This window comes from Urtica dioica, chromosome 8 (assembly GCF_054948205.1).
Source record: "Urtica dioica subsp. dioica isolate 48M chromosome 8, U.dioica_male_clone48M_v1_H2, whole genome shotgun sequence".
Classification (NCBI taxonomy): Eukaryota; Viridiplantae; Streptophyta; class Magnoliopsida; order Rosales; family Urticaceae; genus Urtica; species Urtica dioica.
In genome coordinates this window covers 2,142,476-2,199,481 of record NC_142763.1, presented here as the reverse complement: position 1 = coordinate 2,199,481, position 57,006 = coordinate 2,142,476, and the positions used below count along the sequence as shown (strand labels likewise).

The 57,006-nt window shown below is 34.4% G+C and overlaps 6 protein-coding genes and 1 pseudogene across 8 annotated transcripts; 2 read left to right on the top strand and 5 right to left on the bottom strand.

Moving 5' to 3' along the window:
- Positions 1-5,966: 5,966 nt before the first annotated feature.
- Positions 5,967-7,613, top strand: LOC149387156 (cytochrome P450 CYP94D108 pseudogene; annotated as a pseudogene).
- A 504-nt stretch (positions 7,614-8,117) lies between these two features.
- On the bottom strand, positions 8,118-9,273 carry LOC149387155 (uncharacterized). The gene has a single exon (XM_089624106.1). The coding sequence runs from the start codon at positions 9,227-9,229 to the stop codon at positions 8,336-8,338; it is 894 nt and encodes a 297-aa protein (XP_089480232.1). The 5' UTR covers positions 9,230-9,273; the 3' UTR covers positions 8,118-8,335.
- Positions 9,274-15,726: 6,453 nt separating this feature from the next.
- Positions 15,727-19,533, top strand: LOC149387154 (basic helix loop helix (bHLH) DNA-binding superfamily protein). 2 transcript variants are annotated; one of them, XM_089624622.1, is made up of 3 exons: positions 15,727-15,822; positions 16,308-18,919; positions 19,280-19,533. In XM_089624622.1, the coding sequence occupies exon 2, from the start codon at positions 16,335-16,337 to the stop codon at positions 18,894-18,896; it is 2,562 nt and encodes an 853-aa protein (XP_089480748.1). In that variant the 5' UTR covers positions 15,727-15,822; positions 16,308-16,334; the 3' UTR covers positions 18,897-18,919; positions 19,280-19,533. The 2 variants fall into 2 exon arrangements, with proteins under 2 accessions (XP_089480748.1, XP_089480747.1); XM_089624621.1 differs by having other exon boundaries at positions 19,190-19,533.
- Positions 19,534-19,718: 185 nt separating this feature from the next.
- LOC149387153 (epi-neemfruitin B synthase L1AT-like) lies at positions 19,719-21,735 on the bottom strand. Its single transcript, XM_089621664.1, has 3 exons — positions 21,100-21,735; positions 20,819-21,043; positions 19,719-20,608 (listed from the first exon to the last, which is right to left on the bottom strand). Exons 1-3 carry the CDS (start codon positions 21,420-21,422, stop codon positions 19,885-19,887), a joined length of 1,272 nt encoding a protein of 423 aa, XP_089477790.1. The 5' UTR covers positions 21,423-21,735; the 3' UTR covers positions 19,719-19,884.
- An 822-nt stretch (positions 21,736-22,557) lies between these two features.
- Positions 22,558-23,983, bottom strand: LOC149387152 (Haloacid dehalogenase-like hydrolase (HAD) superfamily protein). The gene is made up of 4 exons (XM_089623458.1): positions 23,770-23,983; positions 23,277-23,448; positions 23,049-23,165; positions 22,558-22,936 (listed from the first exon to the last, which is right to left on the bottom strand). Exons 1-4 carry the CDS (start codon positions 23,877-23,879, stop codon positions 22,751-22,753), a joined length of 585 nt encoding a protein of 194 aa, XP_089479584.1. The 5' UTR covers positions 23,880-23,983; the 3' UTR covers positions 22,558-22,750.
- Positions 23,984-25,900: 1,917 nt separating this feature from the next.
- Positions 25,901-32,587, bottom strand: LOC149387151 (Cysteine proteinases superfamily protein). Of its 2 annotated transcripts, none has more exons than XM_089624344.1 (17): positions 32,387-32,587; positions 31,423-31,485; positions 31,188-31,354; positions 30,946-31,036; positions 30,802-30,863; positions 30,435-30,632; positions 30,296-30,371; positions 29,758-29,860; positions 29,403-29,477; positions 28,946-29,077; positions 28,422-28,622; positions 28,302-28,357; positions 28,127-28,220; positions 27,884-27,974; positions 27,511-27,630; positions 26,867-27,226; positions 25,901-26,557 (listed from the first exon to the last, which is right to left on the bottom strand). In XM_089624344.1, the coding sequence occupies exons 1-17, from the start codon at positions 32,571-32,573 to the stop codon at positions 26,210-26,212; spliced, it is 2,424 nt and encodes an 807-aa protein (XP_089480470.1). In that variant the 5' UTR covers positions 32,574-32,587; the 3' UTR covers positions 25,901-26,209. The 2 variants fall into 2 exon arrangements, with proteins under 2 accessions (XP_089480470.1, XP_089480471.1); XM_089624345.1 differs by having other exon boundaries at positions 30,802-30,851.
- A 1,843-nt stretch (positions 32,588-34,430) lies between these two features.
- Positions 34,431-47,578, bottom strand: LOC149387150 (MADS-box protein AGL24-like). Its single transcript, XM_089621661.1, has 8 exons — positions 47,397-47,578; positions 45,728-45,812; positions 37,446-37,507; positions 37,252-37,351; positions 37,094-37,135; positions 34,764-34,802; positions 34,555-34,676; positions 34,431-34,434 (listed from the first exon to the last, which is right to left on the bottom strand). Exons 1-8 carry the CDS (start codon positions 47,576-47,578, stop codon positions 34,431-34,433), a joined length of 636 nt encoding a protein of 211 aa, XP_089477787.1.
- Positions 47,579-57,006: the final 9,428 nt, after the last annotated feature.

Sequence of the window (57,006 nt, the reverse complement as noted above, 5' to 3'; positions counted from 1 at the left end):
CAAACAAAGTAAAAGGTTCTAACTAATATACACAACACGAAATGCTTCTCAGCCGTAGATCTCTAACCGCTTCCACAAGATTACGTCACGTCATAAGTAGCTCGAGTGTATGATGTTGTTGATGCAGCTGATCCTTACAAATATATTCACCGTCTACATAGACATATCATTGAGAGAGAGAGAGAGATGGCAGAGAATTTTAGGTATTTCAGTAACACAAATCATGCTGGACAGCTTTGTCGCGTGAGCCTTCACTTTCTAAAACTTGCCTGTGGGATGTGCAAAGTAACACTCAAACCATGCGAAGCAGTGACGGAGCCAGGATTTCAATCAAGGGGGGGCAAATTTGAGAAATATTTTTTAGGAGGGGCATTATTGAAAAAAAAACTTACAAATTTGGGTAAAAAACATAATTATTAGTATAATTTATGGGTTAAATTATAAAAAAAGTATAAAAATTTGGGGTTAAAAAAATAATTTTCAAAAATTGAGGGGGGGGCATTGGCCCACCCTGGCCCCCACCTAGATCCGTCACTGCATGCGAGCGAATTTATACCACAAAAGATGCGGGGATTTGCCCCAACAAATCGCGGCTCACCCGCTCCACGCTCTCGATCGCCACTCTCTCACGCTCTCCGCTGTCCCGCTCCCATCCTTGACGGTGGCTCCGGACGAAACCATCCGATTCTCCTGCCATTGCCATCCGATGGAGCTCGTCTCCGATTCTCCCAAAGGATCGGATGAACCGACTTGGTGCTTTGCGTGCCGATCTCCCCGGTCCGGCCCGGCCTATTCCTGCCATGGATGCGACAACTTCTTCCATCAATCATGCGTCGAAAGCCTTCCCCGCCGGAGAATCTCTCATCATTTCCATCCGCAGCATCCTCTCGAGATCGAGATCAGCAGGCCCCAACCGTGCGATTTGTGCAGCAGAGAAGACTCGTGGCTCAGATATGCCTGTAGACCATGCAACTTCAATTTGTGCTTGAAATGCGCTTCTGTTTCTGATGCCACAACCGTGAGTGCATGGCAGAGCCACGACCACTCGCTTAATCTGGTCACATTACCTCTCTCGCTTCGCTGCAACGCGTGTCAGAAATCTTACAGAGACTGCAGCTTCAGTTTGTGCTCGGAATTCGTTTCTGCGACGACCGTGGACTGTCGGAGCAATGACCACTTGCTTGATTTGGCCCCGTTATATCTCTCTCTTTTCTGAGAGAGGTGTCAGAAATCTTACAAAGAGAAATATGATGGTGTCGCCCTTCCTGAAGAAGTTGTTCGGACAAAGTCTCTCTTGTTTCGATGCATGGAAATGAGATGTTCTTTCGACGTTCATTTTCTATGCGGGCCGTTGCCGGCTCAGGTGAAGTTCAAGTACCACATTCATCCCCTCATCCTCGTTGAAGCTTCCACAGTCGGAGAAGAAGATTCCGACGAGCACTATTGTGATGCGTGCGAAGAAGAAAGAGATCCAGAGATTCGGGTTTACTACTGTCGGGACTGCAAGTATGTTGCTCATATCCGCTGCGTTCATTCCGACGTATATACTATCTATTGCTGTTAGTTGCGGCCTGTAAAACACAAAAAAAAAAAAAAAAAAAAAAAAAAAAACAATAAACAAAAACAAAAAAAACAAAAATTGACGAAAAATACAATACTTAAATCTTGAATTTACGTTACCTCAAAAATATCCTGGCTGCTTTCTCTTCCCCACTCAAAAACTTATTAGGGTTTAAGAATTGAACAGCGGCGTCTCTTTTGGAGCTTGAGACTCCGGTGATCTGAATGGCTCTCGTATTTGAGGATGTGTTTCTCTTTTTTCTTCTTTGTGTCTTCGTCGATTTCCGTTAAGTTTCTCGTCCCCGCCACATTCAAGTCTGTCGCCGCTGTCGTGCACACAAACATAGATTAACATAAATTGATTTTCGTTATTTAATTTGGTGGTCTAGCCACCAATGATGTGGTAATTTATATTTATCGTCCAATTTTGTTTCATTTTTCATTAATTGTTTTTTCGGGAGTTTATTTATGATAATATATATACATATAGTATGTGGTGTAATTTACTAATTTGTCTGCCTGCCTGCGTAGTATTTGTTAGTTTCCATAACTTACAATTATCTACTGTGGGCTGCAAAATTAATCATTACAATATGTTTGTTTGCCTGCACAATATTCGTTATTTACCAAAATTAATCACTTTAAACATATAAAATGGACTACAAAATTCCTGTTATTTTTTTAAGGGTTCAGTCATTAACATAATTAACTGTATACAATTATCTAAAATATAACAGAAATTAGCATAAATTAACTTTGTCATGTCAGATTATATTTGAAGCATATATACTTGAAATGATGGTTAAATAGCAATGTTACCGTGTCAAGTGGCCTACTTCGTTATGTTTTTCATTTTTTTCATAAATATCCCTTATATTTACTTTAGAAACAATTTTGCATGGTTATGCATTTGAATTTGAATAGGTTTAATTCACATATTGAGTAAAATAAAAAAAAATGGTAAAAATATAATTAAAATACATTTTTAAATGGTTTTAATGGTTTATAAGCTTGTTAAAAACAGAAAAATCGTATTCGAATAACTTATCTATAATGATAATGGCCACAATTATACCAGACAACAATAATTTGTTTTTCGTATATTATTAGTCTTGTTACACTTTTTTAACTCTCCAATTATTTGGAATTTAAACGTATTAATTAAATAAAAAATATAATACAATATTTACATGTTTCGAATTATTTTTTTAATTAAATATGACGTGCATATTTAGAATAGAAAGTTAAGAAAATGTGTAACAAAGTATCAAATGTTGTAAAACTAGGTCGATTAATCATTGATAGCAAGAACTCTAGTAGTGATAGTTGAGAGACATGGTGGGAAAAGAGATGAAGTGAAAAAGTGGTAGCTGGGGGTGGAAAAATGGTGCACCTCTTGGTCTGATGAGTTTTTTTTTTTATAATAAAAATGAAATTTTGGATAAAATTAAAAAAAAAAATTAAAAGACTGACTAATTGCAACAAATTCTTCTATTCTTCTTTTAAAAATAATCTTTCACATTTGCAATACTATTTTTTTCCCTTTATTATGACTTTTCTTATTAACCTTTATAACGATTTACCATTATAAAATTTATGTTGTATATAATATTATATTGATAATAAATAAAAAGTAAATTGAAAAATATATACTATATGCCATGCATAGGCATGGCCATCAAACTAGTTATTTAAAAAAACCTCAAGTAAATACAATTGTGTTTATAGTAAATACAAGAATGATACATACTTCATTATTATAAATCTCTGTTAATGATAATGAGCAAACTATTTTTCATACACCAAAAACTTAATAGAAAATACTGCTTTTCTAGTCGAATAGTATGGGACGGATATTATATCTATAGGGGTCGTGAGGTTTGTTTATTCCTCTTCTTTACTTGTTCAAAAGGATTGTAAGAAAGGAATGATTCAGATGCGTTGTTAATAGGCTGTTTGTTTGATTTATTATTATTATTATTATTTTGCTTGAAATCGCCGTTTAGTTTTAACTTTTAAGTAGTATAATTAGTATTTTAAAAGTGTTGAGCTATAATAACAGTCTATGAAAAGCACAAATTCAAGCAAATATCCCGAATTTGTCGGAAAGTCCATATGTTGTTGTGCCAGCAAAGAAAGGGTCACAACTCAAAAAAAAAAAAAAAATGGTCACAACTCACAAGTAAATATATTTTTCTTTCTATTTAATTTGTACCATATAACTAAATATCTGATCAATTAGTTCGAGATGTGTGCGTCAAATTATGAAGGTGATTAAAGGAGATTCAAAACATCTTAAACGCCTCATTGCCCTGGGAGAGGATCGGTGGGAAGAACTCAAGCACGATGAAGATCAGGGATTTACCCTGATGGACATAATTAATACACTGACTGAATCGGAAAAGTTAAAGTTGGACGGTCTCATAGATAAACGCGCCGAGGCTGTGTCATCATATCACTACTTCGAGGAACGCAATTCTCAACTTTTGGACCGAAATTTCAATGGAGTTCAACGGCTCTTTCAAATTGATGATGACCAGCGGGACAATTTTGACCGGGAGGTGGAATATTTCACTATCCTGGAAGGTTGGGAATTGGAAGACAAGTATTTGAGGCAAAAGGTAAGAGATGTTCAAGCCTGCAAGGTACCGAAGACTCTCGCTCCCATTTTCAAGACATTACTTACCAAATACGGAGATGATTTGGGGTTTAATTCCCCGAGTTTGACACCGGCGATGAAGAGCTTTGCCTCAACTTTATTATGTGTAGTAATCGACAAAATGTCCAGAACTAAGGTCGAAGACACTACAAGGGACGATATTAGACATTGGTGTATGTACTTGTATCGCGTTTGCCGCATTTTGGAATCAGCTGTTCTCGAAAAATTCTTGCAGAATCTTAAGGAAATATATATTCCTGCTTTTCTTGGTAATGAAGCGATTCGGTCGGAACAAGAGACGCGCGAAAATCTGGATCACAAGATCAAGGCACTTGAAGCCGAATCGAAGATGTGCAAGGAAAACTATGAGAACCTCAAAAAATGCAGGTCCGAGGCGTCGTATATCATGAATATTTGCTTAAGGAGGGCATCAGAATTCAGAGGGAAGTATTACATCCACGATTTGCTTGATTAAATAACTAATAATAAACTGTTTGGCCTTATATATTTCTTTTGTTTAAATTCTTGCTTGTTTGATGTTTGATGAACGCCTTGTTACGAGATTCATCATAGAAAAACGATAAGCTTGAGTTACTAAAATACCCTAAATAATGGGATTCTCTGCTCTATTGTTGTCTGTAACATCGTTATAAGGTGTACGACTATCTTAATGAATAAAATAAGAGTTTAAGTTCCCAAAAAAAAGAGTTACATGATGAATTTATCATTTTTATAAGGCAAAATTATACCAAGATAGCCGATTGAAACTAATTGATTACTAAAATAGTCAAAATTCCAAATTTTCAACAAATTAGCGTTGTCAAATTTTTTTTAACACCAAGATTAAATTTCTTGTACAATTATTTTAAGCAATTCTTTTTAAAAAAATTAATCCAAGAGTCAAAAAAAGTTTTTAAAACTTGATTATTGAACAATTTTAGTTATTTCACTAATTTTAAATAAACCTGTACTTTTGCAAACCAAATATTTTAAATTAGCTATTTAGTTAAATCATCATTTTTATATCTATATATTTGTTCGAGAAACCGTATTAGTAAGAGGACAAAGTTTAAAACCATGATGTATTTTGTCGATATACGTAAAATCATGCTTTTATCCACGAGAAATTACATTTTCTCAAGATTTAAGAACCAAATGATTTTCAAACTTTTGTTTAGTGATTTTCAGAAGATTTCGTTAAAAATATCTGAAGCAGAATATAGATCTTCGATAAATAAGTAAACCGCCGCAAAATTCTGAGAGTGAATCAAATCTTGCATAATCTAAACGATCGCTTCAAGATATTCCAACACCTTATAATAACCATTTTCCTAGAAACATAAAATAAGCCAATAACGCTTTCCTATCACTTTAGAGTAATTTCACTTGCAAATTTAATAAAATAAATATGTAAAAAAAAGCCTTCAAAAAAAAAATATGTAAAAAAAAAAAAAAACGGAGAATTAACGGCAATAATTTTTGTGGTCACGCATTATATATGGAATTTTTTTTTTCATCCAAATTAGTCAACGGAGTTGCTATGCGCCAAAAACACTATGGGCAAAAATATTGTAGCAGCTGCGCATCAGACATCACATGGAAAATAGATAAAGTAGTGTGATCGGATACATTCTTTTTGACTTTTTTCAATAATTATTGAAAATGAAGATTACCCATGATACGACAATAATATTCAAACAGATAACATATTAAATAATAGCAAAACATGTTCTCCATTAGTGCATACAAAGCAATTAAACCACGTACATTACATATATCATCTCTCTTTTTCCTCTCTCCCCAAAAGCTGAGCCATGGAGTTTTTCTCTCTCCAGTCTTTACTTTTCTTTCTAATCACAACATTTCTCTACCTGATCTTTTTTATTTTGTTGATGAAGAGAAGAAAGAACTCCAACAAGAATGTCAATAACGGCTTCACAACCTACCCAATACTCGGGTCCTTACCGGGACTCATACACAACCGAAATAGACACCTCGAATGGCTCACAGATCACATCACAAGCAGTCCCAACAACACCGTCTTCTTCGGCCGATTAGGGATCAACCACTCCGTAATGACCGCCGACCCTAAAAACGAGGAACACGTGCTCAAATCCAACTTCGACAACCACCCGAAAGGCCGACGCTTCATCGCCGCCCTCGGAGACCTCTTCGGCCGCGGGTTTTTCGTCTCCAACGGCGACGCGTGGCGTGTTCAGCGCAAGGCGTTGGCCAAAGCCTTCACCGCCGAGTTCGTCCGAGGGTTTTTCACCGAGAAAGTCGTCGCCGTTGAAGTGGAGACCCGGCTCGTTCCGATTCTAGACGAGGCTTCCGAGTCCGGAAGCGTCGTCGATTTGCAGAAGATCTTCCGACGATTCGCTTTCGGCACGGTCTGCAAGATGACATTCGACGGCTGTGGTGATTCGAAGCTCATGACGGCCTTCGAAGAGGCTTGCGAGATCGTCGTGGCAAGGTTGAGGTGTATTGTTCCCATCGTGTGGAAGGCGAAGAAGCTCATCAATGTCGGGTCCGAGAGACGCCTGAGAGAGGCCGTCCGATCGTTCCACGGGCAGATCGAGGCTTTGGTCCGTCAACGGATGACCCGAGAAGACGATCACGGCCACGACATAGTGTCTCGACACATCGAGAGCGGCGGAGAGTACTCGGTGGAGTATCTGCGAGACCTGATCACCGGGATGATTCTCGCCGGACAAGACACGACCGCCTCGGCTCTGACGTGGCTCTTCTGGAACCTGTCTTCCCGGCCGGGCGTGGAGGCGAAGATCCTGAACGAGATCGGAGAGAACCGTGCGAGGCACGGGAAGAGCATCGGAGACGGGTTCGGCTTCGACGAGCTTCGAGAGATGAACTATCTCCACGCGGCGGTCTCCGAGAGCATGAGGCTATACCCTCCGGCGCCGATCAATACCCGGGCGTGTCTGAGCGACCAAGTGCTTCCCGACGGGACGTTTGTGAGCAAGGACTGGTTCTTGTCGTACCATCCGTACACGATGGGAAGAATGGAAAGCCTCTGGGGACAGGACTGCCTGGAGTTCAAGCCCGAGAGGTGGATCGACGGCCACGGCGTGTTCCGGCAAGAGAGCCCCTTTAAGTATCCGGTGTTTCACGCCGGACCGAGGATGTGCATCGGGAAAGACGTCGCTTACGTTCAGATGAAGTTCGTCGCGGCGACCATGATTGAGAGGTTTGTGATTGTGGTGCAATATAGAGAGGAGTGTCCCAAACACTCCTTGTCTTTCACTCTCCGATTGGAAACCGGTTTGAAGGTCACACTCAAACAGCGACGTCGATAATATTAGGGAAAATATCACATTCTCTGCTGTGTTTAATAAAAGAATGTTACGTTTATTCTCACACTTTCTAGAAATGTACTATTGCCTTAATATTCTTATATATTATATATTAAGATGTCGAGTCTGATTAGTGCGTTTAGAATTATTTTATATAAAAAAAAATAAAAAAATTATTATGAGTGTGTGCTTTAGAATTATTATAATATAAAAAAAATAAAAATAAAAACGGTTTAAATCAAATGATGGTTTAAAACCTGATCTAGCCTGATTCATAATTTTTAGATTTTCTTACACACTCCTAATCAGAATAGTGGAATATTGAAATCCACATATATATAGGCATGCGATAAAAAGAAAATCTTGGTATAAGAACTCAAACCGCGATTCCCAAAACAAATAGAACATTAACTTTAGGAAATTGATTTTCGGCCCGATTCACGAGCCCCGAACGATCCACTCACGTGATGACACGTGGCAACAAACTGCCACGTGTCATCACGTGAGTGGATCGTTCGGGCTCGTGAATCGAGCCGAATAGCAACGCTCCTTTAGGAAATTGATTTTCGGCCCGATTCACGAGCGTTCGACCAAATTAAGCCCCACACACGCGCGAGACTAAATTATTCCTAAACGCGATCAAAAGCGCAAATACCAATAATCAAGACAGCAAACTTATACACGGCATTCAAAACATAATCACCACCTCTTGCAGGCCATGAACCAAGGAAAGACAATAACACAATAAGAACACAATACACAGATAATTATTCAGGAGTACACAATGATTAGTGCCTTATATATGTTAGACCTTGAACAAGAGTTTCTTTTGGGACTCCGTGTTGTGCGAGTCAGGTTCCTCTTCTCCTCTCAATTTCTTCATTGCCAAACTAAAGTAGTCAACTTTTTGGCCGTATATGGTTGCCAAGAGCAAGTAGAAGTAGACTCCAAAGATGGCGGTCCCAGTCAAGAACCAGCTAAACTCTAGGTTGGTGAGAGACATGGCTCGGTGAGTCGCCTGATCGGTGGAGCAACGAGCTACGTGACGCCCATCCTCAATGTTCAAGAAGCAGCCCTTCGGCAACAAGGACGGGGTCCACAACATGACCCCCATGAGGATGTACCACACGCCTTGGAACACGATGCTAAGCGACCTCACAAAACTCACCATGAAGCTGTCGGGGAACCCGATCCCCATCACGGTTGTGACCAAGGAGACGAGGACGATGAGCTGAAGGAACATGTGGTAGTGGCCCTCGGGGCCGGTGTGGTCCGTGGAGTGGAGGCGGAAGAGGAGGAGCTCTTGCCCTAGGGCGATCGAGGCCAGGAAATAGGTCAAACCCTGGGGCAACTTAGGTCGGATCCGATCTAACAAGACGAGGAACGTCCCGTAGACTAGTAGGGCAAGGGAAATGGACGAGTGCTCGAATGTGTGGAGGTGGTTGTTGGGGATGGTTAGGTCGTCGTCTAGGGGTTGGTGCCGGCGGGGGCTGACAAAGAGCTCGATTGTTATGGAGGCGGCTGAGCCGAGCGCTATGAGTAAGGGCTCGGCGTAGCGGATCTTTGGGGCCGGGAACCAAATTTGGCCGGTGTAAGTGAGCGGGTTTAGGACGTGAAGTTTGATGTGGTTGAAGAGCTGCCACAGACCAACTAGAAGGAAGCCAATGCCTGGCAAAACATGCCCTAGCATAGACCCCATGATATTAGAGAGAGAGAGAGAGAGAGAGAGAGAGAGAGAGAGATTTTGTGATGGGTAAAAAATGGCTAGAAAGGAGCTAAAACTTGTACTTGCATGATTGGAGAGGAAGGGTGCACCGTAGTGAACCTTATATAGAATATTTGTTATTTTTGTTAGGGTACTTGTCCTAGTTTTTTTTTTTTTTTTTTTTTTTTTTTTAATCCGTATGATAACATTATATATGACACTATATTGAATGGTTAGGTAGGTGTATCTAATTAAAAAAAAAATAGCGTATTCAAAACTTCAAAGTACTTCCAATTTCGTAGGTTATAATAAGATTTTAAAAGGGTTGGCTAGTTTTAATTTTCGTCATCCATGTAATTTTGATTAGCAAAACAGTCAATATTTTATAAGTAGCTATAAACATTTAAAAACAAGTACTGAAAGACAATTATTACCCTCCGATAATTCAACAGTTACCCAAAAAAAATACCAAAATCCCACCAAGAAATTAGCCAACATATTCTATCACCGATTTTAGACTTATAAGCACTTCACATTCTTAAATATAAACTTCCTAAAAGTTCAAAAACTCCCAGGAAAAATCAGAAACCACCGATTTTAAAAATATTTGAAAATCTATTAAATTTAGACATATTTGATTCGTCTAAAGAAAATAGACACCACAGGCCATGAAGATTATGTAATAAGGAAACTCTATGAAAATTCCATATGCATTGAAATATATATAAATAAAAAATAATGAAGGGTCCTCTAGATCTTACTGAAAAACATGAAAGTATGAAGATTGAAATGCAAAGTCACTGAAGAACGTAATATTGAATTTTATTTATTTATTTTTTATAAACGTAATACTGAAATAGAGATGAACTTTAAATTTACAATTACAAGTTTTAAAAGAAACCGCAGGAGTGTAGAAACATATTAAAAAATTAAAGAGGAAGAGTTCGTTCAATAAACTCAAATGCGGATTAGATAAATATTTAGCTGTCCTTCCTCTAAACTCTAGCCGCGCTCTCTTTCTCAAAAAATCAAGAGTTGAGCTTTTAATCTTCGGTGTCGTCGCCTCCGATAGAATACGGAAATTCTGGTAGTCTCAAATCTCAAAGCAGCTTTTTTATTTATACTCGAATCAAATTATCAAACTACATCTAGATATATGACAAAATACGACCTATAGATTTAATTAATAAAATCTGTTTAACGTCACTAGACGTGGCTCATCTAACCCATATTCGACTGCATCTAAATAATTGGGATAGATATGATATAGTTTCATGATACCTCGTGACACATTTTCCAAATTAAATATACAAAATAATGCTATGTACCTAATATCTTAATGCTTCAATCAACAGAAGAGACGAGGACCCTTAACATGTCATGGCATGTCACTGCGAAAAATACACAAAAAAGGGCCCAATAATAACCTGTTTTTCCAATCAGTTTGCCATTTTATTTTTTAATATAAACAAGATTATCGACGTCTGAAAATCAGGTGTGGCATAAAAAAACTACAAGTGGAAACACGATCAAGCTGTACTTGTTAATATAAGGAATACCAGTTAGATCATTGGATGTGCTATCATGATGTTCCTAATCAGTAAATTTGACCATAACTAATATAAAAATATCAAAAAATTAGAAAAATAGTCAACTTAAACGTTTGATATTGCTAAATAGCCAAAATTTGGTAAATATTAAGTAAATAGCCATATATGATGACGTGGCTTAATATGACTGTGGCTATTTACTTGATATTTACGTTTATAAATATATAAAAATGGTTATTTACCTACTATTTACCAAACCTTGGCTATTTAGCAATTCTCAACGTTTAAGTTGGCTATTTTGCTAAATTACCCTAAAAATATAGGCATTCTCTTGATTCCACAAATCACGTTCATATTGTAAGTATCATAATTTTATTATCAAGCTCGCATTTTACGTACTCCATTTATTAGATTATTATTCATTAAAAAAAAATAACAGATGACTAATCTGTATCATGACGCTTAATTTGGCACATGGGTTTGTTGTGTGTTAAATACGGCATGTGTTGACTGGTCCCTAAACTTTAATAAGTCGTGTGGAAGATTAGTCCATATATTTTTACTTAATTTCTGTAAAACGAAAAATTAATGAATTTTAAATATGCAACATATTACATACGCACGCGACCTTATTCTTTAAAGTCAATTGTTCAATTCACGTACAAAGAATGATCACCAAATTAAAGATTAGACGGAATCTCGATTATTTGACCCCCGGATTTTGTTGTTGAAATTACCTGAATATATTAATTTTTTGTGATGATTATATATATATATATATATATATATATATATATATATATATATATATATATAAATGACCATGTTATCCATGAAACAATAAGGTAAGTTAGATGGCACACGAGGGTTTGAAAAATAAATAAAAAGGGAGAGCTATTCTATATAGCTCAATAGCCTACCTTTATTTTAAAAAATCATTTAAGTTTAATTTTATTATAAATATAGCCCATCGGTACGAAACGTATAATTTTACAATTGTTAACATATCCCTTTTTTATACACCGATCAACATTCCTAAACCCTCTTATTTCCCAAATCGAACCCTAACTTAACAAATTCCAAACTAAATATACAAAATAATGCTATGTATCTAATAACTTAATTTTTGTTTTGATGTTAATATATGCTTCAATCAGCAGAAGAGACGATGACCTTAAGCATGTAACTACGAAAAATACACAAAAAAAGGCCCAATAATAACCTGTTTTCCAATCAGTTTGCAATTTTTTTAAATATAAATAATATCATCGACGTCTGAAAATCAGGTGTGGCATATAAAAAACTACAAGTGGAAACACGATCGAGTTATACTTGTTAATATATTGAATACCAATTATATGTATTATTGATGTTCCAGATCAGCAAATTTGACCATTTGATATAAAATATAAACATTCTATCTTGATTCCATAAATCATTTGTTGGTGATGGACTTCATCCATTTAAAAAAGAGTAAAGATTTGGCCTAATTTCGAAGGCCTAAGTATGAAGACATGAAGAAACATAGCAAGTCTGGTCCATTTCAAGTGTTGACCCAGTAACGAGCTGAAGCGTGTGTTTAGCTCGATGGAGTTAAATCGATGTCGAATAGAAGATATAGCTCGATGGCGGTCTGACATAAGAAGATTCGAATTAGAATTAAATAAACGTAACCAACGTTATTAATAAGAAACGTTATATATCCAAGAAATAATGTGGAATCTGTATTAATTGATGGAACGTTAGAATTATAGTATAATTGTGTATATATAGTACTCCTGGCTTCACGGTTCGGAACCACACGGAAGGAAGGAATTCCTTTACCTGCGTGTGCCTCACGGTATTGCCGTGTACCGTGAGCCTTGGAAATGGAAGAAAAATTTCCGCCACATGTTGGAAGTGGGATAGGAAGTTCGGAAATGATGTCAGGCTTGTTGTACTGTTGGCAAGGAGAGAGAAAGAAAATGGGCTGTGTGTCAGCGTGTATACAAGTAGCAGAAGAGGAAATTAATTGAAAAATAGATGTTTGGCTTCACGTTATTGGCTGTTTTATTTTTAAATTTGATTTTTTATTTATTTTTAATTCTTTATTGGAAGTTAATGGAAATATGTATTTCCATTAAGTGTAACGAAAATTCCATTTCCATTAAACAATGGAAGGCACTAAAATGTCTAATGGAAATTCCATTTCCAATAAGCAATGGAAGGTGGCTTATTGGAAATGGAATTTCCATTACCTTCCAATAGCCACCTTGAATATATAGCATAGTCTGAAGAAGGGCCTAGTGTAAGGATTTGAATCTTTAATTTAATCACAATTCAATTCAAGATAAATAAATCAAAGATGTAAATAGCGGAAGCGTACCCGAATCAATTGGATTAATTGCACATGGTGTTGGTAATCTTCTAATCGCAGTTTACTTGAGAGTCTGGAATATTCTTGTTGACGTGGATACCAAAAAAGATACGTACTGCAATTAGAGATCATATCAATTAAAAATAACTAACAGACAATTACTAATAATTAACACTTATGTTATTTATATAATAACATTATGAAAAATATGTTCTTAAGTCACAAACTTTATTCTGAATTAAACCACATCAATTTTGACTTAATTAGTAACGACCCAACACATTTATTTAATGACATTAGTAGTCCCAAAATTATTCAAACAACTAGTTAAGTACAATTGCCCAGCATATGTACTCATATTCTAATGTTCAACAACAATTCTTTCAAACTCATACATTCTTTGTTCTTATTTTACTTACGAGACCTTTTTATTTCTTATATTTTCTCCTACATTATCAAAAGCGCTCATAATTTCAAGACAAAAATATAATCATTTATTTTATAATAAATGGAGTTTTCTTTGACAAAACTCGTGAATGTTGACTTCGGTGAAAACCACGTCAACACAAATTACTTTCATATTGTAAATATCACAATTTTGTTATATATCAAGCTTGCATTTTACGTGTTCCATTTATTATATTGTAATTCACTAAAAAAAAATTACTGAACACTTGACTAATTTATCGGTATCATGATGCTTAGTTTGGAATTCCAGTACCAAAATATTATAGAGATTTGTAACTAACTAAGTCACTTTTAAACATGTGATTTTAGATCTAGTTGTGTTTAACAATTTTTAAGGATATAATCAAATGGCTTATGTGGCAATAATTAAGGTCTGATTTGCCTTTATTTATTGACAAATTCGTCACTTTCTCTCTCCTATTTTTTTTCAAATAATTTTTTTTGCATCAAAACTTCAAAAATTCGTATCTTTCTCATACGAACTCGAAATTGAGTGATTTCAGATCCTACAAATTCGTGACGTCGAGATCTTCAAAAATAGACCCATTATGTTTGATGAAAAATTATGTTTAATGCATCATATTTACGTTTCCATTTATTTTTTTGATAATTTCAAAAAATTTCAGTTATTTCCATATTTAAGGTAGTAACGTGATTTTTCTACATCTATGGTATTAAACATGATTTTTCATCAACCATATAAATTTTCATAAATTACTAAAACTTATAAATTGACTACAAAACACATTAAAATAAAGTTCAATTAAAACATAAAAAAACTTAAAGATAGATTACAAAGTTAAAATTAAGCACACCAAATAAACATAAAAATCAAAACAATAACATAATTTTAAATAAATAATAAAAATTTAAAATATAATTTAATTGTCTGAAATATTATTTTTAGTTTTGCAAAATAATTATAATACTGAGTAAAATCTTGAGCTCGATTTTCTCGAGTTTGATCTCCCTGTGGAAGGAATATACTAATTAGTTTAGTATAATCTATTTTTTAAATGTATGTTTTTTTGTTTATAACAATGTAATATATTTTTTTTAAGTAATGCAATATTTATTTTAGAATTTTCTTATTTATAAATTTAATACATTTTAATTTTTTTTAACTACTGATATGTAAGAAATAATTTTAATAAGTTAATTAAAAATATTTAAGAATTATAATTATTGTTGAAATTTGTAGTAACAAAGAGGTTATTTAGTTTAATAATATAACAACGGAGAATAATATTTTTAGTGTAAAATTTGGTGTTATGATTAGGGTTGTAATTTTTTTTTTTTTTTTTTTGTGTAATCCATAAAAATATTCTGATTTTAGTGTTAGGATCGGAGATATTCTTATAAATGTTTGGTAAAAAATTATGTTTTTTTTTATATTCAATTTTAAATTCAAAAGGCTAATACTTTTTAAATCTTATCATTTTTGTCTTATATAAATGAACGTAAAGCCTTTGAGCTTTGGCTTATATATGTTGAATTTTAATAACATTTATTTTAACATTATCTTTTAAATTTGAATGTAAATAATTAAAATTTTATTAACTATACAGTTCCAAACCCCTATTTGTTAATTAATAAACTTGTATTTCAACAAGTGGTAGCTAGTTTGGTCTAGCGGTAATCCAACACTCACCTCGACGGAGAGGTCATGGGTTCAAGCCACATGAGATGCAGAAATACATGCCCCTAATATTTATTATAATAAGTATGTAATCTTGGCCAATAGTACCACCTACTATGTAATCTTGGCCGATAGTGCCCAACTAAAAAAAAAAACTTGTATTTCAACAAAGTCCCATTCCATCTTAAATCTATTTTTTTAATGAAAGAAATATACCATAAACTCCACCGTTTTGCAATATCGTTAGTTTCAAATTATGTATATTTGTATTAAATGAAATATTTTTTAATTTATTTGTTTGTAAATATTTCTCACTTTATCTTTATTTTTCAATTTATTTTTTTCTTATTTATTTGTAACATACTACATAGATAGTACATACCCATGTGATAAGTAATTTACAATTAAAATCGGAATTGCGATGTGGCAGGTTCCTATTTTACCCTTCTGACCAAAAGAAAATTTGAAACCTACGAAATCACCCTTCCTTCCCGCCTCTCTCTCTCTCTCGCGATATGAGTCTCAGTGTGTCTCTCATAGCGTAATTCCGACTCTACTCCGGATCGTATCCCAGGTGCATTTCTTTTTCGAAATCATCGTCTGTTTATATTTATTTTGTTTTACACGAAATAGTACAAGATCACTCAAATCTGGATTGTCAATTGAATCCGCTATTTTTTTTTTTTTTTTTTTTTAAGATATGGAAAACGCTCTTCATTTTGATTACGAGTTTAAGAAGACAAATTTAAAATATACATATTTACAAAGCGAGGGAAAAGTTCTCCGTGATTTCGGATTTTCAATTTCTTAATGTATTCGTTTCCGTTCTTTTGTTTTGTTTCTTGAGCATCACAGAGGTTTATTACATCAACTTCAGCGGAAGAAAGAAAAAAAAAAACGAACTGATATACTATCGAATCTGTGTTTAACTTGGAGTTAGATACAGGGAAAAATTAGGTTTATGAAATACGGATTGTTATGAAAGTTCATTTCCAAGTTATCACCTAGTTTATCCAATATAAAAAGAAAAAGAAAATTTGTTACCTTGTTTCTTTGCAGAATCTTTGTTTGTGGAGAACAAGAGAAATGGAGAGCATGTGCAATGAATTAGATTTGGTTAAAGATGAGCTGGAGAAGCTCAAAACAGAATACCGAATTAAGTCAGAGCTTTGTAATAACCTAAAAGATTCCCACGAAAAGCAATCGCTCAGAGTTGAAGAGACTGAAAAGAAGTTCGAGCAGCAATCCGACGAACTAAAGGTCAAGTGTGAAGAAATCGCCGAAGCAACGCGACACGTTGAGAGTCTCGAATCTCATTTGGAAGTGAAAGAATCGTCGCTCAGGGCTTTGAGCTCCTTGAATGAGAAGCTGAGGGCTGATTTTGAACAAAAGGTGAAGACTTTGGATGGTGAGAATAGAGATTTGGTGTCAACACTAAATGAATTGACAAGTAAGAACAAAGAACTCGAGAACAAAGTCTATGCCCAATGTCAGCAAATCGAGGGCCTTAAAAGCCGGTTGTTGATTACGGAGACCAAGTGTTGTGAAGCTGAGAGGATGGTCCAAGAAGGCAAAGAATACAATCGGAAGAATGTGGTGATAGGTGTGTTGGAAGAAGAAAAGGAAAACTTCCGTGATCGGTTGAAGTGGAAGGAGGAACAGTTTAAACATCTCGAGGAAGCTCACAACAAGCTTCGGGACCAGTTTCGGGCGAGCGAGTTGAACTGGGAGAAGGAAAAATCAGCTCTAGTCGAAGAAAGCTGTTTATTGCAGACCCGATTGGATTCTCAAACAAGAGCAGCAGAAGATCTTCGGGCACGGCTAGAGACGTGCAACAATGCCTTGGCCCACGAAGAAAGCAAGAGGAGATCATTGGAGGTTCACGTGTCTGATATGGAATCACGGTTTCAGAGTGCGTTTTCACAGTTTGAAGGAGAAACCTCGGAGACACAAATTTTGTCTTTCCAAAGAGATGAAGAAATTGCCGAGTTGCGTGGCTTGCTGGGAACAAAGGCGATGGCTTTGAAGGAACGAGAAATCGAAATTACGCGCCTTGAACAAGAAAATCAGGAACTAAGAGAATCGCTGAAAGAATTTCAGGATGCTCAGATTAGAAACGCTGGAACCACTTCTTATGTGAAACTGCAAAACATGCTGAGACGTTTGGAAAAGGCACATAGTAACTGTTCCGAGAAGCTGAGAGAAAAGGAATCCGAATTGCTCTCTAAAATCGAGTCGATCAGAAAGAATGAGATGTGTTGTAAAGCCGAGTTGGAGAATAAAGAGGAAGAAGTGAAGAAGCTTCATTTGGAGCTGGAAAGCTGTCAATGTAAAACTCACGAGTTGAGTATAGAGACTTCCCTGATTTTAGAGGTCTTGAAATCTGAGCTTTCCGAGGCTTACTCTGCACCGTACAATGTGAAGCTTGAAATGGATCTGCAAAACCAAGAGAAGGAGGAAAAAATTTCTCTGCTCGCTGCCCAGTTGGAGAGGAAGCGCGATGGTTTAGAAAAAGCCCGTGTTGAACTCAAGGAAGAACGTGAGAGAGTACTAAGCTTAACAGAGAGAGTAAATTCACTTGAGCTAATGAATCAGCAACTTATTATATTACAGGAAGAGCTTGGAGAAGATCAAGAAACATGTTGGACTATGGAGAATTCTTTCGTAAAAGACGAGACCCCAGAAATCCTCGAGAATGAGAGGAGAGAAAAAGACAAGAGTATTGAAGATATGTTGCAGCAAATTGATTTACTGGAAAGTAAACTTGCGGCAAAGGTCAATGAAATGGAAGCTTCTCTACAAGACAAAATCAACCTAACACAGACTGCAAAGGAAAAAGAACTCTGCATCGAGAAACTGCAAAGCGACTTGGGTCGGCTGAAACAGGAGTCTAGAAGAAGAGAGTTGGAGATTGAGACCCGAGCAAGGTCGGAAATCGTGAAGGATTTCGCAGAAGAAAAAGGGATGCTCTCGAGGGTTATTACTGAGAAAGAGCAGAGAATAAAAAACCTTACGGTGTTGACAATGTCGATGGAGCGAGACTTGGTAAGTACATTTGCTTCCTCGTTCCAAGATGTTGTGGAGAAACAGGTGAGGATTGACGTGCTTAACGAAGCCTTAGACGATCTGAAGTATGTTACAGATCGGGAGATCAAAGAGAAGACCCGGATAATTGCTGATATGAGAGAAGAAGTATCGACTCTGCAAGAGAGGTTGGCCCATCAGGAAGATTCCTTCTTATCTGCGAAACTAGAATCTGAATATCTTCAAGTACTGATGAAATGTAAAGCACTAGAAAGGGAAGTTTTATCAGATAAACAAAGGAAAACGGAGGAGAGCTTTCTGAAAAAGCTCGAGTCCGATAAACGATCTCTGCTTCAAGAAAACACGAAGCTGTTCGCTGAAAAGGAAAGCTTAGTGGGTTACGTCAAGAAAGTCTGCGATGAAGTTGGCAACTTTGCAAGCGAGGATGTGAAGATGATGAAAGCTCTGGGAAAAATGTTGCCGAGGGGCGAGGAAAAGATTGAAGTTGAGAACAGTTTCTATGGCTGTGTTGGAGGGAAATCAGATGCTTCTTTCTCAAGCAAGCTCAGCGCAAACAGCAATGAGAGGTCACCACTGAAAGAGGTCAACATGTGGAAGAGGTAGAACCGTGTGACAAATTTATCATGGTAAGCCACTCCTCATTTCTTGTTTCAGACACAAAATTTTGGTTTGGTACCAATGCTTTTTGGCATTAATTCAATCACGAGTTTGTAAAATTATACGCCGGAAAATTATATGAATTTTTTATTTATTTATGAACATGATGCTACATTTCAGACAGTAATAATAACCCGTATCAGGACAGATGATACTTGTGATTATATTAGATTTTCCTCGACTGTTTTTTTAAGAAATAAACCGGAATCTGAACCGTGATTTTTTTTTTTTTTTTCAAGGCTTCTGCAACAAATGGAAGCATATCAGTTGGCCAACCATGTAAAACCAGTCTGTTTCTTCGTGTCTTATTTGTTATCTACTTTCTTCAGCGGGCTCGAACAAGTGGCCGAGAAGAGTGTCATGAAGAGACAGCCTAAATCCTCTCAAGGCTTTCACATCTTGGTCTGAAGACTCTCTTCTCTGCCTTCTGAGGAAGCATAAGAACTGAATGTAGGATTTTTGTTCTTCTTTTTGTTTAATCCGTTACCTGCATCTATGTGCTGTGGTGTGGCTGAAGAAGCAAAAAACGTTTTCGGATATACCTTGTATCTGGATCTGCCACATTCTTTGATGGATAGCTATAACTTTTCATGCAATCTGGTTTCTTATCTCAATCTGTAAGATAATTTGACGACAATTTTAAATGAAATTTTTTTAAAATATGAGCACATCATATTTGGTTTCGACTAGTTACAATATTTATCATATTTCACCAAATTTTCAACCTAGGATAAAACGGTTAATTTGACCTTAAATTGTGCGCCAATATTGTCATAAGCTCTTAGTTCATTTATGAACTTGAAAAACCTTATGGAAGTTTGAGTTCACAAATCCACAAACTAAACATGTAAGAACTGTGGAATTTTTAACATTGCTGATTTCCCACGTCTAATTAATATTCTTTTTCTTCAAATTTTCACATATTAGACCAAATTTACATCCTCGGTCTAATTGGTGAGACATATTGAAGAAAGTGGACGTCAGCTTCGAGCTTTGCCATGATTTCCGGTTTCAAGTTAATGTAGGCCTCGATTCCGCGGCGGTGTTTGGAGTCCAAGAGAGCGACATTGTTGTCGAAAGGCAAGGGAGCCATGGCGACCCAGAGCGGGTCGCCCCACCCGAAGTCGGCGTCGTAGAGAGGGAATCTGCAGAGGCTGGTCAAGTTGTAGCCCACAAACTCGCCGCCTTCCATGGCCGCCCTCCTCTTCTCCTCCACCAAGACCTTCACGCTCCCGTCCTCTCCGCATTCCCTCATCCTCTCCACGTACTCCCGGTCCACTTTCCTCGTCCCTTCTCTCATCCTCTCCACGATCCCGAACTTGCCGCGGCGGAGAAACGTGAAGGCGGGGCGGTAGAGGTTTCCGAAGGAGTTTTCCGGAAGCGGGGGGTCGAGTTTCCCCCGGATATTCACCGGGCTGACCACCATGACGACGGCGACGGCCTTCTCTCTCTCTCTCTCTCTCTGCCGCCGCCGCCGCGAGAATGCGGGAGAGTATAAAAGCCAACAAGGCCTCGACCCGCGAAACGCTGCCGTACTTTTCCCGGACGGCCTCGATCGCCGGCGGGGCGAAGAAGAACCTCTTCGGAGCGATTGCGGTCGTGATCCTGGCGTTAAGAGGTGGGCACTGTTAGAATTTGAGCTCCAAATCCTACCCGAACTAGAAAATAAGTAACAAATACGAAAAGATATACAGATATATAGCGGATCAATCTCAGTACGAGAGCTACGTCCACTTTGTCGCTGCAAATTTCACTATGAACCCGAATCGAGAATGGTGTTTACAACCTCTCTTGCGTTTTCAGCGCACACAATATTTAAAGAGAGAAAAACAAAGGTTAAAGCGGTTATCTATCTTGTCCAGCTTTACCTGGCGTTGGGGTCATACCCCGGGTCGTCCCGAGGAGGGAAGAGCTCGGCCGAGACAAATTGCGGCTTCTCCACGGTGCAGCCGACGCGGGAGAGGGCGGCCAAGGATTTGATGAAGGTGATACATGAGAGCGCGTCGCCGAGCTGGTGAGACACGCAGATTCCGACCGCCGCGCCGGAGGAGAACGTGCTGACCCGGATTCCGGCGACGAGCTCCGTCACCCGGCTGGCTTGCAAGGGAAGGAGCTTCGAGAGCTCGGTAAGGTCGGGATTTCCCATCACCTAGGACAGAGTTCGAGTTTGCTCGAGACTCGGACCTCGGAGAAGGGGATTCCCTCGTCGTTGCACTCGACGAACCGGTCGTCTCTGACTCGGCCGGCGAGCGGGTAGTATATGGCCAGGGCGTCGGAGAGAGACTTCTTGATCCGGCTCGATATCTCGCTGATCTCGGACTCGCTGCTCAGCTCGTAGAACAAGATGAGAGGAATGTACACTTTGGGAGGTATTTGGTCGAGATAAGAGAGAGTGTAGCGACGGAGATGGTCAGAGGTTTGAGACGACGGTTTGATCATCTCTTCCGAGGTTATTTCCACTTCGATATTCATTCCTTGTCAGATTCGCATTTCTTTGTCCCTCCTGTACTCACACGACCAATTCATACAGACTCAGAAGTCTTTATAGCATCTGAACGGCGTATTTCTGTTACCAAAAAAAAAATTATTCTTTATGTGAAAGTATCATAGGTTCCAGTAACCATCATCTTTATATATTTATAAGCTCTTGTTAGTCCCATTCACTTTCGAATTCCTAACATTTGAAGTTTCCGTTCATCATTGTACCACAAAAGAGGATTCCATTTATCAGATCAGAACGGATATTAATATTTCAATTTGTAAATATGAGTTTCCTGTGGAACTTATTTAGTGTTGTCTGTTGGTAAGTCTTGTAGTTGAGCTAGGTTGGTGAGATGTGGTGTGGTGTGGTGTGGTCAGGCATTTGAAACGTACTTTCTTAGTTTGCTTAATAACAAGGGAGAGTTACATATATCTAATTTGAAGAAGATCTGAAATTTTCAAACCTTTTATAAATACCCCTCTTTTAAAACCTTCTAAACGATCCGGTCCGGTCTAAAATTTGTAAACCGTGGTCTAGACCGGACCGGACCGGTTAGTATTTAAAAATATATAATAATAAGTCTAAAATAGTTCGGAGTTAAACAGTCCAGTCTAAAATGGTACAAAAGCGGATCGGACCGATTATTATTTAAAAATTCTAATAAAAAACGAGTCAAAAACATTCCAGTCTATGATGGTCCGGTCTAAAACGGTCTAACGGTTTCAAACGGTATGAAACAGCCTAAACCAGACAGGACCCGCTTAACTGGTTGGTCCAGTCCGATTTTTTTCTTATTTGGTCCGGTCCGGTTTAATTTTTTCAAAACCGCTTAAACAGGTCCAATTTGATTTATTGACCTGGTTTTTTGGCTGGTTTTAGACAGTGCACACCCTCAATCTGTAATTATGATAATTAAATAATTAAGAAAAATAAATGAAACTGCAAACAGTTAATGTTGTATATGGGGAGTTATTTTGAAAATAAGCTACGGGAATTAACTTCTTGTAATATAATTTATTAATTCTAATAATACAACATGTATTTGAGGTTTGGATTATAGGTATAACTAAAGTTTATTTATATCACAACTAAAACAGATTGAGGAAGGGCTTCCATATGAAATGGTTCTCATGCAATCAGATTTTCTCATTCCAATCTGTTAAGATAATTATGAAACACAATTTATAAAAGCATACTTTTCTTTTTCTTTCTTCAAGCACATTAATATCAGGTTAAACCTAATGAGGTTACAAAAAATAAGTACTCCCAAGCCTGTATGGGACAATGGTTAAAACCAGCCAATCTCAAAACCCTCCAATCACTCATTTCTTCTCTTCTCGTTTTTCTCCGACGAACTCGAATTTCCTGCGTATTTCTTCACCCATCTCTGCTTGTTCTTCTCAGAACTCTCCACATTTTTCGAATATTCCGTGAGGCCTTGTCTCAACGCACCGAGATTCACACCATTGTCGACCAAAATGCTAGTCACCCCCATTTTTGAAACCTGCAACAATAACAGGCTCGTAAAATATCCATAGTCACCGTTGATGGAATTCACTCATTTAAAAAATGATTGAAAGACGAAAAAATAAAAAAGGCTTGGTGTTGAATATTACCGATTTGATGTTCCTATCTTCATCATCAAAGAAGAGCATAGCGCTGAACGGGACACCAGTTTTGGTGTGAATCTTCTGGAAGTGTTCTGTTTTGTGAGTCCAACTGGAAAATATCTCCTGCATTATCATTATCATGGTGGCTAATGAAAAGAAAGCTACCAATTCCGATACTGCTGATTAATTAGCTGAATCCTTGGATGATGATTGATATGATTCTGAGAGAGAGACCTTAGTAACAAACATTGAGGAAATGCTAAGCTTGTCAAGGAATGTTTTGGCAATATCAGCACTGGGAGACCTCGAAGCTACGGCAATGGAAACACCTTTTTCCTTGAAAGCCTTCAATATGCCTCGAGCTTGGGGATACATCGACGGCATTTCGCGCTTCGACCGGCATTCGCTGCAAAAATATACATAAACAAGACTTTTAACTCTCTTCTATTTGAGACATCGACAGTGAATTTAAGCTTTTAAGAACCATGAAGTCCTCACATAGAGAGAAACGCAGATTAGAATCAAAACCTAAGAATATGCTAATTCAATACTCTTCGTTAACGACGCAAGAAAAAAAAAAAACAAAAATAGGGTTAGAATTCGATGAAATTGATGGATGAATGATTGGAAGGATTTTGCAATTCATAAGAATCGACGGATGAAGAAATTAAATTTCTTTATGTCCTTTTAGTGAGAGGAAAAAAAAATATAAGAAACGATGGATTACCAAAAGAAAGGCCAGAGAGTGTAATCAAGATCGAAGACGACAAGCCTCGGAAGGAGTTGAAACATTCCGATGATCTGCAGAGCGTCTGTCTTCACACTCTCGTCTCCCATTTCCGACTCAACGCAATCACAATACCAGAGTTGGAGAGAAAGAGAGAGACCAATACACACAATCTGATATCCAAAACAATATCAATTGCCAGATCTTTTTTATCTAAGTTGTCCCCTTTAGTATAAAAGTCAACTTTTGACAAATATATTTCATTTCAAACATTTAGACGGAGGATTCAAACTTAATTTTTAGCTAGTTTTTTTTTTTTTTTTTTTTTTTTTTTTTTTTTTTTTTTTTTTGTCTGTTATAGAAGTAAATTTTTTGAAGGCACAATTATTTTTGAAATCATGTACCTTGATTAAAATCATGTAACGTGTGTTTTGAAATTGGATTAATAAAATTGAAATAGCATGATTAAATTTTTTTGAAAATTTGTTGTCTAGTTTTGAAATATGGAATTAGTATTGAAACTATTTTTTATATATAAAAAATGCATTAAACAAATAACGGATTAAAATTTTGGACACCTAGTTAGTTATTTTGAACTATTGGAAAAACGGGTTCACTCAAAATATTATTAAGGGTACATTAGTAAAACATATCTAAACATATATATATATATATATATATTATATGGTTATATAGATATATATATATATATATATATGGTTATATAGCTAAATAGCCTCACAGTTTAGGCAGTTTTGGAGATTTGGCCATCATTTGGTTAATTTCGGGTTAATAGACAGTCTCATTTATTTACACAATATCAAAATACCAAAATGACATCAACCGTTCCCGCCCATTAACATACTGAAAATAAAAAACATTTAAAACAAAATATCAGATAATAACTACTCGCGGGAATCGGCCATGAACTTGCTTGGTTCGGCCATTGAGTGGCTGGGTCGGCCAATGGCCGAGTGAACATGGTGGTGAGGTTCACTCGGCCATTGGCCGAGTGAAAAGCTTGGGCCGGCTGAGGTTCACTCGGCCATTGGCCGAGTGAACTGCTGGAAGGTTCACTCGGCCAATGGCCGAGTGAACTGCAGGGGCAGCTGGAAGGTTCACTCGGCCATTGGCCGAGTGAACTGCTGGAAGGTTCACTCGGCCAATGGCCGAGTGAACTGCCTTGGCGGCTGGAGGGTTCACTCGGCCATTGGCCGAGTGAACTGCTGGAAGGTTCACTCGGCCAATGGCCGAGTGAACTGCCTTGGTGGCTGGAGGGTTCACTCGGCCATTGGCCGAGTGAACTGCCTTGGTGGCTGGAGGGTTCACTCGGCCAATGGCCGAGTGAGCCATTGACTTGGCCATTGGTTTGGGCCGGCCCCTGGTTGGGTCGGGGTTTCGCCGCCCGAGACCTCGCACCAGCCACGTGGGTTGAAGAGATGCCTTTGTCCTCGTCGGCCCTAGACGGGCCGACAACAACTTCCAAATACATAACAATAAATGGGCTGAGGACTTTCAAAATCTGCTGGAAAATTCAAATTTGAAAACTTCCCTATTCGGTTTCAATATTTAATTCGAAATTAAAAAAAATTGCATAATTAAAATAGCGTAAGGGCAAATATGTAAAACTAATTCAATTAATAAGCTGCCACGTAAGCAATATGACTATTTACTGGAAATTAACGAACGGTTGGCTAAAACCAAATTGCTAGCGTTTAAGATGACTATGCAGCCAATTATTATTATTATTATTATTATTATATATATATATATATATATATATATGAGAAAAATATCTAAAACTTATATATTGTGGTGAGATCGATTCATAATTGTACACTAAACAAATAAATTAGGTAGACAAACTTGCACATGATCTTTATCTAACAAACGTTACAAAACTGAACGTATTTAGTTCAAAAGTTTGTGTGAACATCATGTATTATCATTCATATCCCATGCGCTCTAGTTCCATTGATAGCGTTTGTTTATGACAGTTAAATAATTACTTGTTTATTGAAAATTAACCCTTACGGCCGCTAACTGGTAACTGCCTAGGTGGTACAGGTCTTCCTCTTTGCGTAAAATCTTTGTTCTAAATTTTGCATTACATACTAATTTAGTGTCATCGTTTCATAACAAAAACATAATGAGTATGCTTATATATAATCGAACGACTCAGAACCAACATTCAAATGTGATAATAAGCAAAGCGCGCTTGATAAATAACAGACCACGTACACTGGTCCAAAATACCAAGCACACAACATTTCCCAAATTAAGAGACCACTCTAATCTCATTACTTTCTTTGCCTTCAAACAAATATATAATTAGTACCTAAATCAGTACTCAGAAAAGACTGTCTGAACTATATACATAGAACAGAATGCCAGCGTAATTCTATTCACAAACCTACTTATGACTCTCTACAGTTTTCACTTAAGACGGTCGTTTTCTAAGAACGCGCTTGCTAAAGAGAAAGCATTGAACCTTGCTGCCATCATTATCGCTATCCTCCCCATCAGAGTCTTTCACGACACAATCAGCAAGTTCCTCGTCTAGGTTGCTTATAACACAAGTAACATTATCTTTTTCGAATTGCCTGATCTCTTGTTGCCGTTTCTCATGTTTCCTGATATAGCCCGAGACTTCGTGTTGCTCCGTGCTTTGATCTTCAACAATTAACAGAGAATCAGAAACTTGCCCTTCTGTGCGTAAAGGCGAGTCTAGAAACGAATAGACGTCTAATGATGTCTCGTGCACTCTCTCATCGATGTCTTCAACTTCCTGTTTGCAAGCAAAGATAGTCAATGGAATGTAAATTTTTAATCATTTTCAAAGGCTCAGTGAGTTTTGATTTACTGTGCTCAATGTTGAAGAGCAATGCACGGAGATATAGCTCTTTGTCATGGTAAGTGTGAACAGAATGTTCTGCGTAGATGCTTATAACATAAATGAGGCTCCAGTTCACAGAAAACAATAATTATATTTGAAGATAACCCAGAAAGAAAATAGCATGTTCTTGATTAAAGTCCCTTGATGCAAAAAAAAAAAAAAAAAGTCTTTTGCTGTCAAATATAAATGCAAAAAATTTACCTTGAACTGTAATGTGGCGTGCCCAGGAGCCGGTGATTGCTGGTAATTCGCGCCAGTATATGAGCTCGAAGAAGGTCCTAGTTCAGATAAATTCGATGAAACCAAGCCCGATTTTCCAAAGCACAAATCAGCTCTTGGCTCAGACAACGATTCTCTGACTTCATGACCGCTTATCCGTTCAAGAACTACGACTTCAGTTTCTTGATCACATGTCTCGCTGGGTGCCGTAGAAGGATATCGATCAATGCTATCAGCTTTTGGCATATTTCGAGAGCGATTTTCAAAGATCTTGTATATTAACTTCTTGATTTTTTGTCTTTTGAGAGAAGCCTCCTTAGGCAGGAACCAGTTTCTGCTTAACTGGAAATACGTGAACTGGTAAGTTATTCTACGAATGTCTTTCGCATAGAGAGTATGTTACAATTGAAAAGCAGTAATGTAAAAACCAAAAAAAAAAAATTAAAAAAATTAATATTATTCGGTTATAGTGTGAATGGTAAAAGTTTATAAACAACATTCTACAAAGTATGATTAAAAGAGAAGTACTGCAGGGTACTGATTCCCACTCTTAAAATCCTAACCGGGGAACTACTGAAAAATAAATAAATATATGAAAATGTAAATTGGAATATATGAAAACTTACAAAATTGGATGACTTTGTGACATTGAAGGGGCAGAAGTTAAGAGGGGCTTCTTCCAGAAAGCGCTCCACATAATGGAGCAAGAATACACCACAGTCAAAGAAATTCTCCTGCTGTGGTAACTAATGAAGATGAAAAACAATGAAACTGTAAATAAGAAATGCCTTCTTCATAAACAGTGAGTAATGGCGGTTGGAAAAGATGATAACTTCTAAACACTCCGCTTGGTAATTAGCTAAAAACATTCCGAAAACACTATGAGATGCTTTGAGAATGTCGTAGAATATTAAAAAAGGCAATGACTTGGAAAGTTATTAAACATTATTTTGGTGTGATTAAGCCAATCTCCTTGGTGGTACTTAGAGGTATATATACCTCGAGCGAGATAAATTTCATGAGAAGGAACTTTAATGAAGCATCATTTGCAGCATCATTATGCCTTTCTTTCCATTCTTCACATAGATAACTACATTACAGACACAAAGAGAAAAATTGGTCACAATTAGCATCTAATGCTATAATAACAGCTTCTTACTTGAGAACTAAATAGTTAGTTTAAGCAAAAATATAAAACATAGTATCCTTTAGCTAATTTATCAGGCAAATGTCAAAAGCTACCTCTGGATGAGATTCTTAAGGCCCTTGTGACTTCCTCGGATAGAATCCATGTGCAATATGCACGGTACCTTGGATACACTTTCAGATTCTTCATCTATGATAATGAAACATAAAATGACCGAGAGATAACTATTATTCAAGAAAAAGATAACAGTGTATCAATATTTATTCTTACCTACTGAATTTGGCACTTCACCGGGATGGCAAATGACAAGCAAACTCCAGTGAAAACTGTAACCATGTTGCATCGGTTAGTAAAAAAATTCAGGCAATACAACACTGAAACCAGTCTTACCTGTAATTTACTGGAATGAATATGTAATCCTTTCTGAAAAGGTCTACTTTTCTTGTCCACTTACGAACACGCTGATATGCTTCATTGCCTTCATAAGCTTCAGATCGATCTTTGTCTAAATCCGCAAGCTTCCGAAAGAAAAAACTATTGAAGAAATGAAACTTGTGCTTTTCGTCTGACTCAAAGTTTCTGGCCAAAAATCTACAAGAAGAGCTCGTAATCAGGCTTCCTAGGAAATTTCCCAAAAATTTATAATTTCTTCCAACCATTCCAAATTAGGTATAATTTTATAAATTCAGCTTATTACAGAAATGCCAATAAGTTGATAAATTTTATAAGTATCCATGAGTTCAGCTTCTTTAGTCTATGCCCATAATTTCAAGTCCCACACGTTTATAATATTATTAAAGAAATGCTCTAAGCTACAAAATTAACAACTCTAGTTTCCTTCTGTGATTTAATAACTAGAACTGGATACTTGAAATAACTAAGAGCAGTCATATTATAAACAAATTTAAACTTACTTGATATAAAAATCAATTATGGTATCGTTGATAAATCTTTCAGGTTCCAGAAGTTCCATGTCTTCTTTGTGGATGATAACAGCATCAGGATCTCCTTCTGGATAGATAACGTCTTGAAAGGGCTTATCAGAACTGAAATACACTCTGACAAAGTCAACATAAAAGGAGTGCGCAGTCTCTATATATAAAAAATAAAAATAAAAAAATAAAAAAAAATAAAAAAGACAGGAATATCTATTAAGTACATTATATGATTTGCGAAATAAACTTCAATTATTTGATCCAGTTTCGCAGAGACAACATGCAAGAATAATTTCATATGAGCCCTTATATGCTAAATACAAGCTATGCTGAAGAACTCATATATCTTATGATAAAAGAAATAGAGCTTAAATCAGTATAATAACGGATGTTCGTTATGCAACAACATCAAATTTTGCATATTTTTCTTTGTTACCTAGAAAAGTACTTCCGAGGAGAGCGCGTACTACTCCCACTCCACAATTCTTTTTCAGTGCTCACCATGTCAATCCTGCGAGCAAGAATATTTAGACGACCATACAACGTGCTTAAAACAATAATAATATTGAAAAGCAACAAAAGACAAAGAAAAAAAATGAAAAAAGATAAAGAAATGTCCACCACAAGGCCATTGTGAAAGTCAGGAATTACACCTCCTTTCGACAAGGTAAAAAAGTCAATATGGAGGATACCCTAATCTCAACTAATAAATCTACTTTACAAACAACCATACAGTAGATACAAATAATAAAAGGGTGTCATCGGATAGACTTGACCGATCGAAAACGCACTCAATATTCCACTTATTCTTGTATATCCTATTCAGATTTTTTATTGCATCTTGTACTTTGAACCAATCAGGCTCATAAACTGCAAAAAACAGCTTCTCAACACCTGCATGAGATTGAGAAAGAACTAGAATTAAGAACGCAAAAACGAAAAAGAAAAATATTAAGATAAAGATGTAGTGAAATGGCATCAAAGAAATACTGTTAAAGAATATCAAAGAAGACAATACAACGCAGTTTACTTCTGAATAAAAAATTGGATAACCTGCATTCACGAAAGAACTGGTCTACCACAAAATTCAATTCAGAATAAATAATAAGAACAATGTAAACAATAAGAAATTTAAGCTCTAACTACACAATAGATATATATCAAATACCAAATAGCCATAACAATCGCCAAAGTAAAAATCCTTTAATTTAAGAAAAATGAAGTATAAATCAACTGAGTGGACTCATGCTGAATAATTTGAGATACCATCGCAACTACAGTTTCAGTCTAAATAATTTGAGATCGCATCGCAAATACAGTTTCACGCACCTGAAGATTTATTTGCAGTTCCAGATTCTTTAGATTTCTTTGATCTAAGATCGAGGCAAACCATGGCAGTTTCAACCTACTTTCAGAAAACATTTAGATTGACTAGAATAGAAGTAAAACAAAACCTCACATAACTAACCGATGAATTCCAGTTTGATTCAATCTTCCTAACATCCCTGGTAGTCCATTCAAAGAGTAACTTTGTGCTCGCCTCATTTAAGCTTGGACCTTCTAGTTTGATGCCGTTGCATGAAAAGGTTATGAAAGATTCCCCTAGAGATACGTCTCGATGTACAACAAAACAAGAAAATACTGTGACGGTCATATTTTCGTCGTCCTGTAGGTTATAAAAACAAACAAAATGCCAGTGAAAAGTGACCAAATGAAAAGAAAAAAAAACAGACATGCCTCAGTTCTTAAAAAAATTTATGAAAATATGAGTTGACCTCTTTCTAGTTTCTACACACTTTTAGTAATTGAAACACAAACAAGTGAGGAACACTTACAATTTCACATCCTCCACTATCGGGCTCGTTTAGATGTTTTTCCCGCAACACTGAGATAATGACTTTTATTCCTCATTAGATCAAATTTCTATACCAAAATTTAATTGCTGTGAGAATTGTGTGAGCTTAGAATGTGGAGAATACCTTGATTCTTTGGAGTACAAAGGGTTGAAGTTTCTGAGAAGATTGCTTCTGAATTTCTTATCTCAGGAGATACTTTTTCCATGGGAGGTATCTACAACAATCACAACTTTATTAATTACTACTATCGCGCAGAGAGCGCTGTTTTATTACTTCAGAAGAATGAAGTTCCTCCAAAGTTTTAGGAAATAGTTTTAGCTTACACATGATCATAAATAAAAAGGAAAAGAGCATTTGGAATTTACTTTATGTTTTGACGAAGTCGTAGTGATCTCAACGTCGACTAGCTCATCTTCAAGGTGATCAGAGGTTAGAAACTTCGCAGGAGAATCAGAATGCAAACTTCCATCATCATCAATGTGTAAGATTTCAGTTGAATCCTCATCCCGGGCTTTCTTCGTTTCTTTTATACCTACTAACATCGAAAACATCAGGCGCTTATTTTTTTATACCTAAATTTACGGCAATCAGAAGCTATACCTTTACCATCAACATCAATTGTTCCACCTTTACCCTGTTCCCTAATGTCACTACGATGAGTAACTGCAGAGTAAGTGTAACAGTAGTGAGAAAAGCTAGTAGTTTATAGGAGGAGAAAGCACTATAGACCAATAACTCAAAGAAAATTTAAGCCAAAATATATTCATACGTTTCCCATCAATACAACCACTCAACTAAGGACAACTGTGTGAGTATGTTACAAAAAGGTGACCCGGGATGGTAAATATAAACATAACAGAAGGCAAGTACCAAACAGATCACCCTGACTCGTTGATCAAAACAAATCAGAGAACTAAGTAATCATGCAAGAGGGAAAGAAAGGTGGTATAAGAGATAAGTTATTTAAGACATTTTAAGGCTTCAAATCAAGCTAGGAGTAAACAATCAACAAATGAATTCACTCTCAATAGATTCATCCTATTTTTAACAACTATCAATAGCAAGTACTTCTGTTCAATGACATTTCACCCTTTTTTTTTTCTTTTTCTTTCCAGTAGCTAACTAGTGGTTTCAAAGGTCTTGATACTGTAAGGAAATCTTTGTCCATTTCCTCTGAACAATCTCTTCTATCTACTCTACTCAAACTCTCACCCAAAAACTCTCACAACCTGCCTCAATGTTCAATAACGAAAATTTATGAGATATAATTTCATAGAATATCTTTAAAATCATTCCTAAAGATACAATTTTAGATACATTCGCAGTACCGATGAGCTTTATACTCTCAATCACATAAAAAAATTGGTACTAAAAAATAAAATGAAATTTGCGTAACTTCATAGCTTCTTATTAATCTCCCCCAACACCAAAAAACCTAAATTCATATCTAAATAATAACAATTAGAAAGAAAACAAAAACATTTCTCTCTACCGCTAATTTTCTGAAGAACCAAACAGCCAAAGAAGCATTCGAAACACAACGTGGAAAACGAATAAGACTCACAGCTCTGAAGAAAGTGATATTTGGAAATAGGAGAATCATCGTTGCGCTTCTTCTTCATCCTGCGTCGTCCGAGCTCGTCACGAAACTTGCAGTTGTACCGTTCGACGCCATTGTCGTCGTCGTCGAACTCGAAAACTTGAAATTTTTTGTTCGAAGAGCGATTCATGGCTAGCGGATATACAAACATAAAACTCCAAAGCAAAAAAAAGATTGGTGTTTTAATTTTTCGGAAAAAATATTCAAAAATTTTTGAAGTTGTTTTGTAAAAAATTAAAGAAAGCTGAAAATGTGTTTTTGGAAATTTTTTTCTTCTCTTATCTTCTCCTTCTTCTCATCTTCTCTTTTCATTTTTTTTGAAAACAACTGTAAAATAATTTTTCAGTACAACTACAAAAATTAGAAAATAGAAAACAAAAACTTTTTGAGTTAAAAACTTGTGGGAGGTCACAGAGACGGGAAACGAAGATTGCGAAGGAAGTTTGAAAAGAAAAAAATTAAAGGGACAATCATCGAACCACCCTTGTACATTTTTGTAATAAGGTTATTTAGATATTTTAATATCGCCACTAGTTTATAATATCCTGACAAATATACCATTTCCTCTAAATAAAGCAGAAAACATAATTATTTGTTTGGCTATCTGAATTTATTTATTTTAAAATGTAACTTGTATACTATCCTTAGGATATATTTCAAAAGTTTATTTGAATTGAAATATTTTGAATTTAATTAAAAGTGAAAGTCGTTTGTGTAAATATAAAACAGTGCATTAGTGGCTATAGAATCTATAAATATTATTCCATTTTTACTACCTTCCTCGAAATAAATATGAAGGATTACATACAGTTTTTAGACCTAAAAATAAATATGACCATAATAGCTGTCGCCATTTCAATTTTGCCACGGAAATTAAATTGAAACTTACACTATTTCATAGTCAAAGTGTCAAACTAACTAATATCCCCGTTGATATTATATTCCAAAAAATTAGAGATATAAAAAGGCTAGAACAAATTAGTTATAAATTCCTCATACACGGAACTTATAAATATCCAAGCATGATATATATGATTTGAAATTTTGCTTATTAGTGTTTTGTCGCTTTTGTTTTTTTTTTTTTTTTTTGCATTTGATTTGACACCCTAGTTAACGTGCCAATTTAAAAACAAAAAAAACTTTAGCACGTGCACAAAAAAAAAAAAAAAAAAACTTCAACCATTTTAGCGTTGCATCACTAGTAACAATACATAATGTGTTTTGGTCGGAATCTTACTCCTCAAAATAATTATTTTTATATTCTTTGGATTATTTCTATATTTTCTCTCGCACGCATATTCTTAATATGGTGAGGAAAATCGTATCAAACATGTGGGTAGGAAAAAGTAGCGAGAAAAGGAAGAGAATAAAAAACTTAAAAGTAATCCCGAGCAGAATAATCTATGCATGGGAAACACAATACATTATTTCGGCTTTTGGCTTCGTGAGACAATACATGTCATCATAATAAGGTTATGATCCTGTATATTCAGATATTTTAATATCGTCACTAGTTTATATATATGACTTACCATCTATATTTATATTATGCTAGCTCTTATATACATACACCGATACACACGTCTTAAATATATAATGCTTGCTTGGCCGTACGTAGCGGTTTAATAATCATCATACCTATATATACATGAACGCTTACTCTATAAGTCTCATTTCAACTCTGCAAAAGCATCGCAAGCTAGTTTCTTTAACCGTTTTCCTACTACAATACATGCATTACATATATATACGTCATTTCTCTCTCACGGTAACCTGAGAAAATTAGAAAGCAGATAATAATTAATGCAAACCGAATATTAGGAGGTAATATTATAACAATGTTGTTCACACACACACACACATATATATATATATATATATATATATACGTACAATATAATAACTCTGAGCATAGACCGATAAAAATGTTTTGATCTGTTAGGAATTCCACATAAAAAAGAAAAAGAGAACTAACAAGATTGATAAAGATCATGGGTGACTCTTCTCATTACCTATTGATTTTGAGATAAAATCCCATATAATACTTTCGCATGATTATTTAGAAATCTCTTGAGTGTATCCCATACAGTAATTTGTATATGATGTGGATTTTTATGTTTAAGTTTACGTACCCTAGTTTCAGAGTTGTGTCTGAGATATAACGATCATCAATATCATGATGAGAATTTTCCAGGTTGGTAGTATCATCGGTTATTGACTCCACCGTTGACATGCCTTCATGTTTCTGTGCTTGCTTCAATTTCGTTAGTCAACTTCATTCATATATATACATTATATACATATATCTATGTATATTATGTATGGAATAAAAAAAAAGTACCTGTTGCAAACGGTTGTTATCCTCAGCTAATTCGACTCCCTTCACATCACACAAGAATAATAAGAATTAAGAAATCTCTAAACAGTCATTTATTTTGGTCAATTAAGATGACAGATCACAAATAATCTAAAGGTACCAAGCAATGATTTAGATTGGTTTATATATTCAGAAGCCACTAATTAATCTTTATCATTATCGTACTTCCCTTGGAGATGAAAATTAAATTAGCTGATATATGTAGTTTATATATATGGTATTAAATAAAAGGATTGACATACTTCCTTCCAATTAAAAAATTCCAATTGACCAAACACTTAACTCTATTAATTTTCTAATGCAAAATAACGGCATTTTACACCATAACGAGTCCTTCACTAATATATCATCCAGGTACTCCAAATGTCGATGGAAATTTTGGTCCTATTTTTATACATAACGCTTTGGAATGATCAAATAATTTGGATCCCTGACTGACATATCTAGTTCTAACTAATGCATAAATTCCCAAGTCGTAGAGCAAGTACTATACCTAGATACCTAGATAGACCAATTACGTAGAAGATATCAAAAGAAAGAAACACAATATGCTGTTCGTGATCAGCAAGTGACCTTCTAAAACCTGTTGAATCTCATAATTATCGAAGATTAGACATGGAGAGTCACAAAAAACGAACATCAATGTTTAGAATTTCCACATCTGACGGAAGAACTCACTTTTAACTAAAAAAATTTCGTAGATTTTAGGTCAATAGTCATGAAGATGACGTGAACTAATAAATGGAAGAGACTATTTACCTAAAATTTACATCTGTAAATATATGAAAGTGGTTATTTACCTAAGATTTACAAAACGTTAACTATTTAACAATGATAAAATGTAAATATTATTATTTATTTAATGGACCAAAAAAAAAAACTAAAGCAGATGAGAGAATCTTATTAAAGTGTACAATATTACCAAGGAAAAACTCTAGACCAAATTTCAGCAATCCTATCGGTTTAATTCTTCAACAACAAAGCACATTTGGAATGAACGGATGAAAATCCATCCGTCCATTTAGCCAAAAACTGAAACAAATGAAATCCATTGGGAAGAAATTCATATGTTTCATTAGATTTTTGGTTTGTTTTTAATCTTGCCAATTGAATCATCTGATTTTTGAGATCCAATAGCTTATAAAACTAACTACATGGCCGTTTTTAAAATTTAAATATATATCTTTCTAACAAAATTTGGACGGAATGGATTCAGCCATTCCGAGATGGATTCCGCTCAAATTCAATCATAAATGTCCATTCCGTCCAAATGGTTAGTGTAACTTCTCGCCGCTAAATAATATACAACCCAATATCATATTAGTTTCTCGGTAAAAGTGATTCAGCGACAGTTGACTCCCGCTAAATCACATTAATAATCGATTCTTGTTAATTGTCTATTTTGTTGTGGTGTTTGTACATATATAAATTTCTTCATATTGTGTTTCGAAGTTAAAGAAATTTGGAGGAAAAGAAACTTTCACGTGTGGTACACGTGAAAAATGCGAATTTGTAGAATTTTATTTTGCAGTTTATTTTAGTTACACAATTAATTTCTTTAACCCTAATCAGCCTCTTAGGTTCCAAACATAGCCTAATTAGAAAGTTAAAATCTTTAGTTTCTTGACAAAATTTTCCTTTTGTTTCTGAACATAAAATTCCACAACTACGTTTCAAATGCTAGAAACTCATATCTTCAAACGCTATTAATTACTACATGGTTTTGTTAGTGATACTTTGAGTGGCGATATGCATGCTTAAAGCAGCATTGTATGGCCTGAAACACTGAACACTTTGAGCCTTTGACACACACTGTTTTCTGTACTCACGGATCAATTGACGAGTTGACTTTCTCGACATTCGTGCGGATAATATATGCTGACAAGGACACTTAGTTGAGTCGGTGAAACAAGAAGAGGTTTTTTTGGCTGGCATTGAATTTAATATATTCAATATCTCATGCAAGTTTACAAAATACTGTTAGGAAGGACGTTACTCGGTGGTCCCAGAGGAATATAAACTTCTAAAACAAAACTAGACTTTACTCAATTATGTAGGTGAAAAATCAATTTCACATTGTTCAAAGAACATTTTTTTTTATCGAAAAGAACAAGTTGTTTAAATATCTTTAGAAATGGTTGGATGAATCTGCATTTCATACTTTAATATTATTCAGGAGATTGCCTAGTTTAATAACTTCCTTTGTTATATTGATCTTTCAGGGTCTCAAATAGCTGTTAATTATTATGTTTCATAAATCAATAGAGAATTAGAAACCCTTCTCTTCCACTAACCTTCTTTTTAAGAACACTAATCTCATTTAAAGCTTTTTGATCCTGAAACGAGTGAAATAAACAGACATAGTCCTCAGGATTAGCCTCTTAATTATAGAAATTTATAGCATAATGCAAACAAAATAACATAAAGTGGAAAGAAAAATAATAAAAAAAACCTTTAATTCTGAAACGCATCTTAGACCTTTCTCGATCGTTGCCTCTAGCTGCTTTATATCTTCAAGGTCAAGACATTCGAGATCATCTCCCTTTATATTCCTAACAATTAATTATTCGTGATTTTTCGTTAATTGACAATTTGGAAGCCATTAATTAAAATCAACACCATTTATGCAAAAATTATGATACGTACTTTAGCTCCATGGTTTTCGCCTCAAGTTCGCTCTTCAACCTGTCAAGTTTCTTTCTTGCGCACTAAGCCACAAAGCAAAAGAGGGAAAATAAAAACTACATCAGGGGACCTTTTAGCACGATTACTTGAGTTTGATATTTTGTAGATTTTGTTGACTTTTCACGCTACAATATCTCTGCGTTGCGCACGTACATATATTCACGTATTTTTTTTTTACCGCATGTAAAAAGGATACTTTGACATTCAACTATACCAATAAAAATAACAAAAAATGAAAAAAATAGCTAATTTAAATGTTTGATATTGCTAAATAACCAAGTTTTGGTAAATATTAGCTAAATAGCCATAAATGATGACGTGGCTTAATATGACAGTGGTTATTTACTTAATATTTACGTTTGTAAATATATAAAATTAGTTATTTACTTGATATTTATCAAACCTTGACTATTTAGCAATATCAAGTTGACTATTTTACTAAATTACCCTAAAAATAAAAACGATTACGTGAAGAAGTATCTCTCTCTCTCTCTCTCTCTCTCTCTCTCTCTCTCTCTCTCTCTCTCTCTCTCTCTCTCTCTCTCTCTCTCCTCTATGTTTTTCTTTTGTTTTAAGCGGTGTTGAAATGAATGATGAGGATATAAAATTTTGTTATTCAAAATTTTAAATGCTTCTACCGCCCAAATGAAGGAAGAGGTAAATTTCCCTCTTTATTTTATATACTTGATTAAAGTTTTACGCCCGAATGAAAGAGGTAACTTTCCCTCTTTTTATATACTTGATGAAATCTTTAGTGACTTTTTATTAGGTTTACACTATTTTTTATATTGATTGTAGTGGATATAAAACTAATCACTACAATTTTAAATTTAAACGGAGTCTAATAAAACCTATAAATTTGATGACCGTAGTCTACTTTAACCGACTACATTTTTTGATAAAAAATATAGTCGTTTTAATAATAAAATTGTAGTTGATAAACAGTTTTGCGTCAGTGTATTAAGAAAATTAAAATTTTATATTTGATATAGGTAAAAAAAATTAATGTTAAAAGTCATTGACAATCTTGCTAAATATCTCCGATATCAAAACTAGTCGACATTAACAAAACAACTATATGATTCAAAAGTTATTCCTCATGAATTGTGATTGTTTTTAATTGTTATATAAATCTTATTATTTGAAAAACTATTTGTTCTTTTACATGAATATAAATTATAACTAATTGAAGAATGATAGAATATGATTCAAAGGTTGCTATTTTTGAATTGTGATCGTTTTATATAACATAATGACAATATTATTATGAAAAATACTAGAAATCAGTATGGCACTATTACCATGACAACTCTTATCCTTAATTTAATTACTCCAACATAACTTCATATATTTTTCTTTTATAGTTTAGAATTGATATCACTTTACGTATGGCGATAATTTTACATATATAATAATAATTGTGTTTAATTGGGTTGTAATCGTGCTACTACTCGTAATCGTTTTAGTTGAGTTATATTCGTGCGGGTCGTAATTTTTTTTTTTCGTGTCGATCATTTATTAATCGTGTTAATTTTATTTTAATCGTGTTATCGTTGTCATGTCGTTTTGACTCATTATTTAATCGTTTTACCATTTTCGATTCAATTAAGAATCGATTCATTTATTGATATTCAAATCCGCATTAAATTGTGTCGTAAAAGTTTCTTGTTTCGTGTCGGGATCAAATTGCCATAAAGTACAATTTATGTGAAATGTTGTTTGTGATTGAATATATGTCATGCATGATTTGTGATTAATATGTGCCACGTAATGTTGAGGTTATATATGAGTTATGTTGATTATTGTATAACATGTTCTATTTTTCTTAACTATGTTATCATGTTCAGTTATGTCATATATGTCATCTTTGTAACACAATTAATCAAGTGATAAGATAAGTAATGAGAGTCCTCATTAGTGGAAATATTGGAAAAAACGACGGTTATTAACCGTCGTTTAAAGCTTTCACGTCGATTGGTTTCCATCGTTGATTCCAAGGTCATGGTAACTTACTACAATGGAATAATAGTTGTCGTTTAATGTTCTTTAAACGAAGGTTTTGTCCGTCGTTTGAGGCTAAAATTGGGAAGCTATAATCAACTTAATAATTTTTACTTTTCAACTTCCACGGCGGTCTTTTTCCGCCGTTGAAAGTGCTCAAAAATGAATTGTGGTTGTGACATGATCTAATTCTGCCATGATCAAGACCTATTATGTCGTGACAAAACCAATATAATGTCGTGACGAAATGTATATACGACTGTTAATGACCGTCGTTGAATCGTCTTGTCGCGATGAATATTTTTGCGTCGTGTTAGGATTTAGTATAATATAAAGAATAATCGTGGTTGAAGATTCTTATATCTTAGTGACGCAATTTTTTTTCGATCGAGACGTTTTCGAGGAAAATGTCATGGAGATTCTGCGACGGAACAATAACTGTCGTTGAATTTTCAACCTTCGCCATGATGTGATTTTTGTTTGTCGTGACGACCTGGTGTGAAAATTCATGGAGGTCTTAAAGAGATATTTCTTGAGCCGACCAATTAGAAGATTTCTTATATGATATGTTTATAAGATGATGCGTATTGTGGGAGGTCGCAACCACATAGTTTGTTTATAAAGTGTACATTGAAATTGGTATGACTACTCTATGAGTACCTCGATCTAAAATATGATAGAAATAAATTAGGAAAATCTGTCACCGTTTAGTTCTAAAGTACTAATAACCGGTTCATGCATTGCATTACTCATCTTTTTGTGAGCTTTATATTATTCTTTCTTAGCGTTAACTCACTTCTATGAAATATCCGTCTGTGTTGTAGGTAAACAGCCTATAACGAAATGATAAACCAGCGGCGTTGATAGCTAAAAGTTTGGATTATGGTCTCTGCTCGTTTGTTTGAAAGATTTCCGCTACGCATTATACTCAGTTTGAGATTTTCATGTTAAGACATCTTTAAGCTTAAATGGATTTGCCTAACTAAAGTTGAATTTCAAGCTTTAATTTGCGTTAATTATTTCTAATTATTATGTTTTGGTTTTAAACTCATATTTAAGTATTTTTCATGTTCCAGTAATATACTTTTATAAATTTTTAACTCTGTGCTATATTTTAAAGTCTAGTTTATATTGGAAAGTTATTTTATTTTTAAATTTAACTGTCCGAAATATGGGGTTGTAACAATTATCAATTATCTTAAGAAGTCAGGCGTAAAAAATGCATATCTCATAGAGCATCTAACTCGATGTGTTGGGTAGTGCGTAGATCCTGCTTTATAGTATTCTAACTTGAAATTTCGAAATTGCACTAGAAAATTGCACATTTCTGCATATTTCTGCTGACCAGTAGGTATGTCATGATAAAGTATCTATGTAAAATATCTTAGTTATGGGTAAAATATCTAATGTCTTTTGCTTTAATTAGCAGACAGGAGGAGGGCCATAGGAGATATTGCCAAAGGTCCTCTTCCAAGAAGGTTCTATCTCTAGACACACACACACACACACACATATATATATATATATATATATATATATGTATGTATATGCATGTATATATATGTATGTATATGCATGTGTATATATATATATGTATGTATATGCATGTATATAGATGTATATATATGTATGTATATGCATGTGTATAGATGTATATATATGTATGTGTATATGTATATATATGTATGTGTATATGTATGTATTAAGTACGTATGTATTAAATTAAATATAAGTAAAATATATTATATTTTTTATCATTTACCTTTAGTTATGATTATAAGCATATACATAAGTTATTAAAAAAAAAAAAAAAAAACATAGACTACTCCATAATTTTAAGTGTCACTCAATTAGTTATGTATATTATTTTTGCGATCGCTGTGTGAAATATTCAAACAGAAAGGACATAAACAATAATCGAATCTGAACTAGGTAGATTTAATTTAAAAAAAAAAAAAAAAAAAAAAAAAAAAAAAAAACTGAATTTAAATTTTTGGGTTCTCAATTGAAGTGTTTTGGTTCGATAGATTCTTTTTGTTTTGGATGACACGGATGTACATACGTAGCACATGGTGTGTTAAGTCTTGAAAAGTTATATTGTGTTAGCTTATAAGAACTCTACAATTGTACTCGGGTATGTAATGATGACGTACAAATATAACAATTTAGTTTCATGACTTATATGTGTGTTTTATATGTATGTTTTCACATGCCTCTCTATACTTCAATACTTTACTACACTGTAAGCATGATAACAAATGTACACGCACAATGTAGGCTTTGTACGTACGTGTATGAGATACTCTCTTTTTTTTTTTTTTTAAATACCAAATTTGCATGGCCTGCAATTAACATTCTCTCTTCTATAGAAAGACTGATATATATATATATATATATATATATATATATATATATATATATGTATATATATATATATGTATATATTGTGTCGTGTGCACAATACCCAACCATGTGTAATAAGTACCCATACATAGTGACTAGGGCTCTCAAGATTTAATGAGTTGGCTGCTAAAGCTTTCATCTTTAACTCACCCAAATATCTTATAAGTGAAGTTTACATGGTGCATCATGTTAGAATGTATTATTTAAGCATCCATGACATAATTGGCATTGCTTTTACTGTTGTAGAAGTATAGTGTGGGTTAAATCATGTTAAGAATCCTACAACAACCAAAAGATGGTGGGACTTAACAAGGTTCATACAGTTATATGTTACACCTCTCACCTCTCACGACTAATTGCTTGTGAGATTTAACCCTCTGATATTTCACATGGTATCAACGTCCAAAAAGAGACAAATGGGTATCAAGTTTAGACGTTGGGATTCTAAAATGAGTGAACGCTAATCCCTCTGAATTTTATTTTTCCACCGGATCCACTTCACCGACTTTGTACTCCAAAAAATATGATTTTGTAAGACTCAAGGTTTTTTTTTCAAGTACAAAGCATCTCGTCATCGACTACCACTTTAATCGCAATCACTATAACAAAAACTGGCAACAGCCGCGACAAAAGTCGTGGCTGTTGCTATGAAAATCGTGGCTGTTAATACTACAGCCGCGACAACAGCCACGACAAAAGTCGTGGCTGTTGCCCCGTTGCCCCGTGGCTAGCTCAAATTACGTTGGAACTCTATGTTATTCACGTTTCAGCTAAACGAACAACTCTGACTTTGACCGAACCATTATATCAACCTTAGTTTATAAGATTTTGTAAGATTGTTGCTCGTAGTCGTAGCCAACCATCTTTAAGGGGTATGTAAAAGCTGCTTTTTATTTTCCTATTCTATTCTTGTTACATATTCTATGAGTTTGATTCCACTTTTATTATCCCTACTATGAATATACATACAATACAATCTAACTTTTCTTTTTTCTTAATTTAAAACTTAACTTATTTATTACAAAAGTGATGCGGCGCTTATCGGACTTTCCTTCATGGAGACGTGTGACTGCAAAGGCGGGAAATAGCCCGGAGATCGCGCACGCCAATCTAAAAAATTCTTGAAGACTTTTGGCGCATATGTTCTTTAATGAGCATTAGTTGTCGTTTTATTTTCATTAATTCTATTTCCGTGTTTATAATTATTTGTTGCACTTAATTCCGGCTTTCATTTTGCGTTTATTTCCTTTTTCCAAGACTACAAGGTTTATTCTCCATTGATGTAATCTTCCTTATTGAATTATTAAGAAAATCGCTTTCAAGACTCATGAAGGGGAATATACGAGTGGCTTGCCATGCCTTTTGGACACTCCAACGCGCCGAGCACATTCACGAGCATGATGGACCAAGCATTGTGCCCATTTATCGGTAAATTTGTTGTCGTTTATTTCGATGATATTTTAATCTATAGCTAACGGCGAGATCCACTTGCACTATCTTCGCAAAGTTCTTAACATTTTTCGCACCTACTCTTTTCACGCCACCGTTGGGAAGTGCCTCATTCTTACCGACTGCATCACATTCTTGGGCTATGTCATATCCGCCGAAGTGTCGACGAATCTAAAGTCCAAGCCATGGCTTCTTGGCCACAACCAACGACTGTCACCGAAGTCCGTAGCTTCCACGGCCTTGCGTCCTTCTATCGCTATTTTATTCCACATTTCAGTTCCGTCATGGCTTTCATCACCGAATGCATCAAATCGGGTCATGTTCATTGGTCACCATAAGCGACGGAATCGTTTGAGCGAATTAAGGCCATGCTCACGAGCCCCCCGATCCTCGTGCTTCTCGACTTTGCACAGTCGTTTCTCCTCCACTGTGATGTGTCGAAGGTTGGTATCAGCGCCATGCTTAGCCAAGACAACCGTCCAATCACTTACTTTAGCAAAAAGCTCACTGGCCCAAAGTCACGCTACAACACATACGACGTCGAGTTCTATGCGATCGTACGAGTCATTCATCATTGGTGCTACTACCTCTTTCGAAAGGAGTTCGTCCTCTAGACCGATCACGACACGTTAAAGCATCTCAGCACACAAGACAAGGTCTTTTTGCGACAAGCATCATGGATCGCCTTTCTCCAATAATTCACGTTCTCGATCAAGCACAAGACAGGTACTTTGAAACGTATAGACGAAGCACTCAGCCGCCATCTTGCCTGCTCATTGAGATGCGCGTCGAAGTTCCCGATTTTGATACGATGATCGAACTACGATGTGGACCCGTTCTTTTCAAACATACCCAACACCTTCATGCGGGCGAACACACAGAATTCTCGTGGTCGGATGGCTTCCTCTTCCACAACACGCGCTTATGCATTCTCGAGAGTAGTTTTCTGCCCAAGATTATCCGTGACTTGCATAACGAAGTTCACACTGGGCAGGATCGCACTTATCAACTCGTCGCAACAGCGTATTTTTTGCCATCTTTGCGTAAAGACGCCGCGTGCTTTGTCGATCGTTGATGCACATGTCACCTCACCGAGGACAAGACAACGAACGCGGGACTCTGCATGCCTCTCCCGATACCGACACAACTGTGGGTTGGCATTAGCATGGACTTTGTGGTTAGCCTCCCTCACACTCAACGAGGTCACGATTCCATCTTTTTTGTCGTCGACCATTTCTAAAAAATGGCCCACTTCATTCCTTGCCGGAAAACGACGGACGCGGTCAACGTCGCAACTCTTTTTTTTCGCAACGTCTATCGTCTCCACGGCCTCCCATCTTTGATCGTCTAGGATTGTGACATCGATTTTTGAGCCACTTTTGGCGTTCTCTATGGCGTCTAGTGGATACTCGCCTTGACTTTAGAAGCGCGTCCCACCCTCAAACCGAGGTCGTGAACCATTCGCTCGGCAATCTCCTATGTTGCCTTGTTGGTAAAGTAATAAAAAGCTAGGACTTGAAGCTCAATCAAGCCGAGTTTGCGCACAACCACGCCAAAAATCGCAGCACCGGTTTTAGGCTATTCCAAGTGGTCTACGGCGTGGTTCCCCGTTGCCCACTTAACCTCGCGCCGCTTCCCTATCAGACCCGACTTCACGGCGACGTTGCGGCTTTTGTCAACCAGCTTCTAGAGACTCACCGCGCCACGATTGCCCACCTCAAAGAAGCTACAGCTCGGTACAAGAACGCGGCGGACAAGAATCATCGCACGGTCAACTTCGACGTTGGCGATTGTGTATGGGCCGTTCTCACTTAAGAACGCATTCCGGCTCACGACTACAACAAACTTAAGGCGAAGACGATTGTTCCCGTTGAGATCATCGAGAAGATTAATTTCAATGCATACAGCATCAAGCTTCCATCCCACATTTGTACTGCCGACGTTTTCAACGTCAAGCATCTCATTCCATATATGAGCGATAACTCCGACGATGACACGGCTCAAAATTCGGGGACGAATTTTCTCAACCCGGGGGAGAATGATGTGGCACTTATCGAACTTTTCTTTATGGAGACGTGAGACCGCAAAAGTGGGAAATAGCTCGGAGATCGCGCACACCAATCTTGGAGATTGCGCACGCCAATCTCGGAGATTCTCGAAGACTTTTGGCGCATGTTTGCTTTATTGAGCATTAGTTGTTTTATTTTCGTTAGTTCTATTTCCATGTTTAGATTTATTTGTTGCACTTAATTCTGGTTTATTTCCTTTTGCGTTTATTTCCCTTTTCCAAGACTAAAAGGTTAATTCTCCATTGATGTGATCTTCAATATTGAATTATTAGGAAAATTCGAGCTTTGCTTGAACACTCCGTAACATATCTAACACCATACCTCAAGTGGGTCGACGGAGGGTTGACTGGTTTGCTTGTCAGGTTTTTCTGTATGAGCACAACGTCTTTCAATCACTTGCTGCATACTTTATCCCACACAAAAATATCAATCAATACGACAAAGAAAAATTCTGATCATCAAAGGAAAGATATTAATCTAGGATATGTGAGATGACTGTGTAAGTAGCTTGCCACTTTGCTTTCAGTTTCTTTCTTCGTAAATATCTAACACTTGGAATATATATGTATATAAATATACAAGTGTTAGATATTTATGAAAAGTCAAGCACTAGATATTTATGGAAAGACTCCCTTTTTTCAGTCCCAGACTGGTATAAATGGAAAAAGCTAATTTGATCACTAGGAAGTATTATTCTGTTAAAAACCCTACGTCAAGTTACTTGACATGATCAAACCGTCAAATAAACATCTATACATGCAGTGCAGCGAAAAAGCTAGAGATTCATTTTACACATTATCATAGTTACATTCTCCACGCACACAAAAAAAAAAAAAAAAAAAAAACAACAACAACAACAACACCACCACCACCCACCCACACACACACAACACAAAATTTGATTATGAAATAAGTTGAACTACTTTGATCAACAATAAGTCACTTAATAAAATTATATCCTCTATACTTGCTCACACTACATGTTCATCGCTGAAGGTTTACTGTGTTTCTGCTTGCCACAAAACAGCCATTTACTTGCACATATCAATGGATTTATACACGTTTTCATTTACATTTTCATAACCTATAGCAAAAGCCTCGGTTAATCTTATCCGATTGAGGCAAAAATATATATATATATAACAGCTGGTCAAAAGCTATTGGTAACATTCTGTTAACAAGTGTGCCTACTTATTGCATGCAAGTGTTGGCTTTTAACTAGTTTGAAACTAACACTCCACAGAAAAACACATAATATATATATATACATATATATATATATATATACATATATATATATATATTATAAGCACTCACTTTGGATAAGAGGGAAAATTAAAAATTTGAAGCGAAATTAAAGCAAAAAAAAAAAAAAAAAAATTAACAAGCAGATAAGGACAGCAGAAACGCACTTAACTTCTGACTTCTGAGATACATGCGATTATAAGTATTCCATTACACAGGTTGAGAACTCAATTGCAAAATCACTGGATATCAACTGGAACGCAATTTAATTTAATCAGAATGCACAAATAGTATCTAATCTCAAAAAACTTAGTTTAGTGATTGATTTGATCATTACTTAAACTTATGCTGAGATATACCGGATATCAATTGGAACGCAATTTAATTTAATTAGAATGCACAAATAGTATCTAACCTCAAAAAACTTAGATTAGTGTTGATTTGATCATTACTTAAACTTATGCTGAGAGATACATAAATCTATGAAATTATATTAATTTGAATAGATGATGGAATTAATTAATGAAATATGACAGTCTATCTCTCTTTAGTCGGAAAGACCACCGGAGATCATACCAATATCACAAATAAATTATTTAAAACCCAATTTTTCTAATTCTTCTTGCTAAAGAGCCAGATGACTTAGTGTAAAGCCGATCCGTGAAAAAAACGAAAGAAAGGGAGAGATTTCTCAGAGAGATCTTAATAAGGAAATAAAAAACACAGAATGAGTGTAAAGAGAAACCTTGAGCTGGCGAAATCGTAAAGCTTCCCGGTGGAAGAGAAGACGATGAGAGCGATCTCGGCATCGCAAAGGGTCGAAAGTTCGAGAGCCTTCTTGAAAAGCCCTCTTCTTCTCTTTGAAAACGTCACTTGTCGTGTTGTAATGTTTTCGATCTTCTTTATCTCTATTTTCTGTCTCGTCATTTTATGATGTGATCGATGTGATGATATTTATGGGTTAATGAGAACAATTCCTGCCGAGAAATATTAAGTGCGTCTCAGTTCAGATCAAAATCGTATACATACATATAAAAAAATAATAAAAAAATTAATACCCTAAAAGGCATAACATCAAAAGGGTATTCTAGGGTTTTTTTTTCTAGAATTGATAAACAAAGAACAAGAGGATATGGTGGAATAGACTAGATTTTTTGCTCATGAATTTGTTAGAAGAATCTGTATATTTTTTTAGGTGAACGGTAGAATCAATATATTTGGGGAATATTTGTGGAGATAAACAACCCTGGATTTTAGATAGAGTGTGAAACTCGAAAGAGACTATAAAAGAATATCCAAAATAATCTATAACTGGGAAGAGAAAAGAAAACTACCTGAAGTTAACATAACTTAAAAACTATTAATTTGATCTGCAGAAAACGGAAAGTTTGTGGAATTTTTTTCCCTAGCTTTTATGTTGAGTCGGTTGAGTCTATAAGATATTATTTTTATTTTATTACTATCATTACCTTTTTCTTAACGTGTAAATCTCCCAGTGCACAAAACCCAGCTATAAATAAGGCTTTCCAAATTGTTGGAGAGATAAGGTTAGAGAAATAAGATGCCTTTTCTGGCTAGGAAGAGTAGTGACGATTCTATCAAATCCAAAATAAACGATGGAGAAGAGAAGTAGAGAAGAGATATTAATTTATGTATCGAATCAATTTGGATTTGACGGTACATTTATAGAAATCTAGATTTTATAAATTTTTTGATGGCGCTCTAAATTTGTTATAAGAATTCTGTAAAGAAGTTCTTGTCTGTTAAAGATGTATAGCATTCTCAAGGGAATTCTCAATCCATTTAGAAAGAATATTAAGGTTTAAAACCAGTAATGGTTGAAGCTCACTTTGGTTTGAGCTTGAATCAAAAATAAAATGAATAATGTTGCTTCGAGACCACATGAATGAACTACAAAATTAAGTATGTTGCTAAAGAAATTATATAAACTAGTCAAATAGCTATCATCTATCAAAATTATAGCAAAATTATTTAAATAATTAAATACATAGTTCAACGTATACTTATGTTTCTATTATATGATACATGCATCATGCCTTAATTTTGACTATTTTCTTTAATTTTTAAATAATTTAGCATTAATTTTAACGTAAAGAGTTTGAATAAGTTATATGTCTAACGCTACTTTTGGTTATTGGTTTAGTTGTGAATTATGATTTTATTGATGATATTTTTATTATAATAAATTGGTTTTAATTTGACTATGCATTATAAATTGGGCAAGGATACGGTGTGCAATTCATCCTGGCTATTGGAATGAAATGGAAATTCCATTTCCAATAAGTCACCTTACATTACTTATTGGAAATTGTATTTCCATTACGTATTTTGGTGTTTTCCATTATTTATTGGAAATTGAATTTCCGTTAAGTTTAATGAAAATCCATATTTCCATTAACTTCCATTAAATAATTAAAAAAATAAAAAAAATTCTTTGATAATTTTCTTTGCCTACTTGTATTTAACGTCTCTCTCTCTCTCTCTCTCTCTCTCTCTCTCTCTCTCTCTCTCTCTCTCTCTCCAACGGCAACATAATGTCTGACAGACTTCCGACTTTTTTCTACCGCTTCCGCCATGTGTCAGAAGGAAATCAGCCTGGAACTCACACGGTACTCGGCTATACCGTGAGGCTCACGCACCAAAAGGAAGCCCTTCCTTCCGTGTGGTGCCGTCCCGTGAAGCCAGCATGATGTGCAACCATTGAACCTACGAGTTGATTACTTCGTGCGTTTATATATGGTATTCATTATCCATACATTTTAAGTTAGAATTTTATATATATATAAAAAAAAAAAAAAAGGTTTCAAAATATACAGAACCTTTAGCTCTACATATTATATTATATATGTACAATTAATTATTCTATAATATATATGTTGTCGCATTTGAGCCCCTCTTGCCCTCGTTACTTTTGTTAATATTTGTTTTTTTCACTCTTACGTCTTCCCCAATAAATCTACTCATCACTTCTAAAAATATTTTCACTTCAACTTGCACTCCTTTAAAGAGTTCTCCACTTTTTTTGTATTATTTAATATAAATATATTTACGTGATTAAAAAAAGAAAGATATATAGAATACGTAAAATGTAGATCAAATCAAAGCTAGCTAAAAGTTTTGCTTAACATAATAATATGGTAGACGAATATAAATTTGTGCAGTTCAGACTTGAATACTTGAATTTTGCCTTATTAAAAAAATTATACTGAATAGTCATTTGAAACTAAGTGATTAGCAAAATATATTCAAAATTTCAAATTTTCAGCAAAACAGCTAGATTTACGCTGTCAAATTTTTTTGACACATAAATTAAATTTTTGACGATTATTTTAAGTAATTTTTCACCTTCAAAAGATTAATCTAATGATAACAAAAAAATTAAAATTTTGTTATTCCATATTTTAACTATTTCACTAATTTTAGACAAACTTCCACTATTTTTAATTCGCTATTTAGCTAAATCACCATTTTTATTATATCTAATATTATATCTAACTCCATGACACAAACGGATATAAGTTAAACATATTTATCTAAAAAATAAAATCAGCGTATTGGTTGATACCCTAAAGTAATTTTGTTTCTATATATGTGTTAAGGGCATCAATCACTATACCTATACAGAATAATTTTGTTTTGAGTGATAATTACAAATTGAAAAAGTCGAAAGAGAGAGATAGAGTAATAACAATATATATATATAATTCAGAGTTTTTATAGGTCAAGGGTTGAGTGAGAGTTATTGTTTTGAGTTCTTTAATTGAGATTGTAAGACTTTTGTGTAGATGAAATTGAATGATCGTTATTGGCGGAGCATAGGTCACATTATTATATTGACCGAACCATGATGAATCGTATCTGTGTATCGTCGTGACTCTCTTCTTCTAAAACCTCAAAATCTAGCCTAATAATAATTTTCATACTGTTTTAATTAAAGATAAATTAGGGTATTCATTTTATTTTATTAGTATTTAAGTAATTTGGTAGATTTAGTACGTATATACCATTTATGAACTATATATATATATATATATATATATATATATATATATATATATAAATGGTGTGCGTATACATAACTGCTATATACAATATCGTATTATCTACAATATATTATATATATGTATACTGATCACACGCACACCATTTATATATATATAGTTCATAAATGGTATATACGTATTAAATATATATATATATACGACAGATATCATGTTAGTTTTAGTCTATTCAATGTTGAACGATTTCTTATAGATTTATTATTATTATTGTAACAATATTTTACATTATATATCATATCATCAATTATATTGAGCATATTTAAGCACAAATTATAAGATATAATATTCAAACGTCAATATTACGTTTTATATGGATTGAACATTCGCCTTCTCGCAGAGGTCACCTCACCGACAAGAGGTTTTACCACTCAAATATTTATGCGTTATTATAATTTGATCAATTGTATTTAATAAATAAACCGTATATATATATATATATATATATTAGATTAGACATATAATTAGTAGATATATAATAGAATCAAATCAATTAAATTTAAACATATTCTTAGAATATTTTCTTTCATTTAAAATATAGTACCTAAAACCTGGTCTAAAATTTTCACATTTAGTGTAAATGTAACACCAATGGATTGTACATATGAACTTTCTTTGAAATATATATATATATATTCTAAAGATTCTAAGAAATATTCAATGGAACTCTAAAAGGCATTTTGAAGCAAGGCTCTAACTCCAATTGAACTCTAAAACACACTCCAAACTAAATTATTTAGCGCGACATTGTCATTGTTGCATTTACATTTGTGTATTTCAATTATTTTGTTTGAAGTTTCAAATTGAAGTAGTTATAAAAAAAAACTTAAATTTAACCCAAAATATTATTTACCTTGCTTAAAACTATCTCTTAAATTAATGTAAATGTATCGGTGATTTGATTTTACTGAGATAGAGATTTTATTGATATTTCAAATATCGCTATCGACATACCATTAAAAAGTGTAGGAGATACCGACGCACATCTTATAAAATAATATATATATATATATATATATATATTTATTTCAAAATAAAAATCCTAACATAGATTAATTCTATTTTTTTAAAATGACATTAATGTTATTCATATTTCAGTTTCTACAATTTTCTATGCTATACTTATTTCTGAAAATGGGACTTGATTTGAATTACGCATAATGACATTTGTATTATAAATATTCTTTGTTAATAGTCAAATTTTGCAATGGTCAATATTTTTTATTGAAAAAGGAAAGATTCATAAAAATTGATAAAATATTTCTGAATTTTAAATATTTGACTCACGAATTTTTAAAAAAAAATATTGATGATATTTTAGACAAGTGCGTTAAATTAAAAACTATAAGATATATTATAGATATTATACCTAGACTGATGGTATATACATATGTAACGTCAGTAGAACAACAAATTTAGGCTTCAGTTAGATCACATTTATCATTTGAAACAGCTGGAAGCGTACTGTGGACTCACTCGTACGAATAATAAATAAATAAAAAGATCTTATAAAGCACACTAAATTTCTATCAAAACACGAGACAGATATCTAACAAACACTAAATTTAGTTGTCAGTATACAAGCACTTTCCTAGTGCCAAATATTGACTAATTTATTTTATCTAACCAATCTCGATTCTTTTATGAAAAAATATCGAGAGTATCTCTCGTTTTTAATCGAAATGCGAAATTTATCCCTTTGATTTTAGAAATATCAGACATATTCTTTCAGTTTAATATAAATGACATATACTTCCCCTAACAAAATGTTATATTACAAATATCACATTTTTCATTTATTTTTATAAAAAAAAATAATTTAAACTCTCCAAAATACCATTAATAGAATAAATATTTATTTATTATTTTATTGAAAAAATCAAAATCTCATTTTATAAAAAAAATCCTTAACTTTTTATAAATAAATTTTTTAATTTAATTTTTTTGTATATATAATAGAAAATAAAAATTATTTCATTAAGGGTATTTTGGAGAGTTCATATTATTTTTTGTAAAATAATAAACGAAAAGGGTGATATATGTAATATAACTTTTTTTTAGGGGATATATATGTCATTTATATTAAACTGAATAAATATGTCTGATATTTCTAAAAATCGAAGGTATAAATCTCGCATTTTAATTAAACACAAGGGATACTCTTGATATTTTCCCTTCTTCCATTTGAGAATAGATTTCTTTTATTTGAGAATAGATAAATACGCATTGCATGATACTAATTTTGATTTAAAATAATGATATGTTTCATACAAAAGGCAGTTTTTTTTTTTTTGGCAAAAATAATCCTTTAATTTTTGTTATTGTATTATTTTAGTCCCTCAAATTTTTATTTTAATCCCTAACTTTTAATTTAATTTTTTTTTCTGTTATGGAAAAAATTCTAATACAATTTAAAACCTTAACTACTTAATATTTACGGCGTTATAGATTTGTAGCAAAAAATAAGTTATAAAATTAGAATCTAGCCAACGTTTAGGAAAATAGCTAATGATAATTATATTTGACTTAAATATCCTCATTAAACATGCTATAATTAACAAAAAAAATGTAAATAATTTAAAAAAATGAAAATTAATGACAATGGGTCTATTTTTTAAGTTCTCATCGCCACGAATCTGTAGGATTTGGAATCACCCAACTTCGAGTTCATATGAGGAAGATATGGATTTTGGAAGTTTTGATGAAAACAAAAAAACTGTATTAGAGAAAAAAAAAGTGCTTTAAACAAATGATAAAATGGAAAATTAAAATGGGTTATTCAAGTGCTACTTTATCTGTTTGACTATTTTTCCTAAAATTTTCAAACGTTGGCCATATCCCAAATGTTAAGTTTTTAATGGCTTAGTTAGTTACTATGAATTTTTAAAAATTAACTAACAAAATTATATTTTTGACCTTGAAAATACTAATTAATAGTTAGACAATTTAAGATTATTATTGTGGGGGTATAAATTTATTTTTGAATATTTATTATTTATTGGGCCTTGGTTCGGCCAAAGCCCAATAAGTGATTCAGCCCGGCTCTAAGCAAGAAGCCCAAGCCCAGCTCGCCGGGGAGAACAGATCGCCCGCGTCGGTCCAGTCAAGTAGCGAAGTCGTGGTCAAGCTGAAACCTCGCCGAGAAGACCGGCTCTAAGAATTGACCAACCCGCGACGTAGCAAGGACGAACTGATCAACACATGTCCAAGAGATGATTCTTTATTCGCCTATAAATAAAGACTGTTGTATTCAATTTGGCACACACATAAGCTTCGACTCAATCTTTCATATTTGTACTCGAATTCTTTAATCTTTGTTGAGTTCACCCTCTTGACCTCGGCACTCCGCCCCATCTGTAAACATTTATTATTAATAAAGATTATTCATTCTATATTTCGTATTGATATTTCTCTTGAATTAAATTGGGATTTCATTTCTGTTTCTTAGACGAAGTCTTCTGAGACCTATTATTAAATAAAACAAATATATCGTATAAATATTCGTGATTTTTGTCGATCCCGAAATCAACATCAACAATTATTTTATCTAAGTTATACTTTTTAAATTATAAACAAGTTATTTTGGTTTTTATAGTTTAAATTGTTTAGATATTGAATTTTATTTAATTTTTTTTTCTTTCGAAAAAGACTAAAAGAGCAATTAAATTAATAGGTTATAGACTAAAATGCTCTAACTTATGGGTCAAAAATAATACAATTATAAAAGTTCAGGGACCATGCACTAAAATTCCAAAATAAGAAAGAAAGTTAGATGCGCGTGATTAGGGTGATGTAGCTAAATAACCAATTTAAAGTTATGAATTTGCAAAATAGCCAAGGTTTGTCTTAATTTAGTGAAATAGTCAAAATGTGTAGTAAGATAGTTTTAAAAAAAATTTGAACAAAGATTAATCTTTTTAAAAGTGATAAATTGTTTATAATAATCGTAAAAAAAAATTAATCTTGACTGTTAAATTTTTTTGAAAACGTAAATTTGGCTATTTTGCTGAAAAATTAAAATCTTGATTATTTTGATAATCAATAAGTTTCAAATGACTATTTTGTACAATTTTTCCGCATGATTATTAAAGTTGTTTTTTATGGTTATTATTTTATCGCATATATATATATATATATTAATACTTATATATTTATTTATTTTTCACGGTGCAGCTGCTTTCTGTGCAGATAGCCATGCCAAATGCTGTCCACAAGATAATGAAATATATAAATATACCCTCGTACCCACCTTGTTCCCTTCCCTCTCATCTCTTTTTAATTCTCTCATCTCTTTTTAATTCTCGCGATATATTAATATCGCTGATAATTTACCATCACTTTTTTTTTTCCCTATCTCTTTTTAGGGAAAGAAATAATTGTTCACTTCAACCCAGACCAACTGAATTTCGGAATTCGGCCTGAATTTGGCTTCACCACTTTTACCAAAAAAAAAAGCATCATTATATTTGTTTATAATATTAGTTGGGATTTCAATGATTATTTACAAGACAACCTCCATAAATATCTTGTCCATAAATATCTTGTCCACAAATATCCCACCGCCATTAGACCTCCATAATATATATACGACTTTTGCCAACACGTAATTTAATTTGCTTAAGAAGTCCATATTTTGTTGTCTATTGCACAAGAGACCGAAACATTCGCATTTTATTGAAAACACGTCATCTTCTATTACGTTCTACAGTAGAGTAGTGCACATTGAAATTTGCAAGCAGAATATGCCAACAATTTATTGTTTAATTATACACTGATCATTTTTATAGAATTAGAAAAAAGACAATTAAATCAATAGTCAAATAACTCATTTTTTTTCTAAAAAATAGCTCAATCATAAAATTAATTTTTTAGTTAATTTCATTTATTGCGGATTAATGAGCTATTTTAATAAAATAAAAATTTAAACTAAAATCTTAAAAAGAATAAGTCGAATGACTAGTTACAACAAATTTCTGATTATAAATTCTAACGCTATTTTATTTAACAAGCCTAATATGGCTGTTTTGTTTGTTTAAACGATATTGGGCGGTTCTAAATGTGTAAACCTAATTCATTGAAATTGATGTTTTATTTTTAATCACACCATTAATATAAAACGGTTATGATAAGATATGAGATTAAGAGAAAAGTGTTTGGCTAAGAAAACATTTTATACTCTGGATTGTAGCAAAATGACCTACCTTATTTTTTAGAAACCATGGATTTGTAGACAGAGAATGAATCAACGCATTTCTATCATGTTGTCAGCAACTCAACATATTATTTTTGGAAGTATGTATTATAATACTTTTTAATATTCGATAAACTTGTATGACTTAACATTGGTAATACAAGAGGAGATTATGAGGTAATGGAAAAATGACTTCAAATAAATAGTGTGCATGTGAACTTGGATATTTTTGTCTGTGTAATGGAATGAATTGGCACTGTTGAAATAGTGTGTCTGTGAACTTGCTGAAATAGTGTCTGTGAACTTGCTGTGACTTTGATGGACTATTTTTGTCTCTGTGTATTAATTTCAGACCACTGTCCCGCGCCAAGTTTTTGCCCGGACCTAGCCGCTGTCCCGGTCACCTGAGGCAGAACCAGGTTCGGAGAGCACACCGACATTGAGGACTCGACCATCTCAAGCACCCCCTCCGGCACGACCACTACGAGCTGAAGGAAGATTTGGCTCTGGAAGTGCAACTATATAACACGGAAGAGAGTTAAGAAGAGAACTGGTCGGTCTGCTTTGGGAACTCAGTACGAGTAGTGATTTACTTTACTTTTATAGTATGTAATTTTGGTTTATTAGCGCCGCGAGCATTATCTATTTTAGTTTGTTAGTACATTGTATTTTAGTTTATTAGGATGAGACATTTTATTATTATAATTATTAATTCATCATGTGAATGAAATATATATTATTTTGGTTTATAAGATTTTAGTTGTATAATTATTTTTACATTTGAAACATATTAAAAGTTGGCGGGAAAAAAGATTACCCCGGAAAAATGGCGAAAAAACTTGGCTAGAAAAAAAGGCGGGAAAATAAGTTTCTCGGCAAAATAATGTGGTCGAAATCAGTCTCGACAACAGCCACGACTAGTCGCGGCTAATTTTAGCCATGACTTGTTGTGGCTGTTGATAAACAGCAACGGAGCAACAGCCACGACTGTTGTCGTGGCTTTTGTCGCGACTGAAGTATCAACAGCCACGAATTTCATAGCAACGGCCATGACTTTTGTCGCGGCTGTTGCCAGTTTTTGTTGT

Excerpts from the sequence above, each read along its gene's own strand:
- LOC149387153 (XM_089621664.1), bottom strand. The coding sequence starts at position 21,422 with ATGAATATCGAAGTGGAAATAACCTCGGAAGAGATGATCAAACCGTCG. Across the intron at positions 21,044-21,099 it reads AAACTCGAACTCTGTCCTAG|CCGGGTGACGGAGCTCGTCG; the intron begins GTGATGGGAAAT and ends CTTGCAAGCCAG. Across the intron at positions 20,609-20,818 it reads GGGTATGACCCCAACGCCAG|TTCGGGTAGGATTTGGAGCT; the intron begins GTAAAGCTGGAC and ends CTTATTTTCTAG.
- LOC149387152 (XM_089623458.1), bottom strand. The coding sequence starts at position 23,879 with ATGGGAGACGAGAGTGTGAAGACAGACGCTCTGCAGATCATCGGAATG. Across the intron at positions 23,166-23,276 it reads CCTCAATGTTTGTTACTAAG|GAGATATTTTCCAGTTGGAC; the intron begins GTCTCTCTCTCA and ends ATGATAATGCAG. Across the intron at positions 22,937-23,048 it reads AAGATAGGAACATCAAATCG|GTTTCAAAAATGGGGGTGAC; the intron begins GTAATATTCAAC and ends TTATTGTTGCAG.
- LOC149387151 (XM_089624344.1), bottom strand. The coding sequence starts at position 32,573 with ATGTTTGTATATCCGCTAGCCATGAATCGCTCTTCGAACAAAAAATTT. Across the intron at positions 28,221-28,301 it reads TGAAGTGCCAAATTCAGTAG|ATGAAGAATCTGAAAGTGTA; the intron begins GTAAGAATAAAT and ends TCATTATCATAG. Across the intron at positions 27,227-27,510 it reads TCACAAAGTCATCCAATTTT|TTAAGCAGAAACTGGTTCCT; the intron begins GTAAGTTTTCAT and ends ACGTATTTCCAG.
- LOC149387155 (XM_089624106.1), bottom strand. The coding sequence starts at position 9,229 with ATGGGGTCTATGCTAGGGCATGTTTTGCCAGGCATTGGCTTCCTTCTA.
- LOC149387154 (XM_089624622.1), top strand. The coding sequence starts at position 16,335 with ATGGAGAGCATGTGCAATGAATTAGATTTGGTTAAAGATGAGCTGGAG.
- LOC149387150 (XM_089621661.1), bottom strand. The coding sequence starts at position 47,578 with ATGACGAGACAGAAAATAGAGATAAAGAAGATCGAAAACATTACAACA. Across the intron at positions 37,508-45,727 it reads CCTCCGTCGACCCACTTGAG|TGCGCAAGAAAGAAACTTGA; the intron begins GTATGGTGTTAG and ends TTTGTGGCTTAG. Across the intron at positions 37,136-37,251 it reads GATGCGTTTCAGAATTAAAG|GATCAAAAAGCTTTAAATGA; the intron begins GTTTTTTTTATT and ends CACTCGTTTCAG.